We start from the raw sequence: 72,089 nt of genomic DNA, 5'->3' as shown, positions 1-72,089 counted from the left end.
TACAGTTATAGTGTTATTGTGAAGACTAAATGAGTTCATACATGTAAATGCTCAAGATAGTGACTACTGCCTATGCTTAGAATGTACTGGGCATGCTACACACATCTGCTTTGAATATGCAGGGTTTTGTTCTGCCTGCCATGTTGCAGCTGTCCCCAGTGCCTGGAAGAAGAGCTTGGGGTTGTGAGTAGCTGAGATGGAATAGACTTCTAACCACCTAAACTAGTGCTCAGGATTGGAACATGTGGTAACCACTCCTCTGAGACAGCCCCTGTCTCCTGCTTGCTCTGGCTTTGATCTCTTTGAATCAGACATTAGGATGAGAGTGGAGACTTTGTCTTGCTCACTGCTGTATCCGTGGTGTCCAAAATAGTTACTGACACACAGTAGGTTTTTGATAAACATCAGCTGGCTGATTACAGACTTTCAATTCCAGCTTAACCTTAGTCCCATCACTTCTCAATTCCAATGAACTCCTGCTAGCTCTTTGTCCCTCTTCCCAAGCATGCTTGAAGCCAGTGGGGTGGTAAAGTCTAGACCCCATGGGAGACAATTAAGATCTGGGAAATGGAGCAAGGTCTGTCAGCTACTCCTTTCCCCAGGAGCCACAGGCAGGGCAGCCCTACTTGTAAGTGGGGTTGAAAGTTGTCAAATGGTGCAGTTTGAGGGATATGAAAGAGTTATTTTTTAAAATAGCCACCCATCCATGGTTCCTAAAATTCTACCCAGAGTTTCTATTTGTGTTATACTATATTCCTTTCTTACTACTGGCTTAAAAATGCAAGTATTCTCGTGAGGCATGCCACTTTGATGACTTAACTCTTTAGTATGAATGCATTTCTAGAAATATTCCTTTTTATAAACATATATAATTCTACTTAGATAATTCATTCAGAAAGCATTTTTCCAGAATTGCTACCTTGCCGGGTACAAAAGATGCAAAGATATTGTGCCCTCAAGGAGTGTTAGGCTGATGGGAAGTTTTTCATGTCTATAGCTTTCCATAAGGTGGGATATGATCAGCACCTTCAGAGAAATTATGATGATAATGATTATAGCCATTTGCAAAAGTGGTCACAGATTCTTCCCCTCCTTGAATCTATGTTCTCATAATGTGGATTTTTGTATCTCGAGGTGAAGCTTTTCTATACCCCTTGAGTCTGAGCTGTTCTCATGATGTGGCCAATGGGAGACATTAGCAAATGGGACATAAGTTGAGAGTTGAATGATGCCTGCACTTCAGGGCTTGCCCTTTTGCTACTCTTGGACTCCAGCTGCCATGTCATAGCTTGGACTAGTCTGCTGGGGGCTGAGAGACCCATGACCCTGTCACCACCATTGCCAACAGCCAGCCAATGTCTGGACATGTGAGCAAGGCCACTCAGGACTAGCCAGTCCGCAGCTGAGCCTCTAACTGACCACGAATGCCTATGTGAGCCTAGCCAAAATCCACAGAGCCCAGAATCGATCAGAAGAACTGATCAGTATAATCATTATTCTTTCAAACCACTAAGTTTTAGAGTATGAATTAACTATCAGCAATAGATAACTGATGATAGTAATAATAGTAATAATGATAGCTTCCATTTACTGGTTGCTTATGATGTACTGAGCATGGTACACACATTAATTTAATATGCATTCACTTAATAATTGCAACAGCTCTACAAGGAAGGTAAGAATTTACCACTATTCCACACTAAGGAAAGAGAGACACAGAGCAGTTCAACCTCTCACCCAAGGCCACATAGCTAGTTAGTGGAAGAACCTGGACTCAGTTCCAAGTTTCCAAGACTCCATACTGGTGTTTATAAGATGGCACCAGGCCACCTACTGCAGGATTACAGAGATAGCATGCCTGGAGTCCAGATGAAAACTCTTTCCTTCTGGGGGCCTGGGTCACAGGGAGCAGAGGAGGCAGAGGTACTCCCTATGCCTGCCTCATAATTATACCCAGGGCACGCACTTACTGCTGAGACACCCCTTTAAGAGTAGCCCCATCCAGAGGAAAGACACCTGTCTCATCTCTCTCCCAGTGACAAATGTCCTCACCTCCCTCCTTGCTGTGTATAATCAGCCCCTTTCTGAAATTTCACATGAGCATTCCCCAGTCCCTGGCTATTTTTCTGGGCCCGACATCTCTCAGCTGCCAATCCTCTGTGACAAGCTCCCCACTCCAACCCCCAAGGGCTGTTAGGGTGATTTGTCAATAATAAATTCTGAAGCAAATTGAAATATTTTGTGACAGCATAAAAACAAATGGAAGAAAACGGTTCCCATCCCGAAATGCTGATTGAATCAAATATTGCAATATCGATTGTATGATACATTTTCATATTTAATTCAATGAAAACCATGGGGTTCGAATGCTTTCTATTACCCTACAGAATTTTTCAGTTTGCTGGAGAATTTATTATTGGTGTGCCACCCAAATCGGATTACTATTGAATCAAAACTCTGCCACGTTATTCAATCAAAGACCATGATTCTAACCCTAAGAGAGATTCTAACCACTTTTCCCAAAGTGTATTTCCTTTTCCTTGTTTCACACAGGAATGGCCAGGTCTTTTATCTGTCTGTACATCATCCAGCCCTCCTCAAGCTGCAGTTAAAATCTACCAGTGACAAAAGCCTAGCCAAAATAACAACTGGCTTTTCAATATCAATAGCAATCTAGGCTTTTCTGGGAATTTATGCTCTTGTTTCCCTGTTTTTGTCTTTTCTCCAGGCCGTGATACAGGCATGTGTCTGCCACCTACACTAGGTTACTTATCAGAGGCAGTTAGTCACCATGTCATGGCTAGGTAGACATGGAACTTGGGGGCTCGCAGCAAATGCTGACAGTGCTCCCCACATTTCCTTGAGAGCCTTCTCCCATGTTCATGCATGATGCTTTCCAGTTGTTTTAATTCCCCACAGCCAGCACCCTTGTTACCTGTTGTATTAGTCTGTTCTCCTATTGCTATAAAGAAATACCTGAGACTGGGTAATTTATAAAGAAAAGAGGTGTAATTTTCTCACGGTTCCACAGGCTGTACAGGAAGCATAGTGGCTTCTGCTTCTGGGAAGGCCTCAGGAAACTTACAGTCATGGTGGAAGGCAAAGGGAGATCTGGCACTTCATATGGCCAGAGCAGAAGGAAGAGAGAGAATGGGGAGGTGCCACACACTTTTAAATGACCAGATCCCATGATAATTCAGTATCACAATGACAGCACCAAGGGGGGATGGTTTTAAACCACGAGAAACCACCCCCATAATCCAACCACCTCCCACCAGGCCCCACCTCCAACACTAGGGATTACAATGCAACATGAGATTTGTGGGTGGGAACACAGATCCAAACCATATAACCTGTATTCCAGGAAGGCTGGGAGTGTCTGGGAGTTGAAGTCCTTCTGAGGGCCTTCTTTAAATAATATTCCAGCTCCCTTGCTCCCCCACTGGGACACCTCTGAAGGTGACCGGCCTCCCCTGTCTCTAGGAATCCCTTGTGGGATTGGGCCCTGGTTCTCTTTTGTGGGACTTTATTTGACATTGCACCCTTGCTTGGCCTCTTCCGGGTCCTTGTATCACCTCCTCACTTCCTGTTAGGGGCTGAATTTTGTCCTTTCTGAATTCATGTGATGAAGTCCTAAATCCTAGTACCTCAGGCTGTGACCTTATTTGGAAGTAGGGTCTCTTAAAGAGGTAATCAAGTTTAAATCATTTGGGTGGCCTCTAATCCAATACGACTGGTGTCCTTATAAGAAGAGGAAATTTGGACACAGACACACACTCAGGAGAATGCCATGAAAAGATGAAGGTGGAGATGGGGTTGATGCCAAGGCACCCCCAAAATTGCCAGCAAACCATCAGAAGCTAGGAAACAGGCATGGAACAGATTCCCCTCACAGCCCTCAGAAGGAACCAACCCTGCCAACACCTCGATCTCAGACTTCCAGCCTCCAGAACTGAGACAATACATCGCTGATGTTGAAGCCAGCCAGTGTGTGGTTCTTTGTTATAGCAGCCCTAATGAACGAATATGCTCTCCTACCTTTTTCCTGGCAGAACTTCTTGATAAAATCACTTCCGCATGAACCCAGTCTCAGGGTCTGCCATGGGAACTCGTCCAAAGCAGGACTACACCAAGTCCTCGGAGCTCAGTGCCCCAAATTGTCGCTGTGTTATGCACATGCCCGATTGAGATTGGATTTCCAAAATCTGATTAGAGAACCTCCACTTAAACAAAAAGCCCACGCTGGTATCTAATAGTGCACGACATTCAGCTGGGACAGACATGGCAACCTTGGGCTCTGTGGCCACACATATCCTCACACACATCTTTCTTCTGTGCCCCTCACAGCTGTGGCCCTGGCTGCTTCACCAAAGTTGAATTGAGTGTCCCTGAAAAATATAGCGTAGCATCCTTTCCCTGCCGCGAGACACTAAACCAATAAATTATAAATCAGCCAGCAGCCCCGTGACATGAGGATGTAATGAGAAATGCAAAATAAGAAAAGACACAGGGAGGAGGACACGCTCCTCTCTCTCCCCCAGCTCAGCTCCCTTTGGGCTCAGAAAAAACAATTGCTTTCTTTTCTCTGTGTGTCTCTGTTGTTACATGGGTGCAACACACACACACACACACACACACTCATAAACACCCACACGTGCACACACATACACACACACAGTGTCACTACTAATCAACCAGAGGCTGCTATCAGGAACCTGGGAACAAAACCAGGACAATAGAATTATCTGGTTCCTGGGGCTTATAAAACTCCTGGGCTAAAGAGCCAAATCTGTTGCCCAGGCCAGTTTCCTCTGGTGAGTGGTCAGCCTTGCTCTGCCCGATTCCGCCCCGTGGCTGGTGGCCAGGTGAATGCTCACCTTGACCGGCACCTCCCATCCTCCGGGGTCCTCCAGCACACCTTATGGAATGCCCTGTGTAAAGGGGCGACTGGCTTGTCTGTCTCTCTTAGGGTGCAGGAGCCAGCTGATCTCCTCTCTTCTCTGTTTGTTTATTTATTCATTGCCTTGCATCCATTTATTCAGCTATTCAGTGACTGATAGAGGGGGTCTGGGAATGAATATTTTCAAGGCCTCTAGGGAGCAAAATGATGCTACTAGAAATGCAGGAACAGTCTGTCTTCCTTTCCCACCACTCTCTGCCTGGTGGCCAGTTTCCCATTTGCCTCCATTCTGAGGCCTTTTGCTCAACACTGCCTGCCCCTTCCACTCCTCCTCCTGCCCCAGAGGCTTCCTTCCCCACACTTAGAGTCAGAATACCTGCAATCTACTAATAGAGCCACTTCCCTGCAGTATAAAAGTCCCCAAAGCCTCAAAAACAATGATTTGGCAAAAAACTCTCTTGATGGCACAACCTGGCCAGAATGGATTTGAGATTATTTAGGGTCTTATTTAACTCCAGTTCATGTGACTATTCATGCATTTTTGCTGCAGAAGTGTTGAAGTGTTTGATTGTGAGGCGCTACCCGAGATCCTGCTGGGGTTTCATGTAAAATACGGTGAATGTACCGTATAACCTTCCTAAAATCTGAAAAATTCAGAATTCTGAAACCTGTCTATCTCTATGGTTTGGATAAGGGCTTGTGGACCCACGCCAGCCTCCATCTATTGAGTGAATGTCAAGTGCCAGGGGCAGAGCTGACCTCTTTCCAAAGCACATCACATCACATAATAACAACAACCCTGTGTGCGGTGTTATTCCCACTTTACAGATGAAGAAACTGAGGCCCAGAGTTAAACAACTTGCCCTAGGTCCCCAGCTAGTAAATGGTGGAGCTAGGAATTGAACTCACCTGTATTTGACCCCAAGCTTTTAACTTTAACTTTGAACAACTTTTAATCACTGTGTTTGTTATTGCATCCCTCAGTGATCTCCTGACATGCTGTCAGTCCAAACTATCTCAGTAGCTAAAGGCTTCAAAACTCCTGGTGCTCACCCCAGGCCCTGGCACTCGCGGGCCCTCGGGAGACACTGCTGAGGTGAGGAGGGGGAGTTCTAATGTAGATGATCTCCAGGGCAGGTAGGAGAGTGCAGAGAGGGATGGGAGAAACTAACAGAGCCCAGAGAGAGAAAGACAAGACCCCTCCCTCAATCGTGGGGTGGGACCGGAGAGGAGGTGTATGCATGTTCCCGTAAGAACTCTCTCTCTTGTCTTGCCCTCACTGGGTCATCTGTGTGTGAAGAGGCATAAGCATATTTGTGGTTCTGCCCATTTTCTCGGCCAGAACCACAGCATCTACCTGCTCCTCTCTCCTCACTCTCTGCGACAGAGTGCGTTCCTCTGTCTTATGAAATAATTCTGCTCCTGAAGAACCTCTCTTAGGGTTACTTCTCATCGGCCAAAGTCGTAACTGCCAAAGGAAAAAAAAAATGGGTGCATTCTTGAGTCCCTAAGTGAATACCACCTTAGGCTAAAATAATACCAAAACCCTATTAAAATGGAAAAAATAATCTCAGTAGTTCTCATTAGTCATTCTAACAACCTAGTGAGGAGTTTTCTCTTTGTAACTTACTCGCCAGAGTGGCTCTTTCCTGGAGCTTCTTCATAGGTAATATGCACAGTACACTTAACACTGCATTCCAAGAACAAAGCATTCATAAAGTACCCAATGCTTTGGTAATTCTAAATTTAGTGACAAAAATTGTAAAGATGGAAGTCATCAATGGAAAGTATTTACTTGATATGCTACTTGCTGAGCAAGTTACCATTCATGAGAGGGGTCAGGAGACTTGAGGTGATCATCCCTCAAACCAGGCAGGCTGTTGTGTGACTTTCAGTACCTACCTCCCATGAGATTAGGCAGAATATATTTCCCCACCTGTTGACTTTGGGTTTGGCTGGGTGACTTACTTCGTCCAATGGAGCATGGCAGGAGTAACAGGGGGCCAGTTCTGAGCCTAGGCCTTAAGAGACACCTTGCGTTTCTGCTCAGACCCTTGGCACTTCTGCTGTTTATGTGTCCCAGGTAGCCACTGGTCCATGGAGACTGAGAAGGCATGTGGAACCACTAAAACTCACTCAGAAGCCTGAAGCAGAGCCACCCCTATAGTCCTGTGAGCAAGAAAAATAAATGCTTGTTTGGTAAATTACTGAGTTTGGGGATGATTTGTTATGTGGCATTATTACAGAAATAGCTGACTAATACACCTAGTAAAGTAGAATTATTGAAACCGAACTGGCACATATACTAGGTAGATCTGAAATTTCCTTGCAACAGAGCTGGGTTAGGGCCCCTAGTGTCCTTTGACTTACTTAGGCTGCTGAGGTCTAGTTAACTCTGGAGAGTTGGAAGACATTCTTTCTTAAATAGGTGGATTGGTTTGAGCCTTGGTTAGGTCTGGGTTGGTTTGCTTTACTGTCCCACGTCCCAGTACCCTCTGAGTAACCAAAATGTCTGCATCTCAGTATTTGAACAGCATGTTTCAGTTTTCAAATCCTTTTGATATAAATTGTTTACACTACTAGAAAAACCGAAGCTCAGAATTCTTGCTATGCTCACAGGTTTCTTCTGAGAAATTCCTTCTGAAATGTCTCCAGGTCAGTGCCACAGGCTGCTACCACCCTTACATGTGTTGGCTGGACCAAGGGTGGATGAGCACTTCCCTAAAGGCAGCCAAGTCACAGACTAGCCAGTGGCCTATGAGATGGCCTGCCTCCAAAGCTCCACCAAACAGAAGTGTAAGTGACAGCTTTCTCTCTCCATAGTGGGAAGAGTGTTGCCACTGGAGTCTGTAGTTTATTAAAATCGAATCTTGGAGGATGCACACAGGCCTATCTAGCCATTTTCTCATCTCTGACCCTTGTATTAAAGCTGCAACAGCATCATCAGGGAGCGTGGTAGACATGCATACTCTCACGTCCCACCCAGACCCACCAAATCAGAATTTGCATTTGAATAGGATTCCTGGGAGATTGGGTGACACAATACTTTGAGAAGTATTGCTCAGAGATATAGGTCAAGTTGTCCTCTTTCACGAAGACTTTTTAAATGACTCCCTATTATGGGGTGAATTGTGTTTCCCCCCCAAGATACATTGAAATCTTAGCCCCAGTACCTAAAACTGTGCCCTTATTTGGAAATAAAGTTGTTCTCAATGTAATTGCTTAAGGTGAGGTTATACTGGAGGAGGGTTATTCAGGAGTAGGGTGGGCCCTTAATTCATATGACTGGCGTCTTTATAAAAAGAGAATAGACACAGACACACACGCAGAGGGAAGACAGCTGTGTGATGACAAAGGCAGAGATTGAAGTGATAAATCTAGAAGCAAAAAAACTACTGGGGCTACCAGAAGCTGGAAGCTGCAAGGACAGATCCTTCCCTAGAGGCTTTGGAGGAAGCATGGCACTGCCAACACCTTAATTTTGAACGTCTAGCCTCCAGAACTGTGAGAAAATCAATTCCTGTTGTTTGAAGCCACTCAGATTGTGGTACTTTGTTATGGCAGCCCTGGGAAACCAATACACCTGCCTGAGCCGTTGGGGAGCTCCGTTAGGGTTCTCTCCAAAACTAAAGAAGACATGGAAATAATGGTAATGGGTATACATTGTGGGAAGCACCAAGAAGAGAGGATACATGTGGGACAAGGGAGAGAGAAAAGCCAACAAAGCTGCTGTGGGCAGCTGGGCTCAATCCCACTGGGATCCTTGGAGTGGAACGTGGAGAATATGCCTCAGAATTGTTCCACTGGATAACAGGTTGGCATTCATCCACCGACTCCTGCTCCCATTGATTGCGGGTTTCCCCCAGGGCCATCCACTTCCTCATACTTTAGTGGTGAGCCCACACGTGACTGAGCAAGCTTCCCTGGTCAGGGTCTATCTATGATCAGTGGAGAAGGGAGTCCTGTGCTTGTGGTTTAATGCCCTGTAGTCACCATCTTGCAATTCCTAATAATTTTATCTTTGAAATTGTGTTTTATAAGGGAAATCTAATGGACAATGGAACATACTCTGGCAGCTTGGAATCTCTCAGCCTTCCCAGGATGGGTTCTCGGTTGCCTGCTCCACTGCCCCCACCCTGTTGCTGCTCCTGCTCACCACCCCTGTCAGGATCCTGGTGGAAGGCACAGAGGGCTTGGGCATGCACCAAGTTGTGGGTTATAGCTCTAATGAGGATTTGCACTTGCCCTGGGAATAACTTCCTGCCAGAGGGAGTTCGGCATTAAGAAGCAAATAAAAATTACTAGGATGGTTAAGAGAATGTGCACAGGTGGAAGAGTGGGAAAAGCTTGTGTCTTGCTTTTTAAACAAGGTGTCCCAAAATTTCTTTCCTTTCTCTCTCTGTGTCTCTTAGACAGGGTCTTGCTTTGTCACCCAGACTGGAGTGCAGTAGCGCAATCATAACTCTCTGCAGGCTCAAACTCCTGGCTCAAGTGATCCTCCCACCTCAGCCTCCAGAATAGCTAGGACTATAGGTGCAAACCACCAGGCTTGGCTCATATTTTCATTTGGCACTGTGCCCCACAAATTATGTCATCTTCCCTGTCCTTGATTCTGGAGGGAGCCCTGAGACTGAGGAGCAGAGGTGGGCAGGCAGTCGAGGTGGAAAGCTGTTAGCATGTGAACTGCCCACCTTGGCTGCAGGTGAGCTTGGGGATATGGGGTGTGGTGTCAACAGGGGCTGCTGTAGGGGTCTCCTCCATGTTGAAGCAGTTGCCTTACCCACCTTTATGTTGCCTTCTTGTTGTTTTATGGCTGTTGGTCTCTACCAACCTGGTGCTGGTTCCCGCCAGCATATTTGAGCAGGACTCCCAGTTTTCTGTGGGCTCCCATAGTACCTGGCCTCATCACCTGCTTCTGGAAGAATGAATGGAATCTGTAAAATCTCCAAAGGAGATCACTGTGAAGTCTTTGGAGGACCATGCCCCCCACAATGTGAAAGAGCCAATAGATGTTATTTCTTCTTTCTGTTGGGCACAAAGTCTAGGACCTCCCAAGGCACGGGACAGCGTGTGTCTGCCCACCAGGTTGTCACAGCCATCCTTGGCATTGGGGAAGCAGAGCCAGCCGGCTGTCAGTCAGGGCAGGGGAAACTGTGCAGTATCTATGCCTAGGGATGCTGCTCAGTGCAGCCTCCAGCTGGGCCTCAAAGTCAGCAGAGGATACCAAATGTGGAGGGAAGGGCATGGAGGCAAGGTGGCTGGGAGAGAGACAAGAGGGACCAGCTGAAGGGAAAGAAGTCTGGGGGAGGTGTGAAGGGAAGATAGGAGTGAGATGAGAGAGGAGAGAGAGGAGGGGTAGTCCTTGGACCGACTTGGGGCAGTGGGGAGGCTACTGGGTGCTTTTGTTGGTGGAGCACAGTAGTTACATACTTATGCCTGGAGTCAGACCTGCCTGGGCTCAAATCCTGGCCCTGCCACTTACTAAGTGTAAACTGGTAGGATGCAGAGGATGCTAACAGCATCTACCTCATAGGGGCCTCGTGAGGCTGAAACGTGCGTGGCCCTGGACCTGACACCCAGCAGGTGCTTCCCAAAGTCCACACTCACACCAGTGCTACTCATCAGAAGGGGAAGCACAAGGTCACCAGACCGGGAATGTGGAAGCTTGTGTCCCTAGCCACCTCCCCACAACTTTGTCCATAGCTTTCATCTTTGACCTCTTGTAGGCGAAGGCTGATTACACGTGCTGGTTGGCTTAGGTTCTTGGTAGATGCGCACCTGGCAAGGTGAAGGCAGTGAAGGACTGGTTTGCCAGAGGCCACAGTTGCAAGTACTGACATCTTTTCAACTGTCCCTCCATGGGCAGAGTTCCTTCCATTAATGAGATCTCAGTGCAGCCATCAGTGACACAGGCAGGAAAACAATGAGCCAGGTGGTAGCATAAACTTTGGAATGAGACTGCTTTGGCACAGTGTTTACTAGCTGTGTGACCTTGGGCAAGTTCCATAATCCCTGTGTGTTCTGTGACTATAAAGTAACAGTAAAAAGACGAATACAGCCAGTACAGGCTCATGCCTGTACTCCCAGCACTTTAGGAGGCCGAGGCGGGCGGATCAAGAGGTCAGGAGATCGAGACCATCCTGGCTAATGGTGAAACCCCGTCTCTACTAAAAAATACAAAAAATTAGCCGGGCATGGTGGCGGGTGCCTGTAGTCCCAGCTACTTGGGAGGCTGAGGCAGGAGAATGGCGTGAATCCGGGAGGAAAGCTTGCAGTGAGCCGAGATTGCACCACTGCACTCCAGCCTAGGCAACAGAGTGAGACTCCGTCTCAAAAAAAAAAAAAAAAAAAAAAAAAAAAAAAGAAGATGAATACCTACCTCATGAAATGCTTTATGGCCTCAATTAGTTAACATATATAAGGTATATAGAACAGTCCACAGTGCCCAGAATATTCTATATTAAAGTGGGAGGCATTATTACTGCATGGCACAAGACATAGTGCTAATGAAGGATCTTGGCCCAGACCCTCCTGGGAGGTGGCATAGAAAAGAATTCTCTTTTGCCTGGGTGCCTGGGATTTAAAGGTCCTACATTACTCTTGGTAGCAGGGGCAGGGGACAGAAGGCAAAGGCATAGGGAAGTCTTCCCTGCATGAGTGGGCACTGGCTTGCCCAAAAAGTAGTGGGGCTGGGAGCCACTGGTAAGTGAGCCAGAGTGGGGGCCAATGACTGTGCTAATTCTATGAGTTATGGATAGAGGGAGGGTCCATGGAAGCCAGATTGTGACCATCACCCGTTCTTGTCCATACCTGAAGGGGTATGGACTTCATCCTTAAGGCAATTCAGAAGCATTGCAGTGACAGTAATGAAATGATATTTATGAGTCTCAATCACTCATCCATGCATCAAGTGTTCATTGAGCAACAAGTATGTGCTATGCACAGTTCTAGACCCTGGAGTGGTGAGCAAGATGGGCATGTCTTGGCCTTCAAAGAGCTGACAGGCAGTCTGCTTGGGGAGCTAAGGGCTTTGTAAACCTTCAAGTGACAACAAGCCCCGGCCCTGTTTAATGCAGGCCCTAATTCTGAATTCCTGTTCCCAGAGCTGAGCTTTTACTTTTGCATCGGGACCTGCAGGAGAAACCTGTGGACTACTGGTTCTTTGCATTTTTACACCAAGTTGCCAGAGGCAACGTGTGCCCTGGCTGTTCTGGAAACCTGAATTTGAATCGCTTTCTTCAGAAGGCACACTGGGTTTCACCCTCCATAGTTCTCAATGGCTAGCCTGGCATTTTCCCTTGGTTGCTAAAATCCCCGAGTGTTCCTGGTACTCAGCATCGCACCTAGTATATTTTCATTAGGCACCAAAGGCAGCCGGAAGTAGAGTTCTAAAAAGCCTTGTGGGGAAAAAATCGGTCTCAGGTTGAGTTCTTTAGGAAGCAGATGCTGAGATGGATTAGTGATAGAGAGAGATGATTTAGTCCTTCAGTGGCTTCCAGGAAGGACCATATCAAATTGGGCACCCATGGAAGGGGGAGGGGAGGAAGCAAGATTGGGCAGGGGGAGCCGTCAGGTGGCAATGCAGGTCTGAAAAGTCACTGCCAGCCCAGTGGGAGCTCCGAGCAAAGGTGCCATCAGAGGAACCCCTCTGGGACAGAAACAGCTGGCCTGAGTACCACAGCCTGCTTAGCCGCCGGCCAGGGGCCACCCCTAGAGGAACGTGACGTCAGCTCAAAAGCTGAGGCCAACCCCGCTGAAGCCAACAGCTGAAGTCTGTCAGCTAACCACAGTCAAAGCAGCTGGCAGCGAGTTCTTTCCTGAAGGTGCTCTGAGTGATGCTTCTCTGCATCTGACATAAGACCCGAAAGGAGAATTGGGAGCAGACCCTGGCACCGCGTGCATAATTAAGACAAGGTCTTTCTCTGCCTTCAAGGCCCTCACTACCCAGTAGCACTTGTAAGAATTCATAATATCCCTGGAAGGAACATCCAGGCAAGAATACCCCAAATCCAGTTTATAGGGCTACAAGGCACTGTGCAGGAGGCTGCTCAATTTGCCTGATACTCTGAGAATTTCTCCACACAGACCAATGAAAATGATCCTTATACCAGCAATGGAGAAAATCTTTTCTATTTTCCTTTTTCCTAATTTGGCGGAGAAGATGCAAATGGATATAAACTCCATCAAAATGCTCTCACCAATGATAGATATCCCCTATTTTGTTTCGCTCCCGTTTGGGTTGTTAGAGTGGCAGCAATTAAACTTGACAAAATAGTGATTAAAAAACAATGAGAGGCAAATGTACCAGCACACCAGCGCGCATCTAGACCATTCCAAAAATGATCTCTTAAGTGTTTGAAATCTGCTTTATTTTCCTACCGCAGGAATGAGTTTTCAAAAAACAGCACTTAGGAAGGGCAATTTGCCACAAGCATTCCACGGCCCCAATAAATAGTATTTCTTTCTAATGGACTCTCCTCCTCCAAATTTTAACTGCAGTTCCCAAATCAGATTCATTATACAAAAGAACGAACAAATGCCACAAAATGCCCAGAAACCGAGCCTCTTCCTGCCACTTCCAATAATGCAAAAGGCAAACAAAACTTCTCAACAGTAACTTTGCTTGCTGGGTTTCCAGGGCACCGGCTGCTGGGCTGCCCTGGTCTGGGAGGTCACAGCCACCGTGGAGCTGGGAGGTCTAGCTGTGATCCATCCCAAAAGTCAGCTGTTGCTGCCTTATGAGCAGGGGCTTTATAACTTCTGGCTGCTCCTTACAGGACTGAATGAAGTATGTGACTCACAGGGGACCTTTTAGAGAGAGGAATTAACAACACAGGGCATTTTCAGCGGTGAGGTTTTTGTTTGTTTTTTGAAATCCTGATGCATATCTGGCTCTCGTGAAGCCACGGTCATGTCTTTCTCTCTCTCTTTCTGATGTGCAAGCAGCTTTCTGGGTCTAATTATAGATGTAGTCTGTGCATCCTTGATCAATAGTTCTGAGTGTCCTCCCGCCTGAAGAGCCGTTTAGTTCTTGCTGATGGGCTGGCATTTCAACCTCTAGCTCTGAGCGGGAGTTTTCAGACTCCTCAACCCCATCAGCGAAGCCCTAGCTTCTCCCGGAGCACCCTTTGAATTTTGCAGAGCTTGGATTGACCCCCATCTCAGGAGGCCCCATCTGCGGGGAGGCCTAAGGAGGCTGAAGAGAAGCCTGACAATGTCTGGAACTACAACGGGAGACTGGGGTTCAAAGCACGGCGACAGCCAGAACCGGGAACAGAGTCAAAGAACGTCTCCCCTGAGGTACTCCCTCAAAGGAGAGGCAGAGGAGAGCCGCTGGCAGCAAGAATCCACCTTGGGAGCAAGGCAGCAATCCATGTGCTGGTTCCCAATTATCTCCGGTAGAGCCATAATCGTGCTGGCTTTCGAGGCCCAGAAAGCCACCGTTTGCCAGCTACTGTTTAATAATGAGAGATGCACAGCACAGGGGTAGCAGGGAAATGAAGAGGCAAAGCACAATTTGACCTGCAGGGCACAGGAAACCGTGAAGCAGAGAGACGCTTAATAATAGGGTTTTACCAGATGAGAGTGAGTGGCTGCCCGTGTGGCTTGGTGCCGTCTCTGAGCACGACCTCAGACAGGCTCTCTAGATCGGCTCCATGTCCTCTGCCAGGCGGGTGGATGCTGTGCGAAAGTGAAGCTGGGCACAACGTTGAGTACCCAGTGAAGGAAGGCAGGGAACGGGAGAGAAACAAGGGCTCCAAGCAAGGTGTTGGCTCAGACTCTCGGTGCCCCAGAATAGAGTGTTGGGGAAGCTCCCAGCTCCCCTATACTTGGGCCCTTTTCCAGGGCAGGCCTAGGCACAGGCATGGCAGGGGAGGGGAGGTACACCCAGGGACCACTTGAAAAGCAGCCGGCGTGGGTAACGCTCCCACGGCCGCCAATCCCGGGCCTGCCCGTTCCTATGGAAACAGGCGCCAAGCTAGGAGCCTGCTGCTGGGAGCCAAGTCCCGGGCGGCTGTCAGGCTCAGCTGCCGGCTGCCCGCTGGGACCTGGAAGTGCCCTTTTCCAAAAACCATCCCTGCTGGCTCTGAGTCAGAGGGGTCTCCCAGCATCCGCTGAGCTCAGAGACTGGATGGAAGAGGAGCGGGAGGAGAAGGAGGGGAGCGAATAAAAATATTTACGCTTAACAAACACTTTGATGTTTGAAGACTGTGTGTACAAATGAGGGCTGGGAACATCCTTGGTGAAGGGTTGGTGTTTCCAGGCAAATCTTTTCATGCACACGTGCGCACGCGCCCGCGCGCACACACATACACACACACAATCTCCAGCTCTCTTTCTCTCTTGATGGGTTTACATTATCACTGAAGCAGAATGCAAAGCTGGACTTGGGAAAGGTGTGAGTGGTGGTGGATGAGCACCCAGGGACCACACCTGTGTACCTCTGTGGGCCTCCTCTGTCAGCCCCGATGTGGCCTGCGGTGACTGGTTGGAGGGTGTAGGAGGCATCTGGGGCTGCCTAGCCACTTGAGGTGTGTTAGGAAGGCTGCCTGCTGGAGCTGCCACACGGCTGGGGGCTGTGGGTCTGGAGAGGCTTGAGGATCAAGTGCGGTGACACTGAAGACAAGGCCATCATGCCTGGCGTTCTGCACTTGGGTGAAAGTGAAGCCCTCTTCAGAGGAAGTGTGCAGTAAAGACCTGCACTGGGGTTGACCTTTATCTTCAGAGGTCCTGACAATTGAAAACAATGTGTGACACTTGCATCATGCCCAGGCAGAGGCAGCAGCAGTGAGGAGCTTGGGCTTTGGAGCCAGACAGTGCTGGCTGCGTGGCCTCGGGAAAGTCACTTAATCTTCCTGATCCTCAATTTCTTAACTTAGAGGTAGTAATAATAACCACCTCATTGTGTTATTGTGTGGATTAAATATGTTAAAATATATGGAATTTGTAGTATTTGCTTAATAAATATCAGCAAATATTATTGCGTTCATCTGAGAAATGGTTACTGAGTCTGTACAAAATGTCCAGGGACCCATGTTAAGTCTTTGGAGGATACAACAGTTACTCGGGCAGGTAATTTGCCCTAGGGGAGTTTATAGTTTGGTGAAGAAGCCAAGAGAGGTACATTAATAATTAAGAAATAGGCAGAAGATACAAAGTGAAAGTTCAACAGTGTCCACTACCTGTCCTCCCTCAAATAGTTCTTTGGAGGTGAAAATAAGGTAGTGTAGGTATGTATCACTCAGAGAAGGCTAGCTGCTGTGACAAACAACCCTCAAGTAGCAGTGGCTAAGCACCTGCAATGGCTAAACACCTGCAGTGGCTAACCAACCTCAGTGGCTAAGCGCCTGCAGTGGCCAAGCACCCACAGTGGCTAAGCACTTACAGTGGCTAAGCACTTGCAGTGGCTAAGTACCTGCGGTGGCTAAGCCCCCTCAGTAACTAAGCACCTGCAGTGGCTGAGCACCCTCAGTAGCTAAGCACTTACAGTGGGTAAACACCTGCAGTGGCTAAGTACCTGCAATTGCTAAGCACCTGCAGTGGCTAAACACCTTCAGTAGCTAAGCACCTGCAGTGGCTAAGTACCTGCAGGTGTGTGGCATTCACTTTTCCATGAGGTGATTCAGAAGCCCGGGCGCTTTCCAGCTTCTCCAGCCTTGGAATCCTCCACTGGCCCTTTCCATCCAGTGGATGGAGGAGGGACAAGAGAGCATATAGGACTGTGTGGAAAGTGTTGGAGACCATGTCTCAGTCTGTCTGCATTTTACTGTCCAGAATCCAGTTTTTGGCCCCACCTAACTGCAAAGGTTGCTGGGAAATGTAGTCTTCCTGTGTACACAATGGGTAAGTAAAATAGGGATTGGTGAACACAGTGTTATATCTGCCACAGTTGGAAAGGACTTTGAGAACTCAACAACCATACAATTTTTGGGGGCAGGGAGGGTTGTTCTGATTACTTATTGCTGTGTTATAAGCCACTGCAAAACTTAGTTGCTTGAAACAATAGCATTTATTAAGCTCATAAGTCTACGATTTGGGCAGGGCTCAGCAGGGACAGCTCTTCCCTGTTCCACTCAGTGTTAGCTGAATTGGCTGGGAAGCTGGGGGCTGGATTATCTGAGGGTCCCTCACTACCATGTCTGGTGGTTGATGCTGGCTGTTGGCTCAGACAGCTGGGGCTGGAACAAGTGGGGCTTCTCAGGTATCTCTCTATATTTCCTTTTTGTTTGTTTATTTTTAAAAATATATTTCAAAATAACTAAGAGTGCAATTGGAATGTTTCTAACACAAAGAAATAATAAATGCTTGTGATGATGGATATCCCAATGACCCTGATTTGACTATTTCAGCATTGTATGCTTGCATCAGAATACTCCATGTATCCCATAAATATGTATGACTAGTATATGTATTCATAATAATCACAAATAAAAATTATAAAAGCAATTTCTTTATTTTTACTTGTATACATTCAAGGAGTACAAGTGCAGTTTTGTTCCATGGATACATTGTGTAGTAGTGAAGTCTGGGCTTTTGGTGTAATCATCACCCAAATATAATGTACATTGTCCCCATTAAGTAATTTCTCGTCCCTGACTCCCTTCCCACCCTGCCATCCTTCTAAGTCTCCAATGTCTATTATTCCACATTCTATGTCCATGTGTACACATTATTTAACTCCCACTTATAAATGAGAACATGCAGTATTTGACTTTTTCTTTTGAGTTGTTTCACTTAAGATAATGGCCTCCAGTTCCATCTGTGTTGCTGCAAAAGACATGATTTTATTCTTTTTTTTATGGCTAAGTAGTATTCTATTGTGACATATGCCTCATTTTTTTAATCCAAACATTCACTGATGGACACTTAAATTAATTCCACATCTTTGCTATTGTGAATAGTGCTGTGACAAACATATGAGGGCAAGTTAAAATTATATTTATGGTATACAATATAATGCTTTCATACATGTATACATTGTGAAATGGCTAAAGAAAGCTACTTAACATACGCATTACCTCACATACTTATTTTTTCATAGTGAAAACACTTTAAATCTACTCTTTTAGCAATTTTCAAGTATACAATATATTGTTATTAACTGTTGTCACCATGATACACAACAGATCTCTTGAACTTACTCCTCCTTTCTAAATGAAATTTTGTGTCCTTTCACCAACATCTTCCCAATCCCCCCACCCCTCTCTATATTTCTGTGTGGTCTTTTCATGTGGTGTCTCCAGGATGGAGGCTTCATAGGGTAGCAGGACTCCCTGCATGATAGCTCAGGGCTCCCAAGGCACATGTCCTAAGATAAAACAGCACAAGGTCTTTCCCAACCTATCCTTGGAAGTCAATCCCACCAGTGACACCAAGGGATAAATTCATACAAACATCTGGTTCATAACTCTTAAAGGCAAGACATTTTTTTGTGGCTTTATTGTGCTTGGTTCAGAGGCCCCACTTGCCAGGGTCAGTCATTTCTGGGAGGTTCCTTTCCTTCTCTGGAGGCTTATAAGTCCCTGGGACTAGCAGACTAGAAACTGGGGGAAGAGCCATGGTGATGGTCACTGAGCTGCTTATTGTCAAAGCATCCTGCTAACATTGTCCATGCTCTCAGAGCCCACCATGGTCCCCAAGACCTTCACTGAGGCTCCCAGGGCCATGGAGCTTAGAGTCCAGATCCCAGGATCCACGCAGAGCCCCCAGCAGAGGCTCTGCCATTTCCAGGGTCTATGTGGAAGCTTGGCACTGGTTTCCCCCAGCACCTGCCACCTCTAGTGCCATCTTGTTGGTCTTGGATTCGCGTCCTATTCCTCATCCTTGCCTAGTCTCTTCTTCCTAACTAGGCCCTTATATGCTCCTCACTCATGGTGCCTGCAGAAATACAACCTCTTGAGGCAGGTTCCCACCCTTGACCAATTAGTGTGAGGAACCAGAATGATGATTTCTGCAGAAAGACTCTCTTAAGACGGGACAGCGTGCACTAAAGGCACTCTGAGGCTTGGTCCATCCAGATTTAATAAGACATTTATTTTTAGTTACCCCTGGCCTCCAGGCCTCATAGCTCCTCATAAGCTCTTTTTTACCAGGCTCCATCCTGCCATCCTTCCAAGCATTTTTTTTTACAGGGTCTCTCTGTGTTGCCCAGACTGGAGTGCAGTGGTCTGATCATGGCTCACCGCAGCCTTGACCTCCCGGCTAAAATGATCCTCCCACCTCAGACCCCAAGTAGCTGAGACCACAGGCATGTGCCACCACACTTGGTTAACTTTTAATATTTTTTTTTTGTAGAGATGGAGTCTCATTATGTTGCCCCAGCTGGTCTCGAACTCCTTAGCTCAAGCCATCCTCCCTCCTCAGCCTCCCAAAGTGCTGGGATTATAGGCATGAGCCACCATACCCAGCCCTTCCAAAAATTTTAAAGAAGGAGTCTGTCCTGAATCTTCCAGAGCCCAGATGATGTGCCCCAGAGGCTCAGGGGAGGAAGACCTCGCTTCTAATCTAGGAAGAAGTTATGCTTTCATGGTGATGGTGACATGTTGTCCTAGATTGACTGCCCTTTGAAGAGATCCTGTGCCTAGGATTTGTGTGAAAGGATCTCATTTGAGAGAGCATCCTAGCCAACACCAGTTGGAAGTGGGAAAGCCAGACAGGGAAGGGGAACAAGTCAACACAGGGTGTGGTAAAAAGCGTCTGGGGCTCAGTCCTACTGGGGATTGTCAGGAGGTAGTCACCCTCAAAGCCATCATACCCGAGGGTGAGGAGCCAGCGTGTTTATTTGCCCACTCCATGCATCCATGGTGCAGAGCTGCTGTGGAGAGTGTAAGATTGTTGGCACTTCCTATTTGCCCTGCACTACAGAATGCCCTAAGGCAGAGAGTGTGCAGGGATGCTGTAGGAATGAGGACATATGGGCAGGACACCAACAATGTCTGTCACACACAGGAATGGATTTTGTATTTTAGCTTTTTATTATGTAAAGTGTCAGATATTCACAAAGTAAACAGAATAGTATAACAACAATCCATGGACCCATCCCCAGCTTCAACAATGATCAACATTCTTTTTTTTTTCCTTTCAAGTATGCCTCTGAACTGACTTTTATAGAATGGAGAAAACATGGTAAGAAAAGGAGGGCAAGATTCCAGATAAAAAGAGTCAACTTACCAAAGGCACGGGGATGCAAACCAGCAAACTGCCATGCTCTTTGACTTCTGTGTCACCTGCATGATAGAGACTTGGAGTTCAAGTGAAAAGTTAGCCTGGGATCAGCCTTGGAGAGTGTTAGAGAGCAGGCTAAGGAGGGCATGGAGAGACATTCTCTGGCAAGTTGTTGTGTAGGTGAGTAACCTGATTGTCTCAGCTTGGGATCTCGAGAAGAAGACCCTGAGAGAAGGAATCAAGGACAATGAGTTATTTGGAAGGTGGTTGTAGGAAATAGCAGGGGAGTAGAGAATTAATTCAGGGAAGGGAAGGCAGAGATAAAGGATGTTAGTAAGCCAGCTCCTACCAGGGCAACTAGGGTTCAGTCCCACGGGAACTCTGGGAGACAATGCAGAGCACACGGCTCAGAGTTATCTCCAAAGTGGGTCAGGAGCTGGGGCATTTATCTACCAACTCCCCTTCCGTCATTGCTGGAGGGCTGTTTTCTAGGGGCACTGATTCCTTGGCCCTTCCAACTTGTGGTTCTGGGAAAATCCCTCTGAAGCAGAGATACGGATACTGGCAAGTGGAAGTCTGCTGGAACACACCAGGCTGGAAAGATCTGGAGGAACATGGATGGGGCACTGAGGGCCTCTCACACACTGATCTTAGCTGGAGTTCATTAGGAGGCAGAATATCTGATGGATTGGGGCAGGGACATTCAGGAGACAGGGACACCACGAGGAGGCTTTTGCTGTGGTCCAGGTGGGAGGCAATAGAGTTCTGTGCTGGGAGAATAGGAAAGGAGAAGAGGTGACAGATGGGGGAGACAGAGATTGGGGAGATATCATTGACAGGATTTGGCAACTGATCTTGCATGTTCACACGTAGGAGGCAAATTACCAGAGATAGATTATAAACAATGCTCAACCTTAGTAGATACATTTTTAAACTTCTGGTAAAGCAATCAAATTCATCAACAATCCTGCTGGGTCTGTCTCAATTCCAGAAGCTCAGCCAGGCACCCAAAGGCTCAGAGGCAGAAGATTAAGTGACTGAGGGGCTGGCATCTTCTCAGATGTGGCCACAGGCCCGACTCATTCCAGACTCTTCCAGGCTGTGCTGCAGCTAGATGAGGGCCAGTGAGAGCAGCCCTGGGTAATGAGTCAGGAAATCCAAGAGCAGGTCTTTTCTCCTCCACTGTACAGCTTGGGGCAAGTCACTGGGCCTCAGTTTCCTCAGCTATAAAACGCGAAACATTGTATGCGCTCTCCCCATCATGAAATATTTGTTGTGAGGACCCAACATGTTTATGTGTCAGTATGGCTCTTTTGACTTTTCTAGCAAATGCATTCCTCTTCAATACCTTAGTCTTGAAACTAAATGTCCCTTAGTCTGAGAGTTCTGAGACCACTATGACTGCCTGCTCTGCCTCTGCTAACTCAGCAACTTTTCCTGCATATCTTTGCTTTTGTGCCCTGCTAACAAAAGAGAAATTTCTCTGTCAGTGCCCTGCCCATATCCCTTCACCCTTTATGTCCTCGTCCATTTGTGTGGCTATAAAGGAATACCTGAGGCTAGGTAATTTATAAAGAACACAGGCCTATTTGGGTCATAGTTCTGTAGGATGTACAAGAAGCATGGTGCCAGCATCTGCCTCTGGTGAAGGCCTCAGGAAGCTTCCAATTATAGTGGAAGGGGAAGGGGAGGAGGCATCACATGGCAAGAAAGGAAGGAAGGAAAAGAGAGAGGAGGGAGGTGCCAGGCTCTTTTTAACAGCCAGATATCATGGGAACTAAGACTGTGAACTCACTGAATCCCATGAGGATGGCACCAAGCCATTCATGAGGAATTCACTCCCATGACCCAAACACCTCTCACCAGGACCCACCTGTAACTCTGGGATCCAAATTTCAACATGAGACTTGGAGGGAACCAATATCTAAGCTGTCTTTCAGAATATCTACATGTCTGTACCTGAAAGCATCCCACACCCCAGAAGGCAGCTCTGCCTCTGTGGGGCAGGCCAGAAAGGCAATTATAATACCTGATGGCAAAAGGGACTTTACAGATGTGATTGAGTTAAGGATCTTGAGATGTGGGGACGATCCTAGATTATCTGGGTAGGTCTTTATTACAGGGAGGCAGGAGGATCAGAATTAGAGAATGTGATGTGACAATGAAAGCAGAGGAGAAGAAGGAGATTTGACAAGAGTAGAATACATCAGAGTGATGCAGGGCCATGAGCCAAGGAATGCAGGATGCCTCTCCAAGCTAGAAAGGGCAAGGAAATAGGGTCTCCCCTAGAGTCTCCAGAGGAATCCAACCCTGCTGACCCATTTCAGATTCCTGACCTCCAGGAGGTAATATAGTTGTGCTGCTTTAAGCCACGAAATGTGTAGTAATTGGTTATAGCAGCAATAGGAAACAATTACATTCAGAAATTAACACTGCTCTAAGAGTAGCCCTCATTCCGTGCCTGATGGGGGATGGTGGATACATGCCCCAACTCCTTCATCTTTCGCATAGAGTAACACTAAGGCAATCTGTTTGTTTGTTTTTTTGTTTTGTTTTGTTTTGTTTTTTGAGACAGCATTTTGCTCTGTTGCCCAGGCTGGAGTGTAGTGGCATGATCATGGCTCACTGCAGCCTCAAACTCCTGAGCTCAAGCAATCCTCCCACCTCAGCCTCCCAAGTAGCTGGGACCACAGGTGCTTGCCACCACATCCAGCTAACTTTTAAATTTTTTGTATGGACAGGGTCTCACTATGTTGCCCAGGCTGTTCTCAATTTCCTGGCCTCAAGTGATCCCCCTGCCTTGGCCTCCCAAAGTGCTGGGATTACAGGAGCGAGCCACCATTCCTGACCAAGAGGCACCTGTTTTATACCATTTCTCAGTTTCCCCTGGGGTTAAGCACCTATAACTGCTGTGATATCTGGCTTAATAATTATCCCTTTTTGCCTTCTTTCTTGTATGACTTTGATTCTTCCCTGCCGAGGACTCCTGGGATACCTTCCCAAATAAACCGTTTGCACTTAGATCCTTAATCTTTAATGTCAGGGTCTCCTTCTGAGGGAAACTGATATGGTTTGGCTGTGTCCCCACCCAAATCTCATCTTGAATTGTAGCTCCCATAATTCCCATGTGTCATGGGAGGGACCTGGTGGGAGGTAATTGAATCATGGGGGCAAGTATTTTCCATGCTCTTCTTATGACAGTGAATAAGTCTCACGAGATTTGATGGTTTTATAAATGGGAGTTCCCCTGTGCAAGCTCTCTTGCCTGCCTCCATGTAAGATCTGTGTTTGCTTTTCCATTGCCTTCCACCATGATCATGAGGCCTCCCCAGCCACATGGAACCTTGAGTCAATTAAATCTCTTTCCTTTATAAATTATCCAGTCTTAGGTATGTCTTTACTAGCAACATGGGAACAGACTAATACAGAAACCAATCCAACATAGCCCACAGAGAGGGGCCCCTGTGGTCCAGCTACATTTCATCCTCAATCCTATCAACCCTGTGAAGGTGCTTGTGCTCCCATATTTCAGATGAGAAAGCTCATCCCAGAATCTGGACTAAGTGCCACAGCTGGAAAGTGGAGCATTCCAGATTTGAGACAAGGTGTGCCTGAATCTAACACTGTGCCTTGTTTGTGGGAAAGCTGATGAGAGGGGTCACAGAACTCCTGATGCTCAGGGGAGCCCATACCAAGGGTTCCTGTCTTCTGCCTTGACCTCTTTGCCTTTTGATGGTTGCCTTGGGCCCACTGCCCCCCAATCTTATTGTCTCGTGGAACTGTCACACTCAATATTTGCACCTGTGTTAGTCTGCCAGAGCTGTCATAACAAAGTACTACAGACTGGGTGGCTTTAATGTATTGTCTTACAGTACTGGAGACCAGAAGTCCAAAATCAAGTTGTTGGCTGGGTTGGTTCCTCTTGAGGGCCATGAGGGAAGGATCTGTTCCAGACCTCGCCTTAGCTTGTGGGTGGCTGTCTTCTCCCTGTGTCTTTACATTGTCTTCCCTCTGTGTGTGTGTGTGTCTGTGCCCAAATTTTCCCTTCTTAAAAAGACACCAGTCATACTGGATTAAGGCCAACTTCATCTTGATGTGATCATCTTCAAATATGGTTCCAAGGATGGTGACATTCTGAGGCACTGGGGGTCAGAACTTCAACCTATGAATTTGGGGAGGACAAAGCTCAATCCATAACAGCACTTGAGGGACAGTCTTTCATAACAGACTTGTGGAGTCACGGGCATTTTCTGGATCCTGATGGTCTTTTCTTGGGGCTCTAGAATCCATCACCTTTTCTTTTTGAGGGGTTGAAATGTCGAGGCTAGACATGTATGAGGCAAGGAGGCACCTCTATGTGTCTGGCCAGCTGGTGGGAAGGTGGCAATGATGAGTTGATAGGTTTCTGTTGGTGGGGAAGAAGATCAGGTTGCCAACCTCAGTCTGTGCCCTCCTGGGTCCTGAAGGAGGAGGCCAGTCAGTTGAGACCTGCCTTAGGGCAGACAACAATCTTTCTTCTTCACTATTATGTCCCAGTGCCTGGCACTGTGCTGGGCACACAGCAGGGCCCCAGTGAGTCTGCTGGTTGCTTGACTGAACCCTGGACGTCTGGTCACTTGGTAGAGTTGCACAAACCTTGGGTGTATGGGCAGGATATGATGTTGTAGTCAGAGGGAACTGAGTGTGAGAGGAGAAAGAACTGAGAGAGGGCCTGGGGCCTGGAGAAGCTAAAGAACCGAATCTGCCTAAGGCCATGTTCACTGAGTGCAAGTCGCATCAGCACTGGGTGGGCTGGGGCAGTCCGTGGAGCTGGCGCGGCAGCTGACCAGCAAGAGCTGTGTGCTTGTATTCATCTGCCTGGGAAAGCAAAAGTCAGGGGCAGGGACAGGCAGGGAAAAGGAGCCCTCCAGGAGGAAAGGAAAGAGGAAAATGGGAGCTAGGGGGGAGAGAGACAGCTGTGGTTGGTCTTTTATTTGTTTTCACAAACTGAGTGGCTGAAAACAATGGAAATTGATTCTCTCACAGTTCTGGAGGCTGGAAGTCTGAAATCCAGGTGTAGGCAGGGTCGGTTCCTCCTGGAGGCTCTGAAAGAGGTTCTTTTCCATGCTTTTTTTCTGGCTTCTGGTGGCTGCCAGGGATCCTTGGCATTCCTTGGCTTGTTGCCACATCACTCCAGTCTCTGTCTCCAACTTCACATCACCCTCTCTGTGTGCCTTCGCCCCTTTTCTTTTCTTATAAAGACACTTGTCATTGGATTTAGGGCTCACCTTGATCCAGGATGATCTCATCTTGAGATCCTTAACTTAATTAACTCTACAAAGACCGTTTTTCCAAATAAGGTTACTATATTCACAGGTTCCAGGTGGACATATCTTTTGGGACCACCATTCAACCTGCTACAGTTTTTGATGTTGGCCCCAGGCCCAATCCTTTGAACTTGAACTGAGGCTTATGGAGAGGTTGCTGGCTGGTCTCCTGAAAGATTCCATTCCACCATTGCAGGACACCAATAGGCTTCTCTGGTGCCTGGTCAGAAGTGGGTCCTGGGTGAGAAGGAAGGCACAACTCCTCCCCTTTGCCGAGCTCAGTGTGAGGATGGGAGTGGGGAGCAGACAGTGCTCTGTCACCTGCCTCCAGAGTTGAGCCTCTGGGCCAGGACCTGAAACTGCACATTTCACCTGGGTCACCAAAGATAATAGCTAATAAATTCCAGCATGAGACCAAAATGCAGATTTTTTCAAAGGAAATATCCAAGAACCAGTTAAAGGACTTTAAATCCAGAGGAGGACATAAAAGGTTGAAGAGAGAAGACACTGGATTTTCTGAAAGTAGATTTCTTTGGAGACAACTGATCACTTGCTGGGAGCCCCTGGCCTGGCACATAGGAAAGAGGGCTAAGATATATGTGGGGGTGGAGGGAGAGTGCTCACTGAAAGCCAGAAGGAATGACGTAAGCACTTCACTTGGAAAACCTGAGGATACTTGACTCCTGCAGTTATCTGGGCTCTGTGGACTGGGATGTGGCATGCCTTTTTTCTCTGACAGGCTATTTGCCTGAGTCAACAAGGGAGGGAGTGAGGAAGGTGGTGGAGAGAGAGAGAGAACGCTGCTTCTATAGAAAAAAATGACTGCCCTCCCCTTAAATAGCATGCCAATTGTGCCTGAATCCTAGGCACTGAGTACTGAATCATGGTAGGAATGTTGGTCTGGAAGACTAAACCCAGACCTTCTTTGTCTGCGATCCATGGGCCTAAGGCTTTAGAGGTCTTTGAACCCCCCCCAAATTCTACATGAATATTTACAAGTAGCTGCAAGTGAACATTTTTTCTAGTGGGAGAACCCATCGCTTTCATTAGATTCTCAGTGGAAGTTGGGATTTCCCCAAAAGCTGAGACCGAATTAGACATGATTTAGGGCCTGTTTAGCCTGATGTTCCAGGATCTCAGGACCCCTAGACTCTGGGAAGGGTGGAAACTCTGAGTGGTCAGTGGTGGATCCAGATCGATCCATTGTGTCCAGCTCCAGGGTCCACTTGATGAGCAGTGTGTGGTGGGTTGAATTGTGTCCCTACAAAAGTTAGGTTGAAGTCCTAATCTTCAATGCCTGTGAATGTGACTACATTTGGAAATAGGGCTTTTGCAGATGTAATCAAGTTAAGATGAGGTCATACTGGAATGAGTTGGGCCCTAAATCCAATGACTGGTGTCCTTATGAGGAGAGAGAAATTTGGAGACACAGAAGGAAGAGGCCATGTGAAGACAGAGGCAGAGATTGGAGTGATGCATCTAGGAGCCAAAAACCACTGGGGCTACCAGAAGCTCTGAAGAAGCAAGGAAAGATTCTTCCCTTGAGCCTTTGGAGGAAGCTTACCCCTGCAGATCCCTTGATTTAGGATGTCTAGCCTCAGAGCTATGAGAGAATCGATTTTTGTTGTTTTAAGCCACCCAGTTTGTGGTAACCTGTTATGGCAGCCACAGAAAACGAAAGCATAGTGTATCCGTGTTTTTGTGTTCTTAGTTCAAGACTGTTTACTTGGCCTTATGTCTTGTCTCCCAGCTGAGAAATGACCCACAGTGACTGGGCTACCTGCAAGAGAGACCCTTGCATCAGCGATTCAAGAGGTATTCATATGCCAGGTGCCCATTTATACGTTTCCACCCTCCCTCTTTGGTTTGCAAAAGGAGAATTGACTTCCCTGGATTGTATTCACCCTGAGGGTCAAAGGAGCCCCCCCATAAGCTCCAAGGGGGCAAGTTTTAGGCTCCAGGGCCCTACACAATCTAGCCCCCTCCTCCCCCAGTCCTACACACTTTCTTCACCCCCTAGGCCTAGTCACAACTTTGGGACCTGGAATATGCAGACTCCTTCGTGTCCAGGGGCTTTTGCATATGCTGTAAGCTTTGCTAGAGATGTCCTTAAGACAACTTTTAACTATAGAAATTTCAAGCATATACAAAAAGAAAAGAATAGTAAAATGAATCTCTATGTACTCAGCACCTAGCAGTAACAATGACCAGCTCATGGTCAATCTGTTTCATCTATACCCTTATCCATTCCTTTCTCCTCCAGCCATATGATTTTGAAGCAAATTGCAGTATTGCATCATTTTGTCTGTAAATATTTTGGTATCTATCTCTAAGAGATAGGGACTTTTTAAAAAGAGAACTGAAACAACATCATCTGGTCTAAAAAAATTAACAAATTTTTAACAGTATTAAACATCCAGTGAGTGTTCAGACTTCTGGTTGCTTCATAAATGTCATAATTTGCTAATGGTTTGTTTGAATTGGAATCCAAATAATGGCCAAACATAGCAAACAGTTATCTCTAAGTCTCTAAGTTTTCCCTCTTTTTCTCTCTCCTTTTGCAATTTATTTGTGGAAGAAAACCAGACTGTTTGTCTTATAGAGTTTTTCAGTCTGCTTAAGGATATAAACCTCCCTCTGTCACTTGTATTTCCTGTAAATTGGGTAGTTAGATCTAGAGACTCCAATAGATTCAAGTGCATTGGGAGTAGGGGGGTGTTGTGAACATGATCAAGAAGAACATGGTGTCTGGATGGCTCTCCTCCTTTCTTGATGGCCCTCCTTTTGAGTTGATGATATGGTTTGCATGTGTGTCCCCTCCAAATCTCATGTTGAAAGGTGGCCTCCAGTGTTGGAGGTGGGCCTAGTGGGAGGTGTTTGGGTCACGGGGGTAGATCCTTCATGAATGGCTTGGTCCTGTCCTTGGGATAATAAGTGAATTCTCGATCTGTTAGTTCATGTGCGATCTGGTTGTTTGAAAGAGCCTGGCACTTCCTCCTTCTCTCTCTTGCTTCTTCTCCTCTATGACACACTGGCTCCCCTTTGCCTTCTGCCATTTTGAAAGTTTCCTGAGGCCCTCACCAGAAGATGCCGGCACTATGCTTTGTGTACAGCCTGCAGAACTGTGAGCCAAATAAACCTCTTTCTTTATGAATTGCCCAGTCTCAGGTATTCCTTTATAGCAATGCAAAATGGACTCACACAGTTGATAATCACTGTCTGCATCCCCTACATCAAGGAGATGTGCCCAGAATTCTCCTTACACCTTCTGTACCCAGTCAACTCTTACACAGACCTTGGGTCTCATCTCAATAATTATTTTCTCAGGGAAGAGCTCCTCACCCACCTAGACTAGCTCACATCCTCTTGTTAGAAATGCTCATGGCACCATCATAGCTCATACATTTATTTAGGATTCTTTGCTAAAGGTGTGGCTATCTCACAAGGGTATAAACTCCTTGAGGTTGGAGGCTGCATCTGTTTTCCTCCTCATTGTATTTCCAGTTCCTGGCATGGAGTAGTTGCTCAGTGAGCATTTGTCCAATGGATGAGTGGGTGGGTGCTTTTGCTTTTGGCATCCTGGAAAAATCTGGAGTGGGGCTGGAAAAGGAGTGAACCTATGAGATGGGGCTGATGTCTTGCACAACCCAGGTTTTCTACAGAATGTTTCCATGGACAGAGCACACTCGCCTTGTGGTGTCAACCTCTGAAGGCCTTGATGTCCTGCCATGTCTACCCTACACTCCTCCAATCTTGCTGCTGAATTGCAGAGTGCAGCTTGCCCCTTTAGTGCTGGGTGGCATTGAAAGAAATAAATTATTTCTCTCCTCCTCCCCAATCCTTGGAGACACAGAATATCCCATCTTTAATCACTGCCTAAAATGCAGGATTTTTATTTCCTGGATTAGAAAATGTTTCCCTCCCAGAGAGGCCTGATGCGCCTTCCAGGGAGCCCTTTCCCTCTTCCTTTGATCTTAGAGTATTCCACCAGCCACTGGCTCCTGATGAATTAAACAAAAGGAGAGAAACTCAGGAATCTGCAAGAAGCAAGCCAAATGGGCCAAATCATGTGGGGAGGGTGCCCAACAGCCTGCTGGCAACAAGCCGGAAGATTACCAGCCTGACCCTCCAGGCCTGGTCCTGGGGACCATCTCAAGCCAGAGGGCACTGGAAGATCATGTTGTCCCTTAGTCCCCCAGACTCTTTGGAGGATGTGGCTGCAGGAGGATCGGGAACTCCTTGCTTCCTCCTCAGGGGAAGGAAGAAAGGGAAAATCAGGCCTCACCTGGTGGTAACTGCCTTTAGCTCAGGGCAGCCTAAATGAGAAAACCCAGAACAACCGCCTGTGGCACTGATCTCGAGGTTGGCACCTGCCAAACCTCAAAGGGGTCAGAGAATTCCTGGCTCCTGGTGCTGGAGGGCCAGGGTCCCTCATAGGCTCGGCCAAACATCTGAGGATGACCTAGGGTCAGTCAGGCCACTGGATCAATGGCTGGCCTCAGGCAGGTTTGGTTTGCTGGACATTCAGCCCAGAACAACCTTACACCCTTGTAGAGGGTGTCATTCTGGGAAGGAGTCTGCCACAGTTTGCTCATTGGCTTGACTTTTTCTGGGGCCTTCTGGGGGAACCAAGATGATGTATTCTGCATCTTTTTGTCCCGTCTGTTAGATTTAACATCAATAATTTTTTAAAAACCTATAATTTTAAGCTAATGAGACCTCATATTAAAACTCAGCATTCCACAGCTGCTTTTTGTTCATAAGTGTGGTTCTCTGAGGGAGACATCTTGGGAGGTATTTACCTATGGCTGGGTGGCTACTGTCACTCAAAATGTTTTGGGGACACATCTCATGGATGTGCCTTTTGGAATCTATGCTATGTGCTTTTAGGCTTCAGTGGCAGAGCAGACCTTGGTCCTTTGGGCCACACCTTGGTGGCCAGGTTGAGAGTGGCCTTAATGTGGGGTCTGGGTCTGTCTGGCTCATGCCACTGTGCCCAGCACCCAGCAGAATGCTCAGGAGATATTCGTAGGATTAAGGAATGTTGAACTCTTTTCACGATCAGAAACGAGACGTGATGAATCACAACAGCAGGATGAGCTTGACTCTCTTGCTTGGCTTGTCAGCGGCCCTGGAAGGTGTTTTCAGAAAACGACGGAGTGATATGTCACCCCTCTGGCACATCCCCAGAGTTTGTAGAGCTGATCTGCACTGCCAGAGGGAGTACCACATCCCAGAGGGAGCAGATTTTCCAGATTCCTCGATTGTGGGGATCGTCACTGTGGGACTCCGGGAACCTCGCCATGGCTTACCCTGCTCTGAATCTCTAACTCCCGGCACAGTGCATTGCACATGGCAAGTGTCCTAGTTTGCATTCTCTTAAGGGTGTGGGTGCAAATCGTTTATTTGGGAAAAGTTCCCAGAAGCCCAGTAAGGGTGTGCAGAAGTGAGACAAGGAAGGGAGGGAAGCCAATAAACAGTGTGCTAAGGAGCAGGTGGGCAAATGAGGGTCCCTCCTGCTGGGAGCCTTCTGGAAGACTTCGAGGAACATTATCCAGAGTTGTCTTCCACTGAAGGGTCATGAAGGTGGGGTGCATATCTACAAACTACTACCCTCCCCTCCTCTCTTGGTTGATGGTGGTCCCTTGGGTGTTGCCTCCGTCACTTCTAGTCCGCCTGCAGTGTGGGCTGAGCACATTTCTGCTGCCAGAGGAAGCCTGAAGGCAGAGAGATGAATGTCTGAGGTAGGAAGCCATTGGGGCAGGCAGAACTATCCACCAAGCTGCAGGTGACCTTTGGAGTGGCAGGAGGGGATAAGAACAGGGCAGTGTGTTCTACAATAAGTGATCAAATGTTTGTTGAATTAATGTTTGTTGAGTGAATGTGTCTGAATTACAGATACTTATAACATGGGGATAATGATTTTGGCAACGATTACTGTCAATTTCAATTTTTCTCTCTCTCTTTCTCTCTTCCTCTCTGTCTCTCTCTCTCTCTTTCACACACACACACGTGTATATATACATGCCAATCTTACAATATTGAGCATTAAACACATATTAAATGATTCATAATGAGTTCTGCTTGACTCACAATGTTCATTCCCATGCTCCTGGCAACCCCCTAGCAATGGTGTCTTACATGTATGCATATTGAAAAAAAATGTGGAGTTTGAAGTAAGACAGGACTGAGTTTGAATCTTACTTCCACCTCTTTGTGACCTCGGGCAAATTATTTAGTCTCTCTGAATCTCCTCCTCTGGGAAATGAAGCAATAATGTCATCTCCCAAAGCTATCGTGAGGCTCAAAAGAGGTAACGTTGGTAAAAGCATTCAGCTATGTGTAAAGCACCGTGGAATGTGCTTTTCCTTAATGTTCTTACTGTATTCAGATCATTCCTTTATTTGCTAAATATTTATCAAATGAGTACATGAGCCGGGCATGGTTCTAAGTGTTACAGAAACAAGGGTGAACAAAATAGTTAAAAACCACTCGCCTTCATGGTGCTTAATTTCTAATGGAGGAGAGACTACAGACAATGAACAAAATAAATAAGCCCATTTTATAGTATGTTAGGAAGTGATAAATGCTATGGAAAAAATAAAGCCAAGAAAGAAAATGAATAATGTAGAGATAGTATGTGGGGTGATGTATTTAGATGGGGGGCAGTTCAATGAGGCCTTCCTAAAAAAGTGACATCTGAGCTGACCTGAAGGAGTTGAGGTTTGAGCCCCACTGGCGTCTGGGAGAAGGATATTCCAGGCAGAGGTAATGGCAGGTGTGAAAGCCTTCAGGTAGGAGTGTGTGTGCCTTGTTTGAAGAACAATAAAGAGGTCAGTTCTTTGTCTCTTGGGAACACTGACAAATTTCCCCAAACTGGGTGGCTGACAACAGGCATGGATTCTGTTATGGTTCTGGAGGCCAGCAGTCTGAAATCAAGGTGTTGGTGGGGTCACATCCCCTCTGGAGGCTCTTGAGGAGGATTCTTCATGCCTCTTTCAGCTTCTGGGGGACCCCAGGTGTTCCTCGGCTGTGGCTGCATCACTCTAATCTCTGTCTCTGTCTTCACAGGGCCTTCTGCTCTCTCCACGTTTCTTTCCTCTGTGTGTCTCTTAGTGACATCTGTCACTAGATTTAGGGCCCCACTTGGATAATCCAAGATGATCCCATCTTGAGATCTTTAACTTAAATATATCTGCAAAGAACCTTTTTCCAAATAAGCTTACATTCACAGGCCCTAGAGGGTTAAGATGTGGACATACTTTTGGGGAACCACCATTTAGCCTATGACACTAGTGTAGCTGGAGAGGAGTGAGCCAGACAGAGGCTGAAAGGAACAAGGTTGGAGAGTGTGACAGTATCTGGAGGTACTCTTGTGCAGAAGGCAGGCTTCTGGCCCTGACCGGATGGCAAAAATGACCCCTGCAGCAACCTGTTCCCCAGCTGCCTGGTTCTCACCACCCTAGTAGCTTTCTGGAATTCTGCCTTTTCCTTGCTGCCTTCCTGGATTGATTGGAGGTAAGCTGATGGAGGACAAGGGCTTCTCTGGCTATAGACACAGAACCCTCATCTCTGTGAACACAGGGTCTGATAAGACTTTCTGGTCTGTTCACATGGAAAGTTCAAAGTGTCTGACCCAGCTTCTGTGACTCCTGCTGCCGATCTATGGGGCAGAAGATGCTGCCAGGCATGGGTTTAAATCTGTACCATCCCCAGCCCAGCCCTGGGCACAAGGTGCTTGGTAAAAGCCTTTCTAACAAATGGCAATGACTCCATTCAATTTGCTAACTATTTACCAGGTGTTTCCCATCTACAAATCTGCGCTAAGTGAAAATACAAAGAGAAAGAAGGTAGAATTCTTAGCCACACGGCTCTTAGAGTATCATGGGGGAGAGGAACACATATGTAAATAACTCTATCACTAGTACATGGAGCGGGCACTATTTATTCCCTGCCCTGTTTCCCTCTAGGCCACCAGAGTTCCTGGGCAATTGGAGTGGACAGTTTTTAGCACATTAACTGCTTCCCATTTCAAGGGCCACATCTCTAGTTCCATTGCCCACAAGCTCTGTGGGGTACTAGGGGAGCTTGCTTGGGTTGATGCAGGAGCAACAAGGAAGTGCAGGGAGCTAATGTCCAAGGAATACCCTTGGCTAAGCGGGGTTGGAGTTGCCCCCCTTGCCCTGCTGGGGTTCCTGAGATCACCTTGCAAATATACAACTAGCACCCAGATCCTTGTCCCAGCCTCTGTTTTGGGGGGAAACCAAAACTGTGACTGAAGGCAAAGTGTGACAATATACCTTCAGACAATGTGCTAAGGAATAAGGAAAGAGGAGGCAGGAAGTCTATGGGAAGATCCTGGAAAATCTCTTGAAATGGATGTCATTGTCTCTGGGTTTTGAAAGATGTGTAGGAGTTTGACTGGCAGTGAAAATGGGAAGGGCAATCCAGGAAGAGCAGATAGCGTGAGCAAAGAAAGAGGTGAGGGAATGCAGGACGGACCTAGGGAATGGCGAGAGAAAACTGGGGGACAGGGTGCTTGGATCATCTGTAGAAGATAAGGCTGTAAAGGGAGGTCAAATACACACTGTGATGGGCTTTGCATGCCAATGTGAGAAGTTTTCACTTTATTCTACAAATTTATTCACTTTGTTCTTTAGGTGTCCAGGTCAGAGAAATGCAGTGGAGTCCTCAGGCAGGGACAGGATGGGACCTGCTCTCCTGGAATCAACTGGGTTTGCTGGAAAGAGGGACAGAGAACAGCCTATTTTTTCCTCCCATGGGACAGAGTGATTCTGTTAGTACTATTTCTTTTTTTGAGTCTTTTCAATCATTTTATCTCCTTGGCAGCCTGGCTCCTGGCAACAGGTTGGGGTCCTGAGTGAAAATGTGAAGAAAGCTAGGTTTGTCTTTGGGACACCTTTCTTTTCTCTATTCCCTCCTTGAACCTCTCTCCTTATCCTTTATCTTTTCTCCTTCCCCTCAGCCCAATGCCCTCATGTGCTCTTTCTCCCTCTTCCCTCATACAGTTGACTTTTAAATATATTCATTTATATTAAAGTGAAAATGACTGATAGGAAAACAATATATTAAGGCACTTCAGGGAAAGGCACAATTACCACCTAAAAGGGGACAAAACCCTTGTTTGGTTTGAGCGATGAGAATGACTCTAATTGTAGAATTTTAAGTATGGAATGAGCTGAATAGTTTGCTGGTCTTTCCTACCTCCATGAAACTGCACACATGTCTCTTTTTGAGAACTTCAAACTTCTATTCTGCTCTTCAGTTACTTGGGTCTCTCAACATGTCTTGATGACTGCTTTCCCCTTTCTCTTGTGTGAGCTTGTTACTGAGGTGTTCTCCCCTGTTCCAGAGGCCAAGTGTGGTATCGCAAGGCAGCCGGGATCAGAACGGCCTCCTTTGCTCTTCCCCAGGGTGTATAGCACAGTCCTTTCCTGCTGAGGACTGACTGGCTGAGGCACTTACCTTGGCTTTGGCAAGACTATCTTTTTAATAAAAAAGGGGAACTTTTTTTTAAAAAGGTGAAAACTGCCTTGAGTCTGAAATTACCCACAAAGTCACCTTTTTCAGTGCTCACAGACATACAAGCACTCTGCCTCCGCTCTCAGCAAACCATATGCTGCCGCCGCTGCTGGCTGCGTCCTGGGGGATGGCTTTTTTCCCCTTCAGCAAGCCTCCAAAAATGTCATAGAAATTTATATGCTTATTCACAGAGCCGATAAAGCAGAAAACCAGGGTTTCAGCTATTTTTGTTTTGCTTTGCAGATGGAGAGTAAGAAGCATAAATCTCTCCCTCGTTGGACTTCGTGGCCCCCACTTTTTGTTTTGCATCAGACACTGCTCAGCCCATGGGGGTGACACTGTGAGGTTTGGGACCCACCCCTCCCATGCCGTCACCCACATAGAGAAGCTGACTGAAAGAAAAAGATAAAAAACTCAGCAATGTTTATTGTTCCTTAGGGCCCAGGACGCCAAAGGCCCCATCACCCTGAGTGGCCAATGGGGGTTATCCTGGAGAAGAAAAGAACCCCACAGTGGCACAATGCTGTTCTTGTGACAGCTGCCTCTCTGCATGTGAGTAGGGAACATGCGTCATCCGTTCTAGCCTACCTACGGCTCCTCGGCAGCAGGGCTCCAAAATCAATGGTGTTTCAATTACTATTGCTGTGTGACAACTTATTTCAAGGCTTTACTTTGCTGACAATGTTGTGCACCAGGAATTTGAGAAGGGCTCTGCTGAGCAGTTCTTGGAGGTGCAGTCAGATGCCAGGTGGGGCTGCAGTTATCCGAAGGCTCAACTGGGCTGCATGTCCAAGATGGTGCATGCACGCACGGGGGAGTTGGAGTTCAGCTGAGACTGTTGACAAGTGAACTTACAGGTGGACCCTCCAGCATGGTGGTCTCAGGGTGGCTGGACTTACTGCATGGCAGCTGGCATTGTTTGGGGTGAGTGTTCTGAGAGCCAGTTGGAAGCCACATGGCCTGTCCTCAGATGTCCTGCAGTGTCACTTCTGCTACATTCTATGGGTTAGCAGAGAGTCACTAAGGTCAGCCCAGGTTCAAAAAGAGGGGGGTATAGACCCCATCTCAACCCAAGGCATCACAGGAGGGCTCTGAACAGAGAGGGAATATGTCTGACTTAGGTTTAAGGAGCCCTCTGCCTGTTGGCTTCAGAAACAGCTCTGGGCTCCATTGGAACTTTTCAGTGAGTAAATAGGGAGCAGGCTACAGGGAGAATCTCTTCCATCTTCACTAACTGCTGACCTCCCTTTGGTGAGAACAGACACATTCCCCTCTTCAGTGAGGCTCACATAGATAATTTCTGACAGGGTGGACTTCCAGGGCCAGTAAATCCCTACTGGGCCAGGCATCCAGAAAATGACTTTAGGGCACATCATCCCCATTTGAGGAGCAGCAGGGGAAAGGGCAAAAGTGGGTAAACCTACTCCCCTTCCCATTCCTGGAACAATAATGCTTGCCTGTTGACTCTACCCTGGAAGCATTCATAGTCTGACTGCTTCTTCCACCTTCTCCTGTGCCTCCTGGTCTGAGCCACCGTCACCTCTCACCTGGATTATGACTGGCCTCCCTGCAGCTCTCCCTGATATCTACAGTTCGTTTCCCACACAGCAGAGAGAGGGCTCCTTGAACTGAAGTCAGGCATGCCCCTCTTTTGCTCAGAGCCCTCCTGTGATACCCCACTGCTTTCAGAATCCTTGCAATGCCCAGCAAGGCCCTCTGGGGTCTGGCTTCCCACAACCATCCTAGCTTCAACTCCTACTTCTGTCTCCCTCACCCGCTCTGCTCCAGCCACACTAGCTTTCTTATGTGTCTCTCATATACCAGCTGCATCCCTGCCTCAGGACCTTTGCACTTGCTGTTGCCTCTGCCTGGAATGCCTTTACCTCATATATCTGCATGGCTTGTTCTTGCACCTTCCTCAGATCTCTACTCTAATGCTACCTCATCAGAAGAGCCTTTTCCTACCCCCCTGACTTAAAATCACAGCCCTGCCCCACCTCACTCCTAGTATCCCATGCCCTGCTTTAATTTTCTCCACAGAACTTGTTGCCCCCATGGCATATACTTATTAGTTTTTTTTTTTTTTTTTTTTTTTTTTTACTGTCTCTCTCCTTGTCTTAGTTCATTTTCTGCTGCTATAAAAGAATGCCACAGACTAGGTAATTTATTTTACAAAGAAATTTATGTGGCTCATGGTTCTGGGGATTGGGAAGTCCAAGAGCATGGTGCTAGCATCTGGCAAGGGTCATCCCATGGCAGAGGGCAGAAGGTGGAAGGGGAAGAGAGTGTGAGAGAAAGAGAGGAAATGGGGGCTGAAATCCTTTTATCAGGAGCCCATTCCTGAGATAATGGCATTAATCCACTTATGAGGGTGGAGTCTTCATGGTCCAATCCCCTCTTAATGCCCCACCTCTTAACACTGTTACAATGGCAATTAAATTTTTAACACATGAGATTTTGTAGGACACACTCAAACCGCAGCACTCCTCCACTGGAAGGCAGTCACTAGGAGAGTGGGGGCTGGGCCTACTTTGTTCACGACTGCAGGCACAGTGGGCCTTGAACCTAGTAGATGCCCAATAAATATTGAATGAACGGAAAGACTGTGGTCCTAACTTTTGAGGCAAGAGATATCATAGCCCCTTAATTTGTTTAGACCAGGGTCAGCAAACTTTTTCTGCGAAGGGCCAGTTAGTAAATGTTTTAGGCTTTGAAAGCCAGTGTCTGTCACAACTATTCAACGCTGCTGCTGTAGCACAAAAACAGCCCTATTCAATATGTAAACAAATGGAAGTGACTGTGTTTCAGTAAAACTTTATTCTCAAAAACAAGTGATAGGCCAGATTTGGCCCAAGAGCCTACAGTTTTCCAACCCCTGGTTTAGCTACAAAAATGTCCTCTAAAATCCAAATTATGGTTTTTGCTTCCCGGTTCAAGCATTTGAAGCACAGAGAAGTTGGGTGGCTGGCCTGAGGTCACACAACATGCTGGAGACAAAGGTGGGTAAGGAATCTGGGTTTCCTGATTTCTACTCAGGGCTCAGTTTCCCCATGTTGCCTGCCTGTGGGCCACTTGGAGAAGGCCAGAAGGAACCCTGGCTTAGGGCTCAGCTGAGAGGCTTCTATTAGTGCCACAGAAAGCTCATATTAAGTGCTAATTGCATTAGGTGCTAATTGTTAGGTGTTAGGTGTTGACGTCACCGGCTGTAAATTGCTATTAAGAGATGAGAGAGAAAGTAGAGGCTGAACAATGGAGACAGAGTCTAGGACCCAAGAAACCAGGGATTGTTGCAGGTTGGGTCTAGGAAGTCTGGAAGGCAGATTCTGGGACGCAGTTTAAAGTGCAGCACAATAAAATGAAGGCAGGCCCTTTGGACTGAGCCTGGGGGAAGGCAAAAGGAAGCAGGAATGGGCAGAAGGCAAAGTTGAGCTGCCAGGCAACCCAAACGACAGCCATGGTTGACCTGATGGGGAGCTCTGGAACTAGGGGACGGCCCCTCAGAGTAGCCTTGAGTTGGGCTGAAATGGCCAAGCCTCTTCCCCACCCCATGCATCAGTTGGTCATTAATGGGGGCTACATTGGGAGGAAAAATGACTTTAGATATGATGCCCCCAAGGGGCTGACAGCTAAGGGCTATTTGCTGACACCACCCTCAACAGCTGGGGTGGCAAGTCCTCTATTCCTGAAAAGAGCTCTGGGGTCAGTTTAGCCTGACATCTACTACAGGGAATAAGAAAGAGAAAAAGCAGAAGAGCTCATGGGAAATTGGAGGGGGAAAGAAAAATTACCCACATAAGCCAAAGCCAGAGCCAAAGTCATCCACAGCCTGAGAGTTTGGAATGGAATTGCTCTGCCCTAACTTCTTTGCCTGTTAGGATTCAGTTTGGCAGTGAGTGACAGAAAATCCGAAATAACTGGCTTAGACACAATAGAAGTATATTTCTCCGTAAATGAAGCTGGAGTCACACAGCCCAAGGCTGTTTAGGCAATTTCACAAAGTATCAGGGACCCAGGCTTCTTCCATGTGGTTTTTCCACCATCTTCAGAACATAAACTTATCTCATGGTCCAGAATGGTTCCTCAAGCTCCAGCCATTACCTCTGCAGTTCGACAACCAGCAGGAACGAGTCAGAGATGAAAAAGGGCTTGGCTCTTCTCTTTAAGGACACTTCCTGGAAGTCACTTAATCATATTAGCCAGAAAACTTAGTCATATGGCTATGTCTAGCTGCTTAGGAGTCTAGGAAATGCCATTTTATTCTGGATGTCCTTTAGTTTGACCAAAAATCAGAAAAAAGAGAGAACAGATATTGGAGAAGAAGTTTCTGTTTCAATCTGACAAACTCTTCATCTTTAAAGATCAGACTCTCAGGGAAAGCTGCAAGTCCCCCTTGCCATATAGTGCTTCTACAATTCCCTAGCATTTTCATTGGAATTTGTCTTTTTCCATATCTGGCTTTCCCACTGGATTGTGATCTGAGGGTAGGAACTTATGCTATTCATCTTCTACCCCTGGTACCCAGCACAGAGCCAACTGGTGCATACTAGGTGCTCAATAAATGCTTGCTGAGCAAACTCCAGAAGAAACCTAATATAACCCTTAGGAATGTGTTGCATTTCATACCCTTAGGAATGTGTTGCATTCCAGAAAAACTTTACTTTTAAAAGCGTTAACTAATAACTTTCTTCGAAGTTGATACACCACTAAGGAGTCTCAAGCAGCCCTTGCATTCTGAAAAAAAGTAATGACAGATGATTGGTGGTTATGGATGGCAGAACATTTTCTCATTTTTATCAAAGCTCAGTTAAATGTAGAATGTGGTTAGAGTGTATAAATATGAGTTATTATGCTCTGTGCTGTTGATGGTTAACAGAACCACAAATTTAACCTGCAGCCGTTCACTCATTTGCATCGAAGAGGCACTGGTGAAAGCCTTGAATGATGACATCAGCACCTTTGCGAGGCAAAAGACTGAGACAATTTACTCACAAACAGCCCCCAACAGAATCCTTCTGGCATACGCCTGTCTGTCAATAAGGGTTGGAGTCACTCTGCTGCCTCTTAAGGTAGAGGAGGGGGCAGGATGTGAGCTCATAGGGTGCAGGCAGTGGGAGGAGGTTGTTCTTCAGAGACTACATTCTTCATGCAGCAGACAGTGTTGATGCCTCGCCCAGATCCTCTTTATCTGGCCGATGCACCCGTCTGTCTGCCAGACTGGGTGTTGGCTAGCATCAGCTTGCAGCTTGCATCCTACTCGGGGGAATTGCCTTTGGTCAACAGGATTCACTTTACTCAGAGATATCTGGGAGGTTGCACACCCCACCCAGGAGGATGGTGGGGAGACATAGCCAATGGCCTCTGCCAGGGACACAAATGCCTGGACCCTTTGCTTCAAGGAGAAGTAGTGATTATCAGCGGTGATCGGCTTGTTCCAGTTTTCCTGGGACTGTCAGTTTTAGGAAAATGCTTTGTCCTGGGCAAACTGGAACAGTTGGTCAGCTGGTCATCCTCAACTTCAGTAGCACCATGTCTCCATCTGGCTGTTTGTCCTGCCCTCTCCTGCTTGCCTCACTCCTCTTCAGGTTTCTCACATGAGCCCTCCCTCCAGAAAGCACTGGCATAGGCATCTCTGTCTGAGTTCAGCCCTGCTTCTAGGGAACCAGACCTGAGACACCTGGGGAGAGCCTTTTCTGGTTTTTCTTCCTCTCCCAATGTGGTCCAGCTCTTACGAGAGTGCTTGTCGACAGGGTTCACAGGTAAATCCAGCTTTCTGGTTCTCGGCAACTCAGTGCAGGCTTGAGTCAGCACGCCTTGGCTCTTTGCAGGGGCTCCATGCAGTCGACCTAATATTCCGGTGTGGAGGTCTCCCTTAAAGTTCTCCATCTTTGGCAGCCCTGTGCTATTGCCTCATCTCTCCCACTCCTGCCCTTTGGTCTAACCAAGGCCATTTCTCTCAGGCTGCTGCTGGTCTCTAGAGGACCAGGCTCTTTTCTCCAGGAGAGGTGGCACAGCATGGAGGAAACAGCATGGATTAAATAGGCAGACTGGCTTCTGCCCCTGGCTTGGGGAAAATCCCTGAACCTCTCTGTGCCAACTTACATAATCCTAGAAAAATGGCACATTGGGTTACTGGGAGAACTTGGAGTGAGAGGCAATAAAGCCCTTAGCAAATGGGGTTGGCCCTGGCCTGGTATTCAATAAAGTCACTTCTTCTGGACCTCTGGTCTCAGTTTCCTCACTGTGACAAAAGATGGCTGGGATCAATGTTCCCTGAGGCTATGTCACCTTTGGCACATCTATGGTTCTGGTCCATGTGGGCTTCAAGAGGAAACCATCACCTTGGCTGCTTCTTCTTCGTCTTCTTTATATATATATATGGATATATATATATGTGTGTGTGTGTGTGTATATATATATATATATGTATATATACTTTAAGTTCTGGGATACGTGTGCAGAACATGCAGGTTTGTTACATAGGTATACACATGCCATGGTGGTTTGCAGCACCCATCAACCAGTCATCTACATTAGGTATTTCTCCTAATGCTATCCCTACCCTAGCTCCCCACTTCCCGACAGGCCCCAGTGTGTGATGTTCCCCTCCCTATGTCCATGTGTTGTCATTGTTCAACTCCCACTTATGAGTGAGAACATGCAGTGTTTGATTTTCTGTTCCTGTGTTAGTTTGCTGAGAATGATGGTTTCCAGCTTCATCTATGTCCTGGCAAAGGACATGAACTAATCTTTTTTTATGGCTGCGTAGTATCCCATGGTGTATATGTGCCACGTTTTCTTAATCCAGTCTATCGTTGATGGGCTTTTGGGTTGGTTCCAAGTCTTTGCTATTGTGAACAGTGCTGCAATGAACATACGTGTGCATGTGTCTTTAGCATAGAATGATTTATAATCCTTTGGGTATATACCCAGTAATGGGATTGCTGGCTCAAATGGTATTTCTGGTTCTAGATCCTTGAGGAATCACCACACTGTCTTCCACAATGGTTGAACTAATTTACACTCCCATGAACAGTGTAAAAGCGTTTCTATTTCTCTATATCATCTCCAGCATCTATTGTTTCCTGACTTTTTAATGATTGCCATTCTAACTGGTGTGAGATGGTATCTCATTGTGGTTTTGATTTGCATTTCTCTAATGACCAAAGATGATGAGCTTTTCTTTCATATATTTGTTGGCTGCATAAATGTCTTCTTTTGAGAAGTGTCTGTTCATATCCTTTGCCCACTTTTCAAAAAGTTGTTTTTTTTCTTGTAAATTTGTTTAAGTTCCTTGTAGATTCTGGATATTAGCCCTTTGTCAGATGGATAGATTGCAAAAATTTTCTCCCATTCTGTAGGTTGCCTGTTCACTCTGATGATAGTTTCTTTTGCTGTGCAGAAGCTTTTTAGTTTAATTCGATTTCATTTGTCAATTTTGGCTTTTGTTGCCATTGCTTTTGGTGTTTTAGTCATGAAGTCTTTGCCCATGCCTATGTCCTGAATGATTTTGCCTAGATTTTCTTCTAGGGTTTTTATGGTTTTAGGTCTTACATTTAAGTCTTTTCTTTTTCTTTTTTAAAATTATTATACTTAAAGTTCTAGGGTACATGTGCACAACGTGCAGGTTTGTTACATAGGTATACATGTGCCATGTTGGTTTGCTGCACCCATCAACTTGTCATTTACATTAGGTATTTCTCCTAATGCTATCCCTCCCCCAGTCCCCCAACCCCCAACAGGCCCCAGTGTGTGATGTTCCCCTCCCTGTGTCCATGTATTCTCTTTGTTCAACTCCCACTTATGCATGAGAACATGTGGTGTTTGGTTTTCTGTCCTTGTGATATTTTGCTGAGAATGATGGTTTCCAGCTTCATCCATGTCCCTGCAAAGGACATGAACTCATTCTTTTTTATGGCTGCATAGTATTCCATGGTGTATATGTGCCACCTTTTCTTTATCCAGTCTATGTTTGATGGACATTTGGGTTGGATCCAAGTCTTTAATATTGTGAATAGTGCCACAATAAACATACATGTGCATGTGTCTTTATAGTAGCATGATTTATAATCCTTTGCGTATATATCCAGTAATGGGATGGCGGGGTCAAATGGTATTGCTAGTTCTAGATCTTTGAGGAATCACCACACTGTCTTCCACAATGGTTGAACTAATTTACACTCCCACCAACAGTGTAAAAGCATTCCTATTTCTCCACATCCTCTCCAGCATCTGTTGTTTCCTGACTTTTTAATCATCGCATTCTAACTGGCATGAGATGGTATCTCATTGTGGCTTTGATTTGCATTTCTCTGATGACAAGTGATGAGCATTTTTTCATATGTCTGTTGGCTACATAAATGTCTTCTTTTGAGAAGTGTCTGTTCATATCCTTTGCCCACTTTTTGATGGGGTTTTTTTTTCTTGTAAATTTGTTTAAGTTCCTTGTAGATTCTGGATATTAGCTCTTTGTCAGATGGCTGGATTGCAAAAATTTTCTCCCAATCTGTAGGTTGCCTGTTCACTCTGATGATAGTTTCTTTTGCTATGCAGAAGCTCTTTAGTTTAATTTGATTGTGTTTGTCAATTTTGGCTTTTGTTGCCATTGCTTTTGGTGTTTTAGTCATGAAGTCTTTGCCCATGCCTATGTCCTGAATGGTATTGCCTAGGTTTTCTTCTAGGGTTTTTATGGTTTTAGGTCTTACATTTAAGTCTTTAAACCATCTTGAGTTAATTTTTGTATAAGATGTAAGGAAGGGATCTAGTTTCAGCTTTCTACATATGGCTAGCCAATTTTCCCAGCACCATTTATTAAATAGGGAATCCTTTCCCCATTGCTTGTTTTTGTCAGGTTTGTCAAAGATCAGATGGTTGTAGACGTGTGGTGTTATTTCTGAGGCCTCTGTTCTGTTCCATTGGTCTATATATCTGTTTTGGTACTAGTACCATGCTGTTTTGGTTACTGTAGTCTTGTAGTATCGTTTGAAGTCAGGTAGCCTGATGCCTCCAGCTTTGTTCTTTTTGCTTAGGATTGTCTTGGCTATATGGGCTCCTTTTTGGTTCCATATGAAATTTAAAGTAGTTTTTTCTAATGCTGTGAAGAAAGTCAATGGTAGCTTGATGGGGATAGCATTGAATCTATGAATTACTTTGGGTAGTATGGCCATTTTCACAATATTGATTCTTCCTATCCATGAGCATGAAATGCTTTTCCATTTGTTTGTGTCCTCTCTTATTTCCTTGAGCAGTGGTTTGTAGTTCTCCTTGAAGAGGTCCTTCATATCCCTTGTAAGTTGTATTCTTAGATATTTTATTTTCTTTGTAGCAATTGTGAATGAGAGTTCACTCATGATTTGGCTCTCTCTTTGTCTATTATTGGGGTATAGGAATGCTTGTGATTTTTGCACACTGATTTTGTATCCTGAGACTTTGCTGAAGTTGCTTATCAGCTTAAGGAGATTTTGGGCTGAGGCAATGGCGTTTTCTAAACATATAATCATGTCATCTGCAAACAGACAATTTGACTTCCTCTCTTCCTATTTGAATACCCTTTATTTCTTTCTCTTGCCTGATTACCCTGGCCAGAACTTCCAATACTATGTTGAATAGGAGTGGTGAGAGAGGGCATCCTTGTCTTGTGCCGGTTTTCAAAGCGAATGCTTCCAGCTTTTGCCCATTCATTATGATATTGGCTGTGGGTTTGTCATAAATAGCTCTTATTATTTTGAGAAACTTTCCATCAATACCTAGTTTACTGAGTTTTTAGCATGAAGGGGTGTTGAATTTTATTGAAGACCTTTTCTGCATCTATTGAGATAATCATGTAGTTTTTGTCATTGGTTCTGTTTATGTGATGAATTATGTTTATTGATTTGCATATGTTGAACCAGCCTTGCATCCCAGGAATGAAGCCGACTTGATCATGGTGGATAAGCTTTTTGATGTGCTGCTGCATTCGCTTTGCCAGTATTTTATTGAGGATTTTCGCATCAATGTTCATCAGGGATATTGGCCTGAAATTTTCTTTTTTGTTGTGTCTCTGCCAGGCTTTGGTATCAGGATGATGCTGGCCTCATAAAATGAGTTAGGGAGGAGTCCCTCTTTTTCTATTGTTTGGAATAGTTTCAGAAAGAATGGTACCAGCTTCTCTTTTTACCTCTGGTAGAATTCAGCTGTGAATCCGTCTGGTCCTGGGCTTTTTTTGGTTGGTAGGCTATTAATTACTGCCTCAATTTCAGAACTTGTTATTGGCCTATTCAGAGATAGGACTTCTTCCTGGTTTAGTCCTGGGAGGGTGTATGTGTCCAGAAATTTATCCATTTCTTCTAGAATTTCTAGTTTTGTTTTTTTTTTTTGAATAGGGGTGTTTCTAGTATTCTCTGATGGTAGTTTGTATTTCTGTGGGATCAGTGGTGATATCCCCTTTATCATTTTTTATTGTGTCTATTTGATTCTTCTCTCTTTTCTTCTTTATTAGTCTGGCTAGCAGTCTATCTATTTTGTTAATCTTTTCCAAAAATCAGCTCCTGGATTCATTGATTTTTTTGAAGAGTTTTCCAAGTCTGTATCTCCTTCAGTTCTGCTCTGCTCTTAGTTATTTCCTGTCATCTGCTAGCTTTTGAATTTGTTTGTTCTTGCTTCTCTAGTTCTTTTAATTGTGATGTTAGGGTGTCGATTTTAGATCTTTCCTGCTTTCTCCTGTGGGCATTTAGTGCTAGAAATTTGCCTCTAAACACTGCTTTAGCTGTGTCCCAGAGATTCTAGTACATTGTGTCTTTGTTCTCATTGGTTTCGAAGAACTTATTTATTTCTGCCTTAATTTCGTTATTTACCCAGTAGTCATTCAGAAGCAGGTTGTTCGGTTTCCATGTAGTTGTGTGGTTTTGAGTGAGTTTCTTAATCCTGAGTTCTAATTTGATTGCACTGTGGTCCAAGAGACTGTTATAATTTCCGTTCTTTTGCATTTGTTGAGGAGTGTTTTAATTCCAACTATGTGGCCAATTTTAGAATAAGTGCAATGTGGTACTGAGAAGAAAGTATATTCTGTTGATTTGGGGTGGGGAGCTCTGTAGATATCTATTAGGTCAGCTTGATCCAGAGCTGAATTCAAGTCCTGAATATCCTCGTTAATTTTCTGTCTTGTTGATTCATCTAATATTGACAGTGGGGTGTTAAATTATCCCACTATTATTGTGTGGGAGTCTAAGTCTCTTTGTAGGTCTCTAAGAACTTGCTTTATGAATCTGAGTGCTCCTGTATTGGGTGCATATATATTTAGGATAGTTAGCTTTTCTTGTTGCATTGATCCCTTTACCATTATGTAATGAATGCCCTTCTTTGTCTTTTCTGATCTTTGTTGGTTTAAAGTCTGTTTTATCAGAGACTAGGATTGCAAACCTTGCTTTTTTTCTTTCCATTTGCTTGGTAAATATTCCTCCATCCCTTTATTTTGAGCCTATGTGTGTCTTTGCACATGAGATGGGTCTCCTGAATACAGCACAGCAGTGGGTCTTGACTCTATCCAATTTACCATTCTGTGTCTTTTAATTGGGGCATTTAGCCCTTTTACATTTAAGATTAATATTGCTATGTGTGAATTTGATCCTGTCATTATGATGCTAGCTGGTTGTTTCACCCGTTAGTTGATGCAGTTTCTTCATAGTGTCTACGGTCTTTACAATTTGGTATGTTTTTGCAGTGGCTGGTACCAGTTGTTCCTTTCCACATTGAGTGCTTCCTTCAGGAGCTCTTGTAAGGCAGGCCTGGTGGTGACAAAATCTCTCAGCATTTGCTTGTCTGTAAAGGATTTTATTTCTCCTTTGCTTATGAAGCTTAGTCTGGCTGGATATGAAATTCTGGGTTGAAAATTATTTTCTTTAAGATTGTTGAATATCGGCTCCCACTCTCTTGTGGCTTGTAGGGTTTCTACAGAGATATCTATTGTTAGTCTGATGGGCTTCCCTTTGTGGATAACCTGAACTTTCTCTCTGGCTGCCCTTAACATTTTTTTTTTTTTTTTGAGATGGAGTCTCGTTCTGTCATCCAGGCTGGAGTGCAGTGGTGCGATCTCAGCTCACTGCAAGCTTTGCCTCCCGGGTTCACGCCATTCTCCTGCCTCAGCCTCCTGAGTCGCTGGAACTACAGGCACCTGCCACCACACCCAGCTAATTTTTTGTATTTTTTTTTAGAGATGGGGTTTCACCATGTTAGCCAGGATGGTCTCCATCTCCTGACCTCGTGATCCACCTGCCTTGGCCTCCCAAAGTGCTGGGATTACATGCATGAGCCACCACACCCAGCTGCCCTTAACATTTTTTCCTTCATTTCAACCTTGGTGAATCTGACGATTATGTGTCTTGGGGTTGCTCTTCTTGAGGAGTATCTTTGTGGTGTTCTCTGTATTTCCTGAATCTGAATGTTGGCCTGTCTTGCTAGGTTGGGGGAGTTTTCCTGGATAATATCCTGAAGAGTGTTTTCCAACTTGGTTCCATTCTCCCCATCACTTTCAGGTACACCAATCAAACATAGGTTTGGTCATTTCACATAGGCCCATATTTCTTGGAGAATTTGTTCATTCCTTTTCATTCTTTTTTCTCTAATCTTGTCTTCATGCTTTATTTCATTAAGTTGATCTTCAGTCTCTGATATCCTTTCTTCTGCTTGATTGATCTCTAAACTGGTTATTCTAGTTAGCAACTCCTCTAACTTTTTCAAGGTTCTTAGCTTCCTTGCATTGGGTTAGAACATGCTCCTTTAGCTTGGAGGAGTTTGTTATTACCCACCTTCTGAAGCCTACTTCTGTCAATTCGTCAAACTCATTCTCCGACCAGTTTTGTTCCCTTGCTGGTGAAGAGTTGTGATTCCTTGGAGGAGAAGAGGCATTCTGGTTTTGGGAATTTTCAGCCTTTTTGTGCTGGTTTTTCCTCATCTTCATGGATTTATCTACCTTTGGTCTTTGATGTTGGTGACCTTTGGATGAAGTTTCTGTGTGGACATCCTTTTTGTTGATGTTGATGCTATTCCTTTCTGTTTGTTAGTTTTCCTTTTAACAGTCAGGCCCCTCTGCTGCAGGTCTTCTGGAGTTTGCTGGAGGTTCACTCCAGACCCTGTTTGCCTGGGTGTTACCAGAGGAGGCTACAGAACTGCAAAGATTGCTGCCTTTTCCTTCCGCTGGAAGCTTCATCCCAGAGGAGCACCTGCCAGATGCCAGCCGGAGCTCTCATGTATGAGGTGTCTGTTGACCCCTGCTTGGAGGTTTCTCCCAGTCAGGAGGCATGGGGTTCAGGGACCCACTTTAGGAGGCAGTCTGTCCCTTAGCAGAGCTTGAGCACTGTGCTGGGAGATCCACTGCTCTCTTCAGACCTGGAAGGCAGGAACGTTTAAGTCTGCTGAAGCTGCGCCCACAGCTGTCTCTTCCCCAAGGTGTTCTGTCCCAGGAAGATGGGAGTTTTATCTATAAGCCCCTGACTGGGACTGCTGCCTTTCTTTCAGAGATGCCCTGCCCAGAGAGGAGGAATCTAGAGAGATAATCTGGCTACATTGGCTTTGCTGAGCTGCAGTGTGCTCCACTCTGTTAGAACATCCCAGTAGCTTTGTTTACACTGTGAGGGGAAAACTGCCGACTCAAGCCTCAGTAATGGCGGACGCCCCTCCCCTCACCAAGCTTGTGTGTCCCAGGTTGACTTCAGACTGTGCTGGTGGCGAGAACTACCATCCAGTTGATCTTAGCTTGCTGGACTCCGTGGGGTCGGGATCCGCTGAGCTAGACCACTTAGCTTCCCGGCTTCAGCCTCCTTTCCAGATGAGCGAACGGTTCTCTCTTGCTGGCATTCCAGGCACCACTGGGGTATGAAAAAAAAAAAAAAAAAAACTCCTGTAGCTAGCTCTGTGTCTGCCCAAACAGCCACCCAGTTTTGTGCTTGAAACCAAGGGCCCTGGTGGTGTAGGCACCTGAGGGAATCTCCTGGTCTGCTGATTGTGAAGACTGTGGGAGAAGCATAGTATCTGGGCTGGAATGCACTGTCCCTCACGGCACAGTCCCTCAGGGCTTCCCTTGGCTAGGGGAGGGAGTTCCCTGACCCCTTGCCCTTCCCCAGTGAGGCGATGGCCCACCCTGCTTTGGCTCACCCTATGTGGGCTGTACCCACTGTCTAACCAGTCCCAGTGAGATGAGCTGGGTACCTCAGTTGGAAGTGCAGAAATCACCTGCCTTCTGTGTTGATCTCGCTGGGAGCTGCAGATCAGAGCTCTTCCTATTTGGCCATCTTACCAAATCTTCATGCCTTGGCTTCTTTGCATGCTGAACCTTATGTCTTGCCCCTACCTCTTGGAACTTTCTGGAGTTTTGCTGTGAGTAGGTCCTTCTCTCTCTTCTGAGCTATTACAGAACTTCTAACCAGCTCTCTATCTCCAAGCTTTTCTCTTGCATACCTTCCCAAAATATCACTCTGCTTATATACTCCCTTCTTCAGGAAGTTTCAAGGGCTCCCAATTAGAAACAAATCAAAGCCCAAATGTACTGGTATGATGCTAAAGGCTTTTTGGGAGCCAGTTCCATGTGTGGCCCCTTGCCCAGATCATGACTTGACCTCACTTATCACCTCTTCTTAGTTGCACCCTTCCTAGTGAAAGGCCAAATGCGACTTTAAGGATATTCAGTTTTCAGGAGTGTGATACTGCCTCAAGGGCAGAAAATGCCTGGTGCTCTGCTTCTGGGGACAATTACCCCTCTGCCCCCTTTTGCATCAGCAATCTGCTCACTTTTGGGACATTCAGTCTGGAGAGAGGGTCCGAGGCTTGGGATTCATTTTATAATCTCAGAACAAATGGCTGAAGGATCTGGATCTAAAATCAGAGAATGAAATGGAATGCAAATTTGCAAAGTCCTTAGAAGTTTTTTCCGGTCCAGTTCTGGGCTGCAGCAGGAGGGTGGGGATGAGGGGGAGTAAAGGGGTGTCCCCAAGGAGCTGAGTGAGGAATGGAGGGCTAAGTGGAGGCAGATGAGCTGGCATACCGCAGTCACCTCAGGGAGCAGGCAGCACTGCGATGAATAGAGATGGGGCTTGACATGCCAAGAGCTCAGTTGGGTTAAATGCGGGGTTAACAGCGACCTAGTCACCATTTCACCCTCCCCTAGGAGAGGAAGGCTCTGTCTGCCACCTCAGCCATGGGGAAAAAAGCCATTTTGATGGTTGAATCTGAGCCACGGGGTACATCAGCAACTGGCCTGGGAGACACGTTGTGGCTGCGTGTGGCTGTCAATCCTCCCAGGGTAGGGAGGTGATAATAGATGGCTGTCTGCAGGATCTTCGGCAACTCCCCAATCTGCCTGCAGCCAAGCTTCAGAATCTGTTGGGGTTGCAGAAGAGACCTGGGGGCCTGATTTCTCCCCTGTCTGGGGAGCTGGACACACAGGCAACAACAGTGGAATGGGAGATACAGCTCTGTTTCATTCATTGCTGGGCAGATTGATCCTGGCCAGCAGACTGATGGCTCTTCCCAGGGTCCTCTGCTGTCCCCCAGGGAGCAAGCTGTGGGCAACCTTTCCCACAGTCACTTGTGGGCAGAGCTGCCATGTCCACAGCTCCAGATAAAGCAAATCTCAAAACATGCAATGAGAATGGTGTCTCCATGTACAATATGGCAGCCCTGTCCTTTGGTAACCCGTTCCTTCAGGAATGTTCTCCGCACAGAAAGTCATTATTTTTTACCTTTAAGGAGTCAGTTGGCCTCAGCATCCTGCTGTGGTCTAGCTTGTGCACAATTATCAAACAGAAGTTCCCAGCTTCTTCCTCTTCCCACTTGTCCCTATTATGGGGTAAGGGTGCATGCACCTGGTTGCTGATGTAGGTCCCACTGCCCACTATGTAACTGTAACAATAGTTCAAAAGAGTACCATAGGACCACAGAAAGACAACAGTCTGCCTTCTGAAATAAAAATCATATATGTTTACTATTCAATTAAAAGAAGAATAAATATATACATTGAACCCAGAGTAATCCACCGTGTGCTGTGCTAAGTCTAACTGCTCTTCATCACACAATTAATAAGACCCCCAACTACTTGCTTAGCCCATGTAACCCCGGGAAGAGTCTCTCCTCTCTGCTAGACCTTCTTCTTCCAGGCTTCCCAGAAGGGTGTGGAGAAGGGCTGTGAGGCCCTGTCTCATAGGTACAAGGGCCTTCTTGATTCGTGATGTCTGCCAGGTGCTTGGCAGGGAGATGGGAGGCACGTGCACTATATATGTGCCCTTTTCATCTCTTGGGGCTGCATGCCCTTGGCTTGTTCTCTTGCTTAGGCACCTGCTCAAAGGTCCTGGTAGACCCAGGCTTTTGTCAGTGGGTGATGTCTGAGGAGGTCTGTTTTCTCAAAGACTTGGCAGGCTGGCTTTTTCCTTTAGCTGTTCCAGCAGTGCCTCCTCTAACTTGGGCACTTGATTCCCAACTGTGGCCGGTCCAGTGTAGGGAGGGGTGCTTTAGTTTCCTTTGGGGGCAGGATGAATTCTTTTCTGATGGGGTCAGGGCTAAAAATGGACATTCCATTGGAGGGATGAAGAGATGCAATATACTTCCCGTGAAATACCATTAACAGAACCTCTCACCCACCACCCCCCATTGCTGCGGCAACTTAGAGGCTATTCCAGGTCGATAATTTCACATCCGATATTGAGTATGTTACAATAGTGGTGATCAATAGATTAATCCGAGCTGAGAAATTAATGGTGGACAATGGCCTTCATGTGATAGTCCGGTCAGAGAGCATTATGTTGCCTTAACTTTTACTTTTGAAAAAAAAGTTAATGTAGATTTTATTCAAATACAACATACAATGAAAAGTGTATATAACATACATGCCCATTTGATGAATTGTCACAAACTGAGCATGCCCACGTAATGACACCTGGATGGAGAAAGAGACTGTGACCAGCACCTCAGAGACCCCTTTTTCCCCTTTCTAGTCCCTACCTGCCTCGGGGGTAAGCACGATCCTGACTTCTACAACAGAGTATTGGAAAAGTTTCCTGTTCTCAAAGTACATCTAAATGGAGCCATACACTATGAGCTCTTTCATGTCTGATTCTTTTGCTCAGCATAATGTGTGCGAGGTCCATTCCTGTTGCTGAGCATTGTAATTGGATCAGTCTCATGTCGGTATAGGATTCTCTCGCATGTACACACCATGATTTATTTACCCATTCCACTGTTGATGGGCACTGGGGTGATTTGCAGATATCTGGGCGGGGTGGGGGGGTGGGTTGGTGACCATTACAAATAGCCCTGGGCTGAACATTTTTTGTGTGAGTCTTTTGGTAAGCTCGTGAGCACATCCCACTTAGTACATATTTAGGAGTAGAGTGGTGGGGTCATAGGGTATACCAACATTCAGTTTTAGTTGAAAATTTAAAAATCATGAAAACATTATTTAGGATTAAGAAGCATTATGAAGATAGAAAATTATGTACCAGCAGTAGTACAAAATACCCATGAACCTACCATGGAGATTAGACAAGTGTTCACATTTTGCCATATTTTGCTCTTTCACATATTAAAAAAATATAAAATTTCAAATATAGCTAAAACTCCATCTCCTCTTCCCTTCTTCTAGATCAGTATCCCTTTTTTAGATCAGTATCATCCCATGGCTGGTGTATCATCCTCTGCTCGGTTTAGACTTGGACTACATCTGTATGAATCCAGAAACCATATACACTATGCTTTTAGATTTTACAAAGGTAGCATCCTGTTCATGGTCTTTTGTAATTTGCACTTTTTTTTCACTTGACATTATTTGCTTGCAACAGCAGAGCAGCAGAAACCTCCTTAGTGCCCCACCATAGAAGATTGATTCCACTGACGGCTACTGACACCTATCAACATGTAGAAATATGGAACACATAATGTGTATCTTGATTTGTTTTTTTTTCTGTTCTTTGGCAGGCTAGCTGGGAGGTGTGTGTGTGTGTGTGTGTGTGTGTGTGTGTGAGAGAGAGAGAGAGAGAGACAGAGAGAGAGGAAGAGAGCTTGGATTATGAGTGTAGGATTTTGTGTGTGTGTGTGTGGCTCTGCCCCCAGGCTCCTGGCTGCCTTTGCTTGCACATGCTGTCAGCTAAGCGGTGGCTGCGAGTCTAGAGGACCTGGTAGGACCCGCCCCACCTCTGAGGCACAGTTCTTAGTGAGACCATCTGCTTGGTTGTTGGCTAAATTGGGTCAAGAGCCCATGCTTCATTCCCTCAGCCCTGGCCAGGTTGGTCTGTATCTCGGGCTCCAGTCGTTAGGGGCAGGCTATTGACAGTTATGTCCAGAACAGAATGGCCCAGTCCCAGGGTTTTTCAATCCACCGTAAATATGGGGTAAGAGGAGGGTCACATGCTGAAGAATGGGAGCCTTATCCATATCTCGGCTATGCAGGTGGATCTTTGTTGGTGAGGTCGCCAAGTGTTGCACACATTGCTGGATTCCTTGTACCAGGTCTGTGGGCCCATTCCCAACATCAGGGGGCTCTGCTGCCAATAGCTGCAACCTCCTCAAAGGTATGGAGAGCTGGAGGTGTCTAGGAATTTGCTATCCCCCTTCCCACCCCTGCACCCCACCCCAGGGTACCCATAGCCAGTGACTGATGTGGAGTTAAAAACCCGGCTCCATTGCCTGGAGGCAGGACAAACTCTGGGATGAAATTTACCCTCCAGAGGCCCCCTGCCAGATGAGGATGGGGGTGGGACTTTGAGTTGGCACCCTTGCTTGCCTTTCTCCATTTTTCTGTTCTACTCGCCAATCCCTTACTGGTTCCTCCTGGGAGTGCTTCCTTACTAACTCACCTGCCCCCAAACCCTTGACTCAGCACCACTCCTGGGAGAACGTGATGCACGCGGCCATACTCTGTCCTCTCCTATTTCTCCCCTCCCCTCCTTCACAGGGCAAACTAGGGTCCCGGAGCCAGGCAGACCCAGGTTCTAGCCTGCTTCCACCTGTGAGAGTTTTCTCATGTTTCTTAGTTTCTCTAAGCCTCAATGTCCTCATCTGAAACATGGGGCCACTAAAAGAACTCACATCAGAGGACTTTGTGAGGATTTAATGAGGTAATGCATTGAAAGCACTTAGCAGGCACACAGTAATCACTTAAATGGTAGCTCCCGGGGTTGTAATGAGAATTAAGAATATAATGTGTATCAGATGTGCCTGGCACTTAGGAGATGCTCAATGTATTTTCACGCCTTTTCTCTCTCTTTCAGGGCATCCAGTACAGGTACTTATGGTTAATTTTTTATGCGATGAATAGGCAACATAGCAGGACTGATCAGGCTGCAACCATCCAGACGGCAAAAGAATAAAAAGACAAATGCTAAAGAAATGTAAGACGGTGACCCTCCACATAACTCACTTCTGGGAGTCATTTGTTGCCTCTTTATTTGTATGTTTCCCCCAATAAAAGTTTTAATTAAAAAATATCCAGACCCTGGGGACTCAACGATAAATTTGAGTGCAAAGCTCCTTGGAGAACATGTCTTGGCTAAATACACGGAACAGATTATTATTATTTATTATTATTTCCATTCCAAGAAATGGCGAACATTCTTCTGCACTTTGCTTAGTGATTTGTGGCTTCTGCAACTCCGGTCCCTGCTATCGGGAGAGAAGAGTGATGCCTTTTAGCTTTTAGAGATGCCCCGGGTTTGTGCTAATGGAGGGGAAGCGGGCCTGCTCTGCACAGCTGTCTTTGCTCCTCATTTATTACTGCGGCGCTTTACCTCCCAAGGGCCTCTTTCGTTTCCAAACCAAATAATTCAGACCCCGTTGTTTACCTCGGCAGAGGGATCAAGGTTACACCCAGAGTAACATGGAGAACAGCGACCCAGAAGCTTTGCCCCAAGTCTCGCTCTGACTTGGGAGTAGCTTGCCAAGTTATTCTGAGCTCTGGGAATTACTTTCCGGGTTTGGGAGCTCCAGGCCTCTGAGCTGCGGAATGATTTATGTGCCCCAGAGACCCCTCTCCTATTTCCGATGGTTCCTTGTCTGGAGTCCTCCTCTACCTTGGCCAGATGGAATCCTCAAGCAGTGGGGAAATTGAGGCTGGGAGAGAGAGAGGCAGGAGAGACATGTTAGAGACAGGAGAGAGAAAGCGAGAAGAAAGACTTGTCAGAGAGGGAGGAGAGACGTGAGAGAGGCAGAGAGAGGAGAGACGTGAGAGAGAGGAAGAAAAGACATGAGAGAAAGAGACAGGAGAGAGTTGTTAGAAAGACGTGTTAGAGAGACACAAAAGACATGAGAAAGAAGAGATATGTTAGAGAGAGAGACAGAAAAGACAAGAGAGAAAGAGGAGAGACATGAGAGAGACAGAGAAAGAAAAGATGAGAGAGAGAGACAGGAGAGATGTTTTAGAGAGAGGCAGACAGAAAAGACATGAGACAGGAGAGACATGTTAGAGAGAAAGAAAATACACGAGAGAGAGAGGAGAGACGTGTTAGAAACAGACAAGAGACACAGAAAGAGAGAGAGAGATAGGAGAGGTGTTAGAGTGAGACTGACAAACAGAAAGAAGAGACATGTGAGAGAGAGACCGGAGAGACATGATAGAGAGAGAGAGAGACAGGAGAGACATGATAGAGAGAGAGAGAGAGAGTGAAGCCGTGGTCACTCAGGGCAGATGAGAGGCAGTGAGGATGGCTGCATCAAGGAGCAGGAGGATGAGAAGGAGCAGGAGCTGGGCGCACCCAGGCCTGCCCTTGCTACACATCCCTCTTCTCTCTCTCACTCTCTGGAGAGGGATTTGAATGTAAATTATTGTTCGGCAGGAGATGGCAGGAAAAGCCAGTAGCGGGGTGAAGAATTGAGGCAGGGAGGGGAAGGAGCCAACAAAGGATGTGTTATCAAGTCAGTTACCAGTGTGGGCAAATGGGCTTGATCCCGCTGGGAGCTCTGGGAGACTGTAGGCGATACACCTTAGAATTATCTCAACCGTTGGAGGAGCTGGGCTGTCAGTCATTGGTTGAAAGCTGCTCCCGGGGAGAGGTCATTAGGCTTCTAGAAATTCTAGCCTGCTGCAGACAGAGGCATGGTGGGCTCTGATAGCCACAAGGCTCTCAGACAGATGTCCAGTGCTGACGACTGGAAGTTAGGGCCAGAATACAAGGATATGTAAAGCCTGGGTGAGTGTACGCAAGACATGATGGCTTCTGTACCAACTCAGAATTATCTTTCTTGCCTGTGTGCTTATAATCTGGATTTTAAAAACACTACTCTCCTTTTATAAAGAGTTCTCTGAGGAACAATGGCTCCAGGAAATGCTCCATGAGCAGAGTCAAGTCCTGGGATCAAGAGATTTGGGGATCTGCAGCATTCTATATCACCTTTTGGGCAGTCATGGTGTACATGAGCCCTGTGTTAGTCTGTCTTCATGCTGTTGATAAAGACGTACCCGAGACTGGGCAATTTACAAAAGAAAGAGATTTAATTGGACTTACAGTTCCACATGGCTGGGGGAGCCTCACAATCATAGCGGAAGGCAAGGAGGAGCAAGATACATCTTATGTGGATGGTGGCAGGCAAAGAGAGAATGAGAGCCAAGTGAAACGGGTTTCCCCTTATCAAACTATCAGATCTCGTTAGACTTATTCACTACCATGAGAACAGCATGGGGGAAACTGCCCCCACAATCCAACCATCTCCCATCGGGTTCTTCCCACAACATGCAGAAATTATGGGAGTACAATTCAAGATGAGATTTAGGTGGGGACCCGGAGCAAACCATATCAAGCCCTTTCAAAGCTTTACGATGTCTTTCAGTAGCGGAACCTGGTTGGTTTTGCTTACCTAGAGTTTCTCAGCTGGAATGGCCAATGAACACTTATTTTGCTGGAGCCTGCAATTTACTTAAGCTCTGTGGGACTAGTGTTCTGCGAACACCCCAGAAAGCACAGGTTTAGCAAACTGGTCAATGTCATGTCTTGTGAATTTCCCTATGTTGTCACTTTACACAAAATGGGTGTCGTGGGAAGGAGTTGGCACCTAGTGAGGATTCATCCAAGGAGCCATTTAGGGAACTCAAATGTCTGGCTCAAGGAATAGAAGGCCCAGGGGGGATGGGACAGCTGCCTGTGAATGTTCCAAACATCACAGGAAGCTACATTTCAGCTCCAAGTCAGACAGAGATGTTTTTCTCACACAGAGAACTGAAAAGACATGGTTGCCTGCATGGTCAGGCTCTGAGTTCCCGGTCACTGGGCTTGCTTCAGCAGAGGCTGGATCTGTTGAGAATAGAGCAGGGGCCCTCTGGCCTTGGGTGGGAGTTGAGCCAGGAACATTTAGGCTCTTCCCATCTCTTAGATTTACTGTACTAGGCTTGAAGGCATTGATGCCCTGCTAGATGGGGAGCTACTTGAGAGATGGGTTGTGTTCTACATTTCTTCATATTTCCCCAGTGTCTGGATTGTTTCTAGCATATAGTGGATGACCAACAAAAATTATTGAATGGATGGATGAATAGGTGGATGGATGGATGCATGGGTGGATAAATGGATGAATGCAGAGATGGATGGATGGATTCATGGATTGATGGATGAATGAATTAGCTTCTGGGGGGCCCATTGGCAAAGCTGCACTTTGGCAGAGCTGATGTTGAAAACTTCTACACCCACAGACTGTGTCTGCATAGATTTAGAATGAGGTTCAGTCCAAGCATCATAAGTCTAGGAGACATATGATGATAATAGCTATGAATTTCAGAGTATAATTTTGTTCCAGCCACTGTCCAGTTCTTCCTCATGCAACCCTTGCAGCATTTCTATGAGGTAGGTATCACCATGGGGATCATTTCCTTGATGAGAAAATTGAGTCTTAGAGAGGTCACCAGACTGGACAGTGGCGAGGATGCATTTGGTTCAGGCCTGCCGACTCCAAGGCAGAGACCAGAACCACCCTCATCGCCACCTCAGAAACACTTTACTGCCTCACACAGCCCACATGGCTCCTATCTCCTGAGCAGGGCATGAGGAGGATTTTTACCAGTAGTTACAAGTGGGGAAAGAGGCCTGAGAGAGAGCGAGTGGCTTGTTTGGGAAGATAGGAGGCAGTGAGAAAGACAACACACCTGGGGCAGGAAGAGCTCAGCTGACTCATTGACTTCATTTCCCAGCCCCGTATTGGTGGAATTTCCCCCCTGCTAGCTCAAGAGGCAGAAGGGGAGGAGGAGGAGCTGCAGAAGCATTAGGGAGGAGAGGTGCCATCACAACAGGCAGCATGGCCATCTGGTTATCATTTCAGGTGCATGGAGGTATCTGGGCTGTCTGCATTTGCCCTCCTGCTTCCCTGTAAGCTCCCTTGAAGTGCCACAGCTCTTCATGACACACAGGCGGCAAGCCGAATGCAGGTCTGATTTGATGGCAATAATTGCTGTACTAATCAGTCTGGGAATACACTTCAGGAAGTCGCTTGTTCCTATGTCCTCTGTTCAGTCCAGAAGCCTCCCTGCATCCTTCAGCCCTCCCTGGAAACCTTGGACCTGAATTCAAAATGAACTGAGAAATCTTGTCCCAGCATTTGAAATAAAGGTAACACTGGTTCCCTTCCTTCCTCCTCCCTTCTCCCCCAATCTTCACAAAATAGAAACATGCTGATGCTCTTATCTTTTTAAAAGCTTTAAATGACTCCATGCACTACATTGCATAACTGTTTCAAATTTCTGATTCCTCTCTCTATCCATGAGAATTGCCATTCCTCCCATTAGAGATGAATCTATTTCCCATCCCACTGATGCTAGGCTTAGCTGTGCAACTTGCTATGGCCACTGGAATGTAGGGAGAAGTGATGGCCTGCCATTTCCAAGCCTAACCCTTAAGTAGTATCCTTGGTTTCCACTTGTCATCTTGCACGTCTGTCATCATCATAAGAAAAGTACCCCAGGAAGCCAGCTGGTCTCAGAAGAATGAGGAGACATGTCAGGAGGCTTAATCTGAACCCATAGCTTGGTGTCCAGTCCAGCCTAGACCACTTGACCTGCAGACATACAGCTGACCTTCAGACCTGTGGGCATGAGAACAAATGCTTACTGTCATATGTTGCTGAGTGTGGGGGTGGTTTTTGTTACCCACCAATAGCTGACTGATACAACCTATATCTTCTATAATCTGCTTCTCTGAACACACACATTGCCTACACAGCAAGTCATCATAAAAAAGAAGAGAAAAAGTTATAGCACAGAAATGCTCAGCCCACACTTTGCTGTGTGAACTTGTTTTTGCTAAATGCATCAATCTGTCTGGGAATGTTGACTTAATTTGAGAGGATGTGTTGATAACATTCTGATAGGAGGGGCTGGTATGCAGTTTGGTTTCTGGAGCTGCAATCACAACACCACATTGGATCAGAGCCTCATTCTACCACTTACTACTTGGGTACCTTTGGGGAAGTTACTTTGCTTTTCTAAGCCTCAGTTTTGTCATCTGTAAGATGGGTACTTTTCTCATAGCATTGTTTGGAGGTTTAAATGAGAAAAGTGTGTCATGTGCTTAGTGCAATGTCTAGCCAGTGGCAGGAATTCACTAAATCCATTAGCTGGTGTTATTTTTATGTGTTGTTATAGCAAAAGCCCCAAATGATACTTTAAAGAGATAGGAATCATCCCCTCTCTCAAATTTCCATCCAACACTTGCTGGTTTTCACTTTTATGCCTTTGCTAAAGAAATCTCTCCAAATCACATTTTTTGTGCAGAAAAAATAGTGTAGTGAGCCACGACCCCTGAAGTCTGACTGGTTCTTCCATTAGCTCGCTGAGTGAACTTGAGCAAGCCTTCTCCAGTCTCTGGGCCTCGGTCCCCTCCACGGTGAAAGGTCAGGATTGAACTCATTTCTAAGGGCCCTTGACATCCATCATTTTGTAAGTTCCCTTTGGAAAAGATCCAGAAGAGTTGGAAAGAGTTTTCATAAAGATACAGATTAGGATTCTGGTATAATAAAGGAAGAACTTTTCTTCGAATAGAGGGTCAAGCATGGAATTGAAGAACTGTAGACTATTTGACCTGGAAGGATCTTAGAAAACTTCTGATCCAGTGATCTCACTTTATAGAAGAGAAAGCAATGTCCCAGGGCAGCCAAATGGCTCATCCAAGGGCATTTGTGCATTCAGGAAATATTTGGTGGGCACCTTGGTGTGGAGGCCCTGGGCTTGGGGCTCTGAGTGCATAGGACGCCTTTTACAGCTTCTGAGCCCAGGTGAGGAAAAAGACAATAAACATACATTTGCAGTGCAGTCAGATCCAGGCTACACACAGATAGCTGCATCGAATGCTAAGAAGCACTTGGGAGGAGCACCTAATCCAATCTTAGGCATGGTCAGGATAGAACCACAATAGCCAACTAATCTTCATTATGGGCCAGGCACTGTTCTAAGCATTTGACATGTGTTATCTTATTTACTCCTCAAATTGACACTGTGAGGTAAGCATTATTACCACTATCCCAATTTATTGGGAAGGAAACTGAGGCACAGAGCAGTTAAGTAACTTGTCCAAGCTCACACAGTTAGCAAGTAGCAAAGCCAAACTTTGAACTCAGGTCATCTGGCTCCAGAGTCTGTGATTTTTACTACATTATACTGACCTGGGGAGGACAACGTCAGCGCTTTTACCTGAGGAATGAGCAGGAGCTGTCCAGCAGAGAACAGCTGGGCAGAAGGAATGGCATGCACAAAATGGTAAAATTCTGGAGGTGAGCATGAGTGTGGTGTGCCTGTGGAACTGTAGGCTAAAAAGTATGTATGTGGCTGGGCGTGGTGGCTCACGCCTGTAATCCCAGCACTTTGGGAGGCCAAGGCAGGTGGATCACTTGAGGTCAGGAGTTCGAGACCAGCCTGGGCAACATGGTGAAACCCTGTCTCTGCTAAAAATACAAAATTAGCTGGGCGTGGTGGCATGAAACTGTAATCCCAGCTACTTGGGAGGCCGAGACAGGAGAATCGCTTGAGTCCAGGAGATGAAGGTTGCAGGGAGCAGAGACTACGCCACTGCACTCCAGCCTGGGCGACAAAGGAGACTCCGTCTCCAAAAAAAAGAAAGAAACGAAAAAAATAGTACGTATGTATATACACATATCATTGTATGTCTGTGTGTATATGTGTGTCTGTGTGTTTATGCATGTGTATATCCATTTCTGTGTGAGTCTGTCCATGTTAATGTGTGTTTCTGTGTGTGTTTGGGTGCATGTATACGTCTGTCCATCCTGTTGTACCTGTATATATGTCTATATATGTTTCTGTGTGTGTACATGTGTATTCGTGTGTGTTCATGTGTATGTATTTGTGTCTGTCTGTATATACATGTCTGTCTTTGTGTAAGTCCATGCATATGTTTGTGTGTTTCATGAGTGCGTATACTTGTTATCTGTGTGTGTGAGTGCATATGAATGCATATGTGTCTGTGTATCTCAGTGTGTGCATCTGTGTGTGTGTGTGTGCGTGTGTATGATGGGGGTAGATGGGGTTGGGAGGTAACCAGAGCTATGCAGAGGCCAGATGTTGAGGGCTCTTGAAGACTTTACTCATAGGGCAAAGGGGAATCATTCAATGAACTGCAGCATTTTGGAAAGGCCATTTGCTCATTATGAGTATTTATTTAGCACCTACTATGTATCCGTTACTATTCCAGATGCTGGGGATGAAATGATGACTAAAAACAAAGTCCCTGTCCTTAGAGGGCTTATATTCTAGTGAGGAAAGACAGACAATAATCACATAAGCAAACAGATGTGTAATAAATGTCAGGATAAGCACCCTAAGGAAAAAGAAAAGCATAGTAAGAGGAGAGGTGGTGGAGAAGGCTTGCTTTGAGCAGAGGCCTTAATACCTGAGAGTGAACCCAGGGATATTGTTGGGGAGAGCATTCCAGGCAGAGTGAACAGCAAGGGCAAAGGCCTGGAGGCAAGTGAGGGCTTGGCACATTTAGGGAATAGCACAGAGGTCCAGAGAGCTGGCATGAAATGAGGGAGGGGAGTGTGGTTGGTGCTGAGACTAGGTACGTGGCTGGGGCCAGTTCCTACAGAGCTCAGTGGCCATGTGAGGACGTTGGATTGTCTCCCCTGCACAATGGAAAGCTACTGGAGGACCCCACTTCTGTGGCTGCTGTGGGGAAAATGTAGGAGAACCCAGGTTGGCATGCTCTTAAGTCAGTGCTCCCTCCACGCTGCCACCTTGAGAACCAAAACAAAGGTTGATTTCCTTTCTGATGTTATGTGCATCTTTCTTTCACAGGACAAAGAAAACAAATCTGTTTACAAGGTGTTTTCCTGTCCCAATTGATTAGCCACTGTTTCAAGTCCTTTCAATATAGTTAAATTTGATCATAATCAAATAATTTGCCGAGTTTCTAGGCTTATGGTGGTAGAAGTTTATCACAGGCTTCCAGACTGAAGGAAGTAATACTACATGTGGAGGGTGTGGTGCAGTTTCTAGAGCATAGTGAGACCTCGATAAGCATGCTTTATTATCTCATTTAATTCATTCATGAAATCTTTGAGGTAGGGGCTGGGCATATTTTACACATAAGGAGCGTGAGGCTTTGAGAGTTGACATAATTAGCCCAAAGTCACACAGCTAGTTAGTGGCATCCCAGCTCCCAAGCAAAAAGCAATTTCAAAAGGAGTTAGAGATTCTGCTTGCTACCGCAGGATCATGGAGCTTTTTGCTCCTGGCACTCATTGCTGGAGGAAGCCTAAGGGAGCAGGTTTACATGACCATGCCCTTCGCCAGGTGCCTGTGGGGAGGGGTAATGGGTTAGGATGCTCAACATCAGTGTCACTGTCAGCGTCACCACTAAAGCACCATCTGTCCACAAGGCTGGGCTGGACTCAGGGCTTTAACATTGCTGATTTAAGAGAGTTTCCAGTGTGAGTGGGCCATGCAGATGGAAAGAGCCAAAAGGGAGGTTAAAAACATCTGAATGAGCCCGAGAGAGGCCTGACTTATAGATATGAGCAACTAAATAAATAAATTCTGCAGACACTTGCTGTCCAGCAATGCTGCTTTGCTTCTGTAGATATGGAGGACTCCCTGAATTGGGCAAGTGGGCTGTGGGGTGTTATGGATCAGGCAGGAGGAGGAAAGACTGCCTCCCTGATCATAAGTCCTGGACGGTATTGTGCTGAGGTTACTGTCAGAAGGAAAGAAGAGACATGATGAGACTGTAAGGAGTGGCTATGAATTAGCAGCATCAGGCCAGCGTGGTCTGATAGCAGACAGATTGCTGTCCCTATCTCCTTTGGAAGAACGTCACTGTAGAAACACTAGGCGTGTGTCTTTCAGACCTGCGAGTCAAGGGATAGTGTTAGGAAAAGAGTGCAGGGGCCAGGACCCTGACACAGAGGATATCTTCCTGGAGGTATCCTCATAGTGACAGACAAATGTCAAACCCAACCCAACCCAACCCAATTCTGGGAATTTGGGAAACTTGGTGTTTTAGTTACTATGATTATGTAACAAGTCATTCCCAAACTTAGTGGATTAAAACAACAGAACTCATTCCTTACACTCGGATTCTGTGGATCAAAAATTTGGACAGGATATGCAGGGACAGCTTGCCTCTGCTCCATGATGTCTGGGGTCTCTGCTGGAAGCCTCGAAGGCTGGGGACTGGGGCCATCTGAAGGCTTGTGCACTCAAATGTCTGGCAGCTGATGCTGGCTGTTGGCCAGGGGGCCTCAGTTGTCTCCCTGTCTGTGTGGACTCTCCCCATAAGCTGATTTGGGCTTCCTAATAGCATAGTGTCTGGGTTCCCAGAGTGAGATTCTGAGAAAGAGAGAAGCAGTTGGAAACTGGCTCCTTTGAATGACCTGGCCTTAGAAGTTACATCATATCATCTGCACTATAATCTATTGGTCAGAATAATCATCGGCCTTACTCAGATTCAAGAGGAGGAGCAGAGACCGCCCCCTCTGTGGGAGAAGCATTAGTCACAGTGTCAGAAGAGCATGGCAGATGGGATACATATGTTTCTGTGGCTATCTTTGGAAAATACTCTTGGCCACACTGTTTTAGTCTCTTTGGGCTGCTATAACAAAATGCCATAGACTGGGTGGCTTATAAACGACAGAAATTTATTGCTCACAGTTCTGGAGACTAGGGAGTACAAAATCAAGGTGCTGACAGATTTGGTGTCCAGTCAGGGTCTGGTCAGGGCCATCCTGGTTCACAGATGGTGTCTTCTCATTGTGTCCTCACATGGTGGAAGGGGCTAGTGAATTCTCTGAGGTCTCTTTTATAAGAGCACTAATCCCATTCAGGAGTGTGGAGCCTTCATGACCTGATCACCTCCCAAAGCCTCCACCTCTTAATACCATCACCTCGGGTGGTAAGATTTCAACATGTGAATTTTGCAGGGGGGACACAAACATTCAATCTATGGCAGAGGCCATGAGTCATATTATGCCCTATGGAGGACTCTCTTGGGGGAGAGCAGAGGGATAAGCCCCTCATCCCTCAAGGAGCCCAGAGCAAAATCCTTCCATTTACATAATAAAAGAAAGCCTCCTTTCTGCCCATGAAGTGGGCCCTTGTAGGTCCCAGCTGTGAGGGCAGTGATAGGAGGAGGGACAGGAAGTTGGCAGTGGCCAAGTTTTGTGATATTTTCCCAGTGACCTTTGCTGGAGGGCATAAAGGTAAGTTTCCACTTCAAACAGAGCTTGGAAACTCTGTGGCCTTTGCAGAGGCAGCTTGGCCACCTAGCAATGCTTGGCCTTCAGGGCTGGCTGAGGCTTGGTGTAGGAATAAGGTGAAGATTCTGACAAGGCAGGGGGACTGAGGACAGGAGCCCCACAGCCTAAACAAATGATGGCCAGGCTACTTCACACCCTCTGCCTCACCTGGAATAATACCTGCTTCCCACCTGCCTCACACGGAAATTATACCTATCTTCAGTCACACCTCTTCTGACATGGATTTCAGTGAAAGTAATTTATGTGGGAGGCGATCCTAGGAAGCACCGGTAGAGGGTGGGATATAGGACAGGGGAGGGAAGACAGCAATTCAGGGTGTGTTAGCAAGCAAATTACTGTGAGTGGCTGAGGCTCAATTCCACAGGGGAACTCTGGGAATTATTGTAGAACATGTGCCTCACAGTTATCCCATTCACAGGCAAGGGAGCTGGGGTATTTATCCTCCACCTCCCATCAGTCATTGGTTGGGGGGCTGCTCCTGGGGTGCTGGTAATTCCATGGCACACCTGGCCTTCTGATAGGTAGGCAGAGCTGGCTTTGACCAGAGAAGCCCTCAGGCAAAGAGGTGCAGGTACTGTCAGCTGGGAGTTAGGACCTTATGCACTGATGGGGAAAGGGTGAGGTGCAGAATCGGCTATAAACCCCATTAGCATATTTCAACTGTTCCACTCATTCACTATTTACTGAACTCTGCATTCAAAGTCCTCTGCCACTCAGTCCACACCTCACTTACTTAATCTCTCTGTGCCTCAGTTTTGTCATCTGAAAACAGGGATACTAACAGCATAGTGTTGTGAGGATGAAATGAGTTAACTGTTAAAAAATACTTCAACCAGTGTCTGGCACATAGTAGGCATGAGGTAAGTGGTAGTTATTACTCTAACTTCTGGGTGTGCCTACCTTTCAATGGTGCCCAGGCAGGCTGTTCTCAGCAGCTGAGCTCACTCTTGACCAGCCATACACTGCATCCATGTTCTTACACATGCTGAGAATGCCTTCCCTGCATTGCACTGAATCTTCTGTTCATCCTTCAAGTCTCCAGCCACATGCACATGCCATGCGCATACATGCCATTCCCCCTCTCTGGAAGGTTCTCACTCACTCTCTTCAACAAACTAACTTCTTTACCTTCAGCCATTTCCTCAGGCAAACCCCTGACCTTCCAGATTGGGTCACATTCCCCATCATATCACTCTATGCTTCCTTTTCTAGGTACTTATCCCAATTCTCCTTAGATGATTAATCAGGTAACTGGAGGTTTAATGTTCATCTCCTCAGCTAGAACAGAAACTCCGTGAAGGAGGGATCAGCTCTGTCTTGGTTATCATTTATGGCAAATACAGTGGATTGGCTTGTGTGATAGGTAGCCAGGGTTCTGGACGTGATTTTGGTTTCATCAATTGGAGGACTCAGCAAGTCTTGGACTTGGGCGCTGATTCATGTGCCTGTGATGAGAGGCAGCATGCTAGGCATCTGTTTTGTTGGGAGGGTCTTGGCAGAAGCAGTGTAGCCCAACAGCAGAGACAGTGGCTTTTTGACCATGGAGAGGTTCTCATCACAGCAGAGCCGGCAGTCTATTAACAGCCCAGTCCCGCTGTGTGGTTTGTGAGTTAGTTGTTCCTGAAAGCTCAATCTAGAACTTGTTTCTATAGCAATGCCAAAGATTCTGCAACTAATAATTTTCTGTTCAAATTAGCAAAAGTGGATTCTGTTTTCTGCAACTGGCTACTGACCCCTACATCACTGCTGCATCTTCAGGATCTAAGATGGTGCCTGGTGCATAGTTGGTGCTCAATATGAATAAATGATTGAAAGGATCAAATGTTATTTACATTGCAATCTGCCAACTGTCCTCTAGAACAGTCCTCTAAATTTTTTAGAAAATTCGTCCAACTAGAGCCCTTGGGCCCTTTAGGTTTGTTCTCTTGTCACCATAAATGACCTCTTGACAGAGGTGTTGGCATTTGCCTGAGTGACATCTTGGTTTATTTCCCCAGGATGAATTAATAAGAACTCCTAGGCTTTGCAGCCTTGAATCAGCTGTGGGAACATCTGTTGTTAACCTTGGGAGATGCTTAAGAGCTCAGAAGCAGACAGTGTCAGCTATTCTAGAGGAGGAAGCCCCAGGCTCAGTCAGTGACATCAACGGTGTGATTCCCGGGTTTGCCAGACCATACCAATGACACTCCCCACTTCTCCTTTCTAACTGCTCCAGTAGCTGACTTTGTCAGTGTGATGGTTAATTTTTTATGTCAACTTGACTGGACTATGGGATGCCCAGGTAGCTGGTTAAACACTATTTCTGGGTGTTCCTGTGAGGATGTTCCTGGATGAGATGAGCATTTGAATTGGTGGACCGAGTCAAGCAGATGGCCCTCTGCAATGTGTGTAGGCATCATCCAACCTATTGAGGACTTGAATAGAACAAAAGGGTGGAGGGAGGTTAGATTCAAGCTCCGTGTCTGACTGCTTGAGCTAGGACATCAATCTTCTTCTGCCTTCAGTGCTCCTGGTTGTCAGGCCTTCAGATCCACACTGGAATCTACACCACTGCCTGTCCAGCTTTCAGGCTTCAAACTACACCATCAGCTTTCCTTGGTCTCCAGCTGGCAGACAGTAGATTGTGGGACTTCTTAGTCTCCATAATTGCATGAGCCAGTATCTTATGATAAATCTATCTGTCTATCTATCTATCTCAACATCTATTGATCATCTATTTTAGTTTGTCTATCATCTCCTATTGGTTCTGTTTTTCTGGAGAACCCTGACTAACAGAATCAGGAATATAATGCATTCTGCCAGGTATCTGGCCTCCACCTGGGCCTTTGAGTGGCCAAAGATCTTGTCCACCTCTATCCCAAGAGGGGCCTGACCAGACTGTACCAGATTTCAGCCTCCAGAGCTGCGGTATGACCATCCTGCTCTAAGGGGATGCCAGAGCCAGCCTCTTCACCCCAGGGTCTCTCTGTTCAGGAAGCCAGGTCTGGTTGAGTGAGAGTGAGAAGGTGACTGTCTCTGAGGAGGTAGGAAGACCCTAACTTGAGCAGCTCTGTCCTCAACAGTAGACCTGCCCCACCTGTGACTCATCCAAGGAGGCCCAGATGCTGGGCTGGCCTTGAACTCAACCACCTTCTCTGAGTATACCCTTTTTACCATCTGCTATGCCTGAAACAGCCAGGACCATCAAGTAGATGTCTTTGGTCAGGAATTGCGGGGAAATACTCCAATTGACATGAACTAAAGGGTCCTTCTCTCCTACAAAGTAGAACGGATTCTCCCCAGGGAGGTGGCAGCAGGCAGGGCTGGGCCTGCTGATGACAGATGTGCTGGCTGAAATTTCTCAGCTTGCACAAGACACCCCAGTGCCTGCAGGTGACTGAAGGAGATTGATGGTCGTTGCTCAAATACTTTTAGTGTTTGGTCCATGATTTAGATCAAGGGCTGTATGAAAAACTAGGCATGCTGTGTGATGTTTATCACCATCTTACAGAAATGTCAAGGTTAAAGTCAGAAAATTAAGTCCCAATTAGGTCAAGATCCAAAAATCTAGTTGGGGCTGAGACCAGGATGGGTTGGGGAGGCTTGAAGGGAAGTGACATGGAGATCCCTGGTCACCATGAATTTGGTAGGCCTGCTGGGTTTCTTTAGAGGGAGTGGGATGGAGAAGACCCCATTCTGCTCATATTAGTGGTTGGGGAAGGGCATAGCTGTTGGAAATGCCAGGCCAGTGACTAACTGGACAGGTCGCCACACTTGGCATTTGCCATATACTCAGATGGCATGTTCAAAACATTTAATAACTGGGAGGGCACAGCCCCTGACCAATTAGGATGGACACAGGCACCTGCTCTGCGGGTCTTAACTGTTTACTTGCTGGTTTCTTTGGAGGTCCCTGGGTCTTAGGGGAGGGTCTGGGGAGGGCTGGGTGGGTGGGAAGAACTTGAGGTAGGGTGCTCAGGGCTGTAATTACCTGCTAATCAGTCTGAAAGCATGTCAAGAGCCAAATAGTCAGGACATCTGTACCTGTGAGTACTAGATGCCTATGTCCCAACTGTTGTTGTTTTTGAGGGGCAGTCCTGAGAAGGGCTTGCTGGGAAACTGGGACCTGGGTGTGAAGCAGCTGGAGGATGAGGTTAGCCTTGCCTGGGCTGTGATGAATGATGAGCTTTACCTCCAGGTTCAGTCCCGGACTTCAGCCTGGCAAAACAGCTGCAGCTATCTCCCCACCAGCTAGCAGAGTTGGCGGAAAGTTCTCTCTGAGTTTCCCCCTGGGCATTAGATAGCCTACGAAATGAACTTACTGTCTCCTTCCCATCCTGGCCTCAAGATGCCACTGGCTGTCTTTCTGTCTGAGTCTTGGAGCTTCTGGCATGGCCAACTGTTCTGGCTCTCTGGGGCCTCGGCTGGAGCTGATGCTGGGCCCCTGCCCAGGTTTTTGACTACCTTTTCCCAGGACAAATCGAGCTAGCTCCAGTCCTGGCCCTGCGTTGTCCTCATCCTGCCCCTTGAGATCTGGACACTTTTGAATACTGAGGCCTGTTCAGAAGTGTCCTGGCATTTTGTCATTGTCTCCACTCCATTTGTTGTGACTCACCAGAACTTCCCAGGATGGGAGCTGCTGGGTGCAAGATTTCCCCAGCCTTCTGCCTTCCTCTCTAGAAGCCCTTGGCTTGCAGTGGACTTTGTGGCCACACATGGCCATTGGGCATAGGCTTCCCTTTCAATGAGCCATTTGGACTGTCAGGTTTGATGGATTTTGAAGCCCTGGTTTAGGGATGGCTCAAGCAGCTGTCCCCATCATCTTGAATAATAGGCATAGCCCCTGCTTGTGGGAAGGCTCTTGGGTGAAGACTATCTTGGAAGACTTATTTTATTGGTGGCCCACATGGGGCATGCCACATCACCTGGAGACTTGGACAAAGCCTTGTGATTCATTGAAAACAAAGATTCCTGGCATCTTTCCAGTATCTTTTTTTTTTTTTTGAGATGGAGTCTCGCTCTGTCACCCAGGCTGGAGTGCAGCAGCATGATCTTGGCTCACTGAAACTTCCCTCTTCCAGGTTCAAGTGATTCTCCTGCCTCAGCCTCCTGAGTAGCTGGGATTACAGACGTGTGCCACCACATCTGGCTAATTTTTGTATTTGTAGTAAGGACAGGATTTCGCCATGTTGGCCAGGCTGGTCTCGAACTCCTGACCACAGGTGATCTGCCAGCCTCGGCCTCCCAAAGTGCTGGGATTACAGGCCTGAGCCACTGCGCCTGGCCTATCCTGTGCTTTAATCCCCAAAGTTGTGTTAAGCATCTTTGTGCTCTCAACAGACAGTGGACTTAGAGCACAAAAGAGAATGAATTTCCCTGGTGTTATGACACACACTTTCTTTTCACATTTTACCATTTCTGAAATTAGGATGCCATCATTTACATTTGATGTATTCCTATAAAATGGTATCCTGCCTACCTCCCTTACTTCCTTTTCTTTTTCTTTTCTTCCTTGTCTTAACTTAGTCAATGACATCTTACGTCTGAAGAAATCAGGACTTATTATTGATGGATCAGCTGATCATGGATGTATTCTTTCTTTTCCAGTATTCTTGACCAGTTTTCTCAGGTTAACTCAGTGACCTGGTGCAGAGATTTGGAAACCACTCTGCTTTAAGGAAACCAAGCTGTTCTCCCACTTGATCATCCTCCTTTTATTGGAGGATGGCATTGTCATGGCCTGGCAGCCCATATTTCTTTCTGGGGGTATTTGGCCCAGCTTTCAGCACAGAGTAGGTGCTCAGTAAATATGTGAGTGGTGAATGGATGAATAATTAGGTGTTAATACCCCTTCCCCAGATAGGGCAGGAGTGGAATTTAACAGACATCTTTCAAGATTGCTGCAGTGAGTACCTTCTTTTTAAAATGTCAAATACAGGCAGCCACCAGTGGGAGGTGGGATGTCATTACCCTAAAGGTCATTTATAAATTGGGTCTGCTCCACATTTGTTCATCTGGGGCTGAGGCTAAGGGGCAGCAGTCACTCAGAGGAAGCTCTTTTCATTGAATGACAGGGACACAAGAGGGTGAGCAGAACTGGCCGTGACTCTTGAGGTCTGTACTTGGTGGGTGTATTGTTTGTTCTGGATCATTCCATTGGCCAAAGCAGGTCATATGGTTGAACCCAGAATCAAGGGGTGAGAAAATATGAGAAGAGCTGCAAAGTCTCATGGCCAATGGCATGGCTACAAGGAAGGATGAGGAATGGGGACCAGTAATGCAATCTACCCCCATGAGGCAATGTTTTGAGCAACATTTGCCTGTCTCATAGTGCCGGTATCTAACCTGAGAATGATACTAGCTCCAAGGAAAGCAGAACAGAACACATGTATGGAGCCGAGCACAGTGCCTGGTACACTGTTATTAGGGGCAGACTTGGAATTGGAACCCAGGTCTCCTGGCTCCCAGGCCTGGGACACTTTCCGACACATCACGTGGCTTCTTCTCTCCAAGTTCATCACTCTGTGAGGCAGCCTGTCAAACCCAGACAAGTCCTGTGGCTATTTTTTTCTGCTGACTTTTCACCACGGGGATGCCAGCCAAACAGAGCTAGTGTCACGGGCCTGACGGGTGTCAAACCTTGTGTGTGAAGAACGTCCCCGTCATCCTCTCTCCCTCATCCCCCAAACACTTATCTCATTACCGAGGCGGGGGCAGGGAGCCGGGGAGGGAGGGAGGCAGCGTGGAAGTGTTTATTCTCTTCAGGAGCAAGTCTCTCTCCTAATTAGTAGGTGATTCTGTGAGATGAAGCCCAGGTGGGGAATCAACTTGGGGGTCTGGAGTGGTGCTCCAGACGTCCCTGATTACCCAAATCCCCAGCTGGGGTGAGGACCCCTCACGTGGGGAGGGAAAGTGGGGGAATATTAGTTTCTGATACAACGAGAGACAAGAGAATAATTCTACGAGGCCGTGTAGAACAAGCAGAGAGAGAAAAGCTCTTTGAGTGCAACAAGGAATGGGGTTTTAAAATTTCATTTGCACAGCGGCAGGTCTTGCCAATTGGATCCTTTCCAGAAAGCAATCTGCTAAGTCTGACAGTCGGAAGAAATGCCGGGCTGCTGAGCGAGGAGAGGCTGGGTTTTTTTAAGGGTTTATTTTTCATCCAGGTCCTTTGTGAGCAATGGCTTTTTTTTTTTTATTCCATTTTAAAAGAAAAAGACACGCAGCGATCCTCTTTGTGAGGCGGGAAAGGGCTTCCCTGACCATCTGGGCCTCAGAGGGACTCGGGGAGAGGCGGCCTTTTGTGTCGGGGCATTCAATGCCCGCGCGGCCGCCGTTTATCTTTGCTGCCACTCACACCAGGCTGGCTTCGCTGCCGGCTGGCCCAGGGCACACACAGAAGCTCAGAGCAGTCCTCCAGGTCCTTATCTGTGTCACGGGCAGGAGGTCGGGGGGTTGGGGGGTCTCTCTGAGCCCACCCAGAGGTCCATTGTGTTGGCTGCTCG

Source organism: Pan troglodytes, chromosome X, assembly GCF_028858775.2.
Source record: "Pan troglodytes isolate AG18354 chromosome X, NHGRI_mPanTro3-v2.0_pri, whole genome shotgun sequence".
Taxonomy (NCBI): domain Eukaryota; kingdom Metazoa; phylum Chordata; class Mammalia; order Primates; family Hominidae; genus Pan; species Pan troglodytes.
The sequence above is the reverse complement of the archived record's forward strand: the minus strand, read 5'-3'. Positions refer to the sequence as shown.